We start from the raw sequence: 62875 nt of genomic DNA, 5'->3' as shown, positions 1-62875 counted from the left end.
GTGAGGTGTCTGTTTCTCAAACTAGACACTCTAATGTACTTGTCCTGCTCAGCTGTGCACCGGGGCTTCCCACTCCTCTTTCTATTCTGGTTAGAGCCAGTTTGTACGAGATCTTCAGTTTTTTGGCAATTTCTCGCATGGAATAGCCTTCATTAAACAGAATAAGAATAGACTGATGAATTATTTTTTTTTGCCATTTTGAGCCTGTAATCAAACCCACAAATGCTGATGCCTCAGATACACAACTAGTCTAAAGAAGGCCAGTTGTATTGCTTCTTTAATTAGAACAACAGTTTTCAGCTGTGCTAACATAATTGCAAAAGGTTTTGCTAATGATCAATTAGCCCTTTAAAATGATAAACTTGGATTAGCTAACACAACGTGCCATTGGAACACAGGAGTGATGGTTGCTGATAATGGGCCTCTGTACGCCTATGTAGATATTCCATAAAAAATCTGCAGTTTCCAGCTACAAAAGTCATTTACAACATTAACAATGTCTACACTGTATTTCTGTGATTTTAATGGACAAAAAATGTGATTTTCTTTAAAAAACAAGGACATTTCTAAGTGACCCCAAACTTTTGAACGGTAGCATATACAAGTGTATATATGTGTGTATGTATGTATGTATGTATGTATGTATGTATGTATGTATGTATGTATGTGTGTGTAAGGTCAGTGCAGATAGTTCTGGTACCATTTAATTGACTATTTAGCAGTGTGGCTATTTTTAAATGTCTTATGGCTTGGGGATAGATGCTGTCTCGGAGCCTGTTGGTCCGAGAGCCGACGCTGTAGTGCCATTTGCCGGACGGTAGCAGAGTGAACAGTCCGTGGCTTGGGTGGCTAGAGTCTTTGTCAATTTATCGGGCCTTCTGTTGACACCAGCTGATAAAGAGGTCCTGGATGGCAGGGTGCTCGGCCCCAGTGATGTACTGGGCTGTTGGCACCACCCTCTGTTGCGCTTTGCGGTCAAGGAAGGTGCATTTGCCATACCAAGCAGTGATGCAGTCAGTCAAGATGCTCTCGATGGTGCAGCTGTAGAACTTTTGAGAATCCGAGGACCCATGTCAAATCTTTTCAGCCTCCTGAGGGGGAAGAGGCGCTACTGTGCCTTCTTCACGACTGTGCAGGTGTGTGTGTGTGGACCATGTTAAATCTTAAGTGATGTGGGTGCCAAGGAACTTCAAGCTCTCGACCCGCTCCACAACAGCCCTGTTGATGTGGATGGGAGCGTGCTCTGCCTTCTTTCTCCTATATCCACGATCAGCTCCTTGGTCTTACTGACATTGAGGGAGAGGTGTTGCCCTGGCACCACACTCCTCCAACCTCCTCCCTGTAGGCTGTCTCATCGCTGTCGGTGATCAGGCCTTCCACCATAGTGTCGTCAGCAAACTTGATGATCGTGTTGGAATTGTGTGTGGCCACCCAGTCATGGGTGAACAGGGAGTACAGGAGAGGACTAACCACACCCCCTGAGGGGCCCCGTGACAAGGAAAGTTTTAAGTGTTGAACAGGAGGGGTGATGCTTATCTAGTGCAGGGTTGTTGAGACTTTACTAAGTGAGGGGTGAGATCTGAGTAGGGGGAATGACAAGGTTCCTAATATACAGGTAACTGCCAAAATAAAGGAAACACTAACATAAAGTGTCATAATAGGGCGTTGGGCCACCACGAGCCAGAACAGCTTCAATGCACCTTGGCATAGATTTTACAAGTGTCTGGAACTCTTTGGAGGGATGTGACACCATTCTTTCACGAGAAATTCCATGATTTGCTGTTTTGTTGATGGTGGTGGAAAACGCTGTCTCAGGCGCTGCTCCAGAATCTCCCATAAATGTTCAATTGGGTTGAGATCTGGTGACTGAGACGACCATGGCATATGGTTTACATTGTTTTCATGCTCATCAAATCGTTCAGTGACCACTCGTGCCCTGTGGATGGGGGCATTGTCATTTTATGGGGAATTATTTATCTCAAATGTTCTTCATCAAAATAAAAATCAGGAAATATGTGGTCTGAAGAATTTTCTATTAGATGTAGGGTTCTTAATTAACTATTTTTACATACATGCATGTATACCATTTTATGGCTGGCTGTTTTAAGAGAAATGGTTGATTTAGCTAGAAATTCTATTTCTTGCTGCTGCTGTTTCTACTGCGCATGCGTTTCCGATTAATTTGTCGTCGGGACAGTGAACGCCGAGTGAAAGGCGATTAAATCTATAAACAAGCTGCAGATTGATTGCATGGATGAATCCACATGTTTACCTTATCAGACACGGCGGAGGACGTTTTCAATCTATTGCAAGTACATCAACTCTAGCTTTTATACAGCGGCCTTTTTTATTCGAACGAAAGGATAATCTAGTTTTGGGACGCTGGGGTCAGAGCAGGCACAGTCTTGTGAAGCTAGCCACAATAAGGATTAGCCACGCTAGTGGAACGTGCGGTTTACCTTCAAAATAAAAGTTGCCTCATTGAAAGTGATTCAAACGCATACAACAAATAGTGGAATCATTCCATATTTTGACTAGATAATGCTTAACAAGGTCGGAATGTTATAAATTAAACAAAATGCAATAGTGTGTAGATTGATGAGGGGGAAAAACGACAATCAATTTTAGAATAAGTCTGTAACGTAACAAAATGTGGAAAAAGTCAAAGGGTCTGAATACTTTCCGAATGCACTGTAAGTCCCCATTGCAATTCTAAAGTATAATACATCCAGAGTGCGAATTCAACTGATGTTTTCTTTTTTTGTGTCAAATTAACTAATTATTGTCTTTCGTTGAATTTTTATAGAACATTCCGACCTTGTTTAGCATGATCTAAATAAAGGTTGAAATAAAAATCTAGTCCATGATTCCACTATTTATATCCGTTTGAATCACGTTCAATTGGGACTTTTATTTTTAAGGCGAACCTCAAATTCCACTATTGTGGCTATTCCTTATTATGGCTAGCTTCACACAGGTCAAGTTTGCCACAGCCGCTGTGAGAATAAGCACCTGTTGGCGCAAAGGTGACAGGACAGACACAGCGCAAAACTGCTGACTCCTCGTGTCTCCTTTCACGTATCGCTGCAGCTGAATCCAGAACTAACTTTGGAGTTTAAGTTATTTGGATGTGGCAAGCCAACTGCAGACGAATGCTGAGTTTAACGAACTGGATATCTGGTAAATAAAAACCTGTTTTGTTGAATTGATTGTTTACCAATGCAATAATTGCAAATAACAGCGCTGACAGAATTGTTTAATGTGTGTAGTTTTTAAGCCACATTTGCATTGATTTGATAGATACAAAATCAAGACGTGGAAACAGCCTGAAGACCCGACATCGAATTGCATTAAATTCTACGTCGGGCATAAATGAGCATGTATGTGGATCAGGAAAATTCCTCTCAATCCCACAATCCAGAATGTTGAATGAAATTTGCCTGCGAAGCCGCTAGTGGTTTTATGGATCTTTACTATCACTTTGGCTTGATGTGTACAGCTGGTAATACACTTGTGACCTCCAGCGACCAGTTCGTACATACACCATTCTCCATTCATGCAAAGGCTTCGATTTCCTCCTTAACTAAATTGAATTATGAGAAGGCAGAAAAAAGGGGCAACTATGCTTACTTTCTGCCCCTTCAGCCTGACTGATGCAACAGGATTGGTTGAATGCGACAGGCAACATCTGGGACTAGCATTCCTAGGCATTAGTGGCTGCCCAGGCTAGAATACAATTATATTGGTCATTGGTCATTTTGCAAGTAGGAATGTGAGACAATATATCCATAGGACAATATAATTACCTGAACGTTTCAAAGTAGTATGCGTTCAGATTTCTATCACCTGAAGCATCAGCAGGAGCTCGTGCATGTGTTTACCTGGTTCTGCACGTGCTTCAGGTGACTACCAGTGCTTTTGAAAAGTTAATGTAATCATACTTTCCTGTGGATATATTGTCTCACATTCTTACCTGCAAAAGGACCAATCGCACGGACAACCAGTAAAATATAATTTTATTAAACATACTGGGTTTGTAGAGGTTGAGAGAGGAAACTTTCCTGATCCAAATGCACATTTATGTGGAATGTTGAATCCAATCCAATGCAATTCAATGTCAGGCCTTCAGGCTAATGGAAAAAGCCATCTTGCTATCTTAATTGCAGTTTGTGAGCTCGAGCTGTCAGACACGTTGACAGCTCATGGTAGATGTGGCATGTACATGTTGCCATTACAGTATTACCAATTAAACAATGAGCCAATGTCATTGACCATCCAAATATGGAATGTGTTTTGCAGGTATATATCATACTGACAAGTAGTCTTTGGATGAATTAAAAAAACACAATGTCTATGATTTGTTTTGTTTCTATATTTCAATAGCTCCCCTTCCCTTGCATTTGTTTGGCAACATTATAACTGATTGATAACTGTTAATCTTTTATCTCTGTGTGTGTGTGTGTGTGTGTGTGTGTGTGTGTGTGTGTTTTCCTGATGTTATGTAGCTACTGATGTTATGTAATTGTATGGCTCTGCAGAGACAGTCATGGGCGGGTGTGTAGGGAGGGATCAGCTGGATGGACCAGGACCTGCCAGGAACTCTACATGGAGCAAAAAACGAGGAGGTAAGAAATTCTGACTGTATAATGCTCTGCAGACAGTGGTGTAGTGGAGGGTATATGTCATATACCCACTTTTTTTCAGTGGGCATTGTGTATACTTCACTCAAAGTAGCCTATGCCTACCTGACAGAATGATATCATGATTATTTGTATCTATCCAGTGGCCATTTGTTTTGCAAACTCCATCTCATGTGCGCTACAGAAACACCGGTAACTAGGGCTGTTATGGTGACCATATTACTGCTGGCAGTCAGGAGTCATTACCGCAGTGAAATTCCACGTGACCATTGAGTCACAGTAACTACACTTCTCCAAAACTCTGCTCTGATGCTTCCGATGGTCATTAGTAGTAGCCTACCTAACTTGCTAACTGCCAGTTGCTAGTGTCCCTCTAATCACTCTGACATCAATGCAAATGCAAATCGAAAATCAAATCAAACACTTCATTAGAGCCCTGTTATTCAGAGTTTTAGCATAATATGATCACCTGTTGCGTAGCGAGAGCCAGCTCCTCATAGCTGGTTGATGCATAGGATGAAATGTGTTCTTGTTGCGCAACATTTCTATAGGCTGTGCTATGAAATTGTGTGAGAAAACAGAGTTTTGATGGCCTCTATTAAAAAGAGGAACCCATCAGCTTTCAAACAGGGTTTAAACTTTGAGCACCTCTAATTCCTAAATATTTTGGCATTCAGGTCCAAAAGGTCACTTTCTGACCTTCTATGGGCAAACACGTATTGAAAGTTTTGCTTAAATGAAAAGGGGTGTGGTCAAAAAGTGATTTAATTCAAATGGATTTACCCATATACTACATTATTTGTTTACAATGTCGCCTATGACATCAAAAACATTTGGTCCTTTTTGTTAGGATTGTCATATGATTGTACGTGGTCCTCTGTTGCTCAATTGGTAGAGCATGGAGGTTGCAATGCCAGGATAGTGGGTTTGATTCCGTGGACCACCCATACATAAAATGGATGCACGCATGACTGTTAGTCACTTTGGATAAAAGCGTAATTGGCATAATATATCAAATCTAAATGATGGTTAAGCTAATGTAAGACCCTTGTTCTAAGCATTGTTCTACAGAAGCTGTAGTCTCTGGTCTAGGCTGGTCTGCAATGGATCATACCTGGAACTTTCCAAGGCCAAGTTTGTTTCTTAACAAACAGGTAACATATACATTGGATTATACCAAGAAGTCGTCCCCCCCTCCCACCAAAGAGATGAACAATGGATTCTACCTAGAATTATCTACCCCCAAACAGCTGTACAATGGTGTATACCTTGAACTGCCCATCAACAGGTGCAATCCCATTCACAGCAGATTAGTATGGTCTGACCAGAGTTTAAAGTCTATAATGGGGTTGTGGTGTTGACTTGGGTTATTCTTGACCTCTTCCACATCTTCCCCTAAATACTAATTGGATTAGTGCTGTTGTGTAAGCATTAGCTGCCTACCTAGCCAATCTGGATAGGATACTATTGATAGATGCTGTTTATGGCATATGCAGCCAGATATTCCATCTGTCATATATTGATCCTGTGGTATTTTGGGAGGCTGTGTGTGTGTGTGTGTGTGTGTGTGTGTGTGTGTGTGTGTGTGTGTGTGTGTGTGTGTGTGTGTGTGTGTGTTTATTCAGGCATTCGTTAGTAAAGAACTGGGGAAGTGCCACAACAGCTAGCTAACCTAGCTCAGACTCCACAAGGATAACTGTAGTCGTCACGGATAGCCAAAGCGTGAGAATCTAGTCCAGGTGGTGGGATCATACCCTTGACCACTGCAACCTTCTTAGACAGAGAGACGTAAGCTCCAATTTGTGGTTGGAGACTCTGAAAGGCTGTTTTTTCTGACGCTGAGTCAGTGTTTGATTTAAACAACAGTATCTGGAACTAAGAGATTGTGTGTCTGACACACACATCAAATCGCTGGGAGAGAGAAAGAGAAGAACATGGGAGTCGCTAACTCTAGGGACTACCATCCGTACCACCCCTCACAGTCTCCCATTAAGGTGGTGCTGAAAAGTGAGTACGGATGCAGATGGACTATGGATTGTTGGAGTGCTGGATGACTGTGTTAGTGAGCCTCATCTTTCTAGAGCTGCAATTGCCAATAACATAAAAGTATTAAGTCGGTGTGTAGTTTGTTTTCCAACATGTTGAAGTGTAAGATGTGGCCATTTAGATATTAGTAACAACTTGTTATTAGGTTGTAATACATCTGTCTTAAGCTATAGTATGACGTGTTAATATAACCTACCTCACTTCATGAATTCAGTTAACAGGGAACGGGGGATGTTTATGAAGGGAAAGGGAAAGGGGGGTACCTAGTCAGTTGTCCAACTGAAGGTATTCAACTGAAATGTGTCTTCCGCATTTAACCCAACCCCTCTGAAGGGCAATGAGGAGAAGGAAGTGTGTAATGTAAATAATGGAACTTAGACTAATTATTATGGAAATATACTGTAGTAGTATCAGTAGTCAAACTTGTGTAATAACTATATAATAGTGACTATTAAAGGGCAATTCCACCACTTTTCAACCTAATTTTAATTATCTCAAACACAATACCAGTGTCTAAATATGTGAAAACGGCACATTTCTACCTTTTTGTAGAAAGAAATTCTACCCCATGACATCATCAAAAGTTAAAACAGGATTTTAAAACACTATGAAATCCACAGTGATGTGGGGAGCAACAAAATACCATCCCTCTTGCTAATCCTACCCTGTGGTGTCAGAGAAGCATTTTTTAGGACTTTTCTTCTTATTTTATTTTAAACACAGATCATAGAAAGGCTCTGTTTTCACATATGTAGGCACTGGTTTGGTGCTGGAGATAATGAATGAGGTTGAAAAGTGGCGGGATCGCTGTTAAACTCTAACATAGCCTAACCTGCAGCACACAAAGGATTTGTATGTTTCCCAGTGATGTTTGACTGTTGATGTATTGTGCACCATCTGTCAGGGCTGGAGACCAGCATCAAACCTCCATTATAGCCACTGCCTGTATGAGGGAAACATAAATTCTTTAGATTTGCATGAAATATGAGTGCATTGATGCAAGGATTTTTGTTGACTGGTATTCAAGGGAGTCACAGATTTAAACTTTAGGGGTCATTGTGCTTTGGGCTGCGCAGCAAGTACTATCCCATTCATCAGAACCTCCAGTTTCTGATCTACTCCTCTAATCTACTTCCTGGAAATGGTTTAGTAGACGGGCTGGAGTCCAGGTGGCTGCCCTGGGATCATTCTGTTAGCTCTGACCTCCCTCCTGTATTACTATACCAGTGCCATCACCCAAGGCATTGTAATGCCTATTATGTGATTCTAGGGGCAAATCAGCACTTTGTTCAGTGTTTTGCAGTCCCTGATGGACACTCCATAGCATTCACTATGTCCCTTTATGAAATAGTTACATTTAAATTTGTCCATTACAGAATAGGAGACCATGTCTCAAATATGGCTTTTCAGACAATCGTATTTCACAGTGTTTAGAAAGTTCTCACAGAGCTTGTTTTCACACTCACAGTAGTGTTTATGAAGTTGAGATTTTGATGATGCCCGAATAGAAGTGTCTTGAGTTTTATTTGCTAGTTCTTACGTCTTGTGAAGATAGGGGTGTGATTGGGACAGGCAATGTTACATCCATGTTTTTGTAAAATATGCCTCTTACATCAGATCGTCTTGAAAATGTCTCTGGAAAGCTCTCTTTCGTCAAGGTTTTATATGGTTTATAATTGTTCTCTCTTTTTTCGGTATCCTTTTTCAGCGTTATGATACCCGTAACATCCATAACGTTTGTGGATGTGATGGATATGGCTGTATCATATCTTGGCTTCAGAAGCATGTGCATTCACCACATTTTGTCTGCTTCTTCTGAAATGTATTCTTTAGACTTTTAAGCAATTGTTGATATCTTGAAAATGATGTGATATCTTAGAGAATACAATATATGCAGAAATATTGCTCATACATGGCAGTAGGGTTTTTTTAGATGCTAAGATGAAAATAGTGTTTATCCGCAATCTGTGAACCGTCCTGGACTGTCTTATTCAAATGAAACCCCCCAAAATATGCTGATTTTTGTGGTGGTGGTTATTTCTTTATTATCAAATGAGGAGAGACAAACTTTTCACACAAGTCAGACTTAAACTAAGTCTTTATTCACTTATTATTACGGAGAGCATCTCACACACACACAAGTGAATGATGTGAGTGCTCTGCCATAACGATGGCTGGTCGACGAACCACCTTTAGATGATTCGTTGAGAGCCCTGAGACAAAGAACACAAACACCTTTTATAGCAAAGATACACCCCCTTAGTCTACATGACAAACAACAGATGTGTGGAATGGGTCACAAGGTGAGACTTCGGATGAAATCATTTTATAATTCACAGCAGACGGTATCTGCCGTAAAGACTGTTCTGATTGTGTGGAAAACAGGGTCTGGCCCCCAAAACAAGGTTCCCCTCATCATTATCCATACCCGAGCCATCTCCACCCTGGTACCTCCCGGCACACAAACACCAACTCATGCTATGGAATGCTGTCTTTATGTTTTATCACCAAGGCGTCGTAAATCCACTGTCAGCATTAAGCCCCAAAGGCCCAACTCACACACAGAGTGTTCTAAGAACCCTATTCTATTCCATAAAACAACCATTTGATGCAATAGCAGTATTATAACATAATCTTGTAATTTTGCTCTCACACTTCATTCAGTGTCCAGAAAGTGGATTGGTGGTATAGGCACATTTACAGTATATTGCCTCATTTACATACTTAAATATAATATTTCAGAAATGGTGTAATAATAAAAAAAATAATTCCACTGGTTAAGATCATTTAGCTATAAACAGTGCATTCGGAAAGTATTCAGACCCCTTGACTTTTTACACATTTTGTTACGTTAGAGCCATATTCTAAAATTGATTTTCCCCCTCAATCTACATACAATACCCGTAGTGACAAAGCAAAAACTGTTTTTTAGATTTTTTTGCAAATGTATTAAAAATAAACTACTGAAATATCAAATTTTCACAAGTATTCAGACCCTTTAGTCAGTACTTTGTTGAAACATCTTTGGCAGTGATTACAACCTCAAGTCTTCTTGGGTATGACGTTACAAGCTTGGCACACCTGTATTTGGGGAGTTTCTCCCATTCTTCTCTGCAGATCCTCTCAAGCTCTGTCAGGTTGGATGGGGAACGTCCCTACACAGATATTTTCAGATCTCTCCAGAGATGTTCGATCCAGTTCAAGTCCAGGCTCTGGCTGGGCCACTCAAGGTTATTCAGAGACATGTCTCGAAGCCAGTCGTTCATTGTCTTGGCTGTGTGCTTAGGGTTGTTGTCCTCTTGGAAGGTGAACCTTCGCCCCAGTCTGAGGTCCTGAGCGCTCTGGAGCAGGTTTTCATCAACGATCCCTCTGTAATTTGCTCTGTTCATCTATCCCTCGATCCTGATTAGTCTCCCTGTCCCTGCCGCTGAAAAACATCCCCACAGCATGATGCTGCCACCACCATGCTTCACTAGGATGGTGCAGGTTTCATCCAGACGTGACACTTGGCATTCAGGTCAAAGTGTTCAATCTTGGTTTCATCAGACCAGAGAATCTTGTTTCTCATGGTCTGAGAGTCCTTTAGGTGCCTTTTGGCAAACTCCAAGCGGGCTGTCATGTTCCTTTTACTGAGGAGTGGCTTCCGTCTGGCCGCTCTACCATAAATGCCTGATTGGTGGAGTGCTGCAGAGATGGTTGTCCTTCTGGAAGGTTCTCCCATCTCCACAGAGGAACTTTGTAGCTCTATCAGAGTCACCATCGAGTGCTTGGTCACCTCCCTGACCAAGGACCTTCTCCCCTGATTGCTTAGTTTGGCCTGGCGGCCAGCTCTAGGAAGAGTCTTGGTGGTTCCAAACTTCTTCCACTTAAGAGTGATGGAGGCCACTGTATTCTTGGGATCTTCAATGCTGCAAACATTTTTTTGTACCCTTCCCAGATCTGTGCTTTGACACAATCCTGTCTCGGAGCTCTACGGACAATTCCTTTGACCTCATCGCTTGGTTTTTGCTCTGACACGCACTCTCAACTGTGGGACCTTATAGACAGGTGTGTGCCTTTCCAAATCATGTCCAATCAATTGAATTTACGACAGGTGGACTCCAATCAAGATGTAAAAACATCTCAAGTATGATCAATGGTAACAGGATGCACCTGAGCTCAATTTAGAGTCTCATAGAAAAGGATCTGAGTACTTATGTAAATAAGGTATTTCTGTTTCTTATTTTTAATACATTTGCAAAAACCTGTTTTCGCTTGGTCATTATGGGGTATTTTGCGTGTAGATTGCTGAGAAACCAAAAATTTAAGCAATTTTAGAATAAGGCTGTAACGTAACAATGTGGAAAAAGTCAAGGGGTCTGAATACTTTCCGAATGCACTGTGTGTAATGGGGAATTAATAGACACAGCAAACAATGCACACAATGAAGTTATGAAACAATGAATGGCGGGAGAGAACGCATTCTGGAGAGAGACGTGCCTTGTGCATCTGAGCCACAATTTCCATAATATTGGACCATGTCATCTCTGTGGCCTCCTCAATGGATTACTCCACAAAAAGAAACGTCCTCTCACTGTCAACTGCGTTTATTTTCAGCAAACTTAACATATGTAAATATTTGTAGGAACATAAGATTCAACAACTAAGACATAAACTGAACAAGTTCCACAAACATGTGACTAACAGAAATGGAATAATGTGTCCTGAACAAAGGGGGGGTCAAAAGTAACAGTCAGTATCTGGTGTGGCCACCAGCTGCATTAAATACTGCAGTGCATCTCCTCATGGACTGCACCAGATTTGCCAATTCTTGCTGTGAGATGTTACCCCACTCTTCCACCAAGGCACCTGCAAGTTCTCGGACATTTCTGGGTAGAATGGCCCTAGCCCTCACCGTCCGATCCAACAGTTCCCAGATGTGCTCAATGGGATTGTGATCTGGACTTTTCGCTGGCCATGGCAGAACACTGACATTTCTGTCTTGCAGGAAATCATGCACAGAACGAGCACTATGGCTGGTGGCATTGTCATGCTGGAGGGTCATGTCAGGATGAGCCTGCAGTAAGGGTACCACATGAGGGATGAGGATGTCTGCGTTGAGATTGCCTGCAATGACAACAAGCTCAGTCCGATGATGCTGTGACACACCGCCCCAGACCATGACAGACACTCCACCTCCAAATTGATCCCGCTCCAGAGTACAGGCCTCGGTGTAACGCTCATTACTTCAACAATAAACGTGAATCCGACCATCTCCCCTGGTGAGACAAAATCGCGACTCGTCAGTGAAGAGCAGTTTTTTCCAGTCCTGTCTGGTCCAGCGACTGTGGGTTTGTGCCCATAGGTGACATTGTTGCCGGTGATGTCTGGTGAGGACCTGCCTTATAACAGGCCTACAAGCCCTCAGTCCAGCCTCTCTCAGCCTATTGCGGACAGTCTGAGCACTGATGGAGGGATTTTGCGTTTCTGGTGTAAGTCGGGAAGTTGTTGCTGCCATCCTGTACCTGTCCCGCAGGTGTGATGTTCGGATGTACCGATTCTGTGCAGGTGTTGTTACACATGGTCTGCTACTGCGAGGACGATCAGCTGTCCGTCCTGTCTCCCTGTAGCTCTGTCTTAGGCGTCTCACAGTACGGACATTGCAATTTATTGCCTTGGCCACATCTGCAGTCCTCATGCCTCCTTGCAGCATGCCTAAGGCACGTTCACGCAGATGAGCAGGGACCCTGGGCATCTTTCTTTTGGTGTTATTCAGAGTCAGTAGAAAGGCCTCTTTAGTGTCCTAAGTTTTCAAAACTGTGACCTTAATTGCCTACCGTCTGTAAGCTGTTAGTGTCTTAACAACCGTTCCACAGGTGCATGTTAATTCATTGTTTTTGGTTCATTGAACAAGCATGGGAAACAGTGTTTAACGTCTTTGGGCTCATTGGGACGCTAGCGTCCCACCTCGACAACATCCTGTGAAATTGCAGAGCGCCAAATTCAAATTACAAAAATAGTAATAATAAACATTCATGAAAATACAAGTGTTAAACATCGGTTAAAAGATTAGTTTGTTAATCCAGCCGCTTTGTCAGATTTCAAAAAGGCTTTACGGCGAAAGCATACCATGCGATTATCTGAGGACAGCACCCGCATACAAAAGCATACAAACATTTCTCAACCAAGCAGAGGCGTCACGAAAGTCAGAAATAGCGATAAAATAAATCACTTACCTTTGAAGATCTTCCTCTGTTGGCTATCCAAAGGGTCCCAGCTACACAATAAATGGTTGTTTTGTTCGATAAAGTCCCTCTTTATATCCCAAAAACTCAGTTTTGTTGGAGCATTTTGTTCAGTAATCCACTGGCTCAAAGGCGGTCAAAACACGCAGACGAATACATCCTAATAGTACCGGTAAAGTTCGTCGAAACATGTCAAACAATGTTTATAATTAATCCTTAGGTTGTCAATTATCTAAATAATCGATAATATTTCAACCGGACAATAGCGTATTCAATAGAAAGGGAAAAAGAACGAAGAGCGTGCACACAGTCGCGCGCAAACCAGTACTGCATGATTCCATAGACCACATACCAAAAGGTCTTATTCTTCGTCATTTTTCAGAAAACAAGCCTGAAACCATGTCTAAAGACTGTTGACATCTAGTGGAAGCCATAGGAACTGCAATCTGGCCCCTAAACTCTTATATAGTCAATAGGCTTTCAATGGAAAACAACTCGCATCAAAAAAAATCCCATTTCCTGGATGGATTTTCCTCAGGTTTTCTCCTGCCATATCAGTTCTGTTATACTCACAGATGTTATTTTAACCGTTTTGGAAACTTCACAGAGTGTTTTCTATCCAGTGCTTCCAATTATATGCATATCCTAGCTTCTGGGCCTGGGTAACAGGCAGTTTACTTTGGGCACGTCAGTCACCCGAAATTCCGAGTACTGCCCCCTAGCCCAAAAAAGGTAAAACCCTTTACAATGAAGATCTGTGAAGTTATTTGGATTTTTACTAATTATCTTTGAAAGACAGGGTCCTGAAAATGGGACGTTTATTTTTTTTGCTCGGCGTTTATTTTTTTTGCTCAGTTTAGTATGTTCTATGGATGGTCTTAAACTGCAGTAATTTATGTCTGAGATAATATGAACATGACTGGGCATTCAAACATATCTGTATCCATTCATCATCATCAATAGCTTCTCCCAGGTCTTCCTCACAAGGACACCAATAAGAAGAAGAGACTTGCTTGGGCCAAGAAACACGAGCAATGGACATTAGACCGGTGGAAATCTGTCCTTTGATCTGATGAGTCCAAATGTGAGATTTTTGGTTCCAAACGCTGTGTCTTTGTGAGGCGCAGACTAGGTGAATGGATGATCTCCGCATGTGTGGTTCCCACCGTGAAGCATGGAGGAGGAGGTGTGATGGTGCTTTTCTGGTGACAGTGTCTGTGATTTATTTAGAATTCAAGGTACACTTAATCAGCATGGCTACCACAGCATTCTGCAGCGATACGCCATCCCATCTGGTTTGAGCTTAGTGGGACTATCATTTGTTTTTCAACAGGACAATGACCCAACACACCTCCAGGCTGTGTAAGGGCTATTTGAACAAGAAGGTGATGGAATGCTGCATCAGATGACCCAGCCTCCACAATCACCTGACCTCAACCCATTTGAGATGTTTTGGGATGAGTTGGACCACAGAGTGAAGGAAAAGCAGCCCAGCATCAGCTCAGCATCTGTGGGAACTCAAGAGAGGAAAAGCAGAGAGAGTAAAGTATTCCAGGTGAAGCTGGTTGAGAGAATGACGAGTGTGCAGCTGTCATCAATGCAAAGGGTGGCTACTTTGAAGAATCTAAGATATAAAATACACTTTTTTGGTTACTACATGATTCCATGTGTTATTTCATAGTTTTGATGTCTTCACTATTATTCTACAATGTAGAAAATAGTGAAACTAAAGAAAAACCCTTGAATGAGTAGGTGTGTTCAAACTTTTGACTAGTACTGTAGCTAGCTAACGTTAGCCAACTTTTGGCTAGCTCTAATGGTACATCAACTGATGAAAACAAGCCAAGTGAAATTACTTCTGTTGAAATGGGACAAAAGGCTACAAAACATTTCCATACACACAACAGTTGACAGATGGCTAGAGACTAGAGCTGAACTGGCTGTGGTATCTACTAGCTAGCTACAGTGGTTCTAACTTAAAAGTTTTGTCATACTGCAGCACACCTTGCGGGTTGCCGCAGAATTCTATGGCACGTTATTTAATTGTCAGCCATTGTTACCATTAATGCTAGTTAGTGCTAGTTTGACCACCAGAGGGCATCTTTGTGAAGCATTTGATAGCCTTCAATATTGACTGTACTAGAGAATTAAAACCCTTTTTTTGTAAGAACATAGTATATGGGATTGATTTTTAAGAAATGTAGCTTAATTAATTTGATTAATATTATGGTATTTCTATTCCAAGAAAAACGAAATCCTCAGGGGAACGGAAAATATGGAGCTGTACAACGTGACGGCCGGGAGTAGGTTACAGAACTAAGAGCATAACATTTCCACACCCTAATTGTAGTCTAACCAATACCCAAATGGAGATTCAGTGAAAATATATTTTTTTGTGATTTATCAAGACCAATCCCCATGCTTGTCTCAGAGCAGTGCGACACGGTGCTGAAATAGTTGATCATTCGCAGGTAGGCTATTGCTTCAAATCCAATTGCTTCTAACTTCAATATGCTTTTTAAATAAATAATACCGACACCACTTTTAACAGCACATTACTCAACACTAGTGAGACTCATGTCGCCTACGGTAGACCTACAGAATATCTACAAATATTTGTTTCAATAACATTTGGGAGGATTCTAAGGGCCATTTTTCGTTAGGGCAAATCTGATCTGTGAGAATATCTTAGCAGCTTTTATATAATTCTTAATTAATAATAATAATTTAGCGCCGCCCTATGGGACTTTCCAATCACGGTCGGATGTGATACAGCCTGGATTCAAACCAGAGATTGTAGTGAATCCTCTTGCACTAAGATGCAGTGCCTACGCGACTGCGCCACTCGGGAGCCGTGATCAAGATTACCACTATATATTGTCCTGCTAATAGCCCATTACACTTGTGAAAAACAAGATACACTTGTGAAAAACAAGGTTAATAATAATTATAATACTTTTTTCCCCTTACACTTGTTAAAGGTTCCAATTGCTAAAGTTTTTTTTAATCAATTAGTATATTTGAGTTTAACCACAATTTTTATTGTATTATTTGTTCGGTCTTTTCTGGTGGATTAAACTGAAATTGCAACCAACTTTCTATGGCTTGTTTAAAAAAATAACGATATTTTGGAGATAAAATAATGTAAAGTGAATGAGGAAAATGGCCATCCTTTAACATGGGGTGAGACATTGCTATTAATTTGAAAATAAAGGCAGTTTGTTATTTAGAATTATTTATTTCTGTTTTTAGAGGGAGAGAAACCAAAAGTCTACCGTCACCTCATGGGTCTCCCGGTCACGGCCAGCACTGGTATTGAACCAGCATCTGTAGCAACGCAGTTTGCACTGCGATGCAGTGTCTTATACCACTGTGCCACTCGGGCGCTGCACAACGTGACTGGTCGGGAGTAGGCTACAGTACTACAGTAAGAGCAAAATAATCCTAACATTTCCACACCCTAATTGTAGTCTAGGTTTCTCTTAGAATAAAAACCTTAGTGTAAATACAGTTTTACTAAGTAATACTGACAAGTGTAACCAAAAAAAGTATTTTTCTGGGTGTGCATGTTCAGGACAGAGGAATAGCAATTCTTACGCTATTGTTCTAAATTGAATCACCTTCTTCATCCTCATCATTCAGTTAATTGAAATTCAATTTTGAAGTCGTGCACAATTATCAGTTTCTATTTGGTTTATGTCGCCCATTCATTGTCAGTTAGAGACAAAGTAGCGCCTTGGGACCCAAAAGCATAATTAGTGCTCTAACTCCCCCTTGCTCTGGCCTGGAGCAATGAAGTAGTGACGCAGGGTACTGTACTAAACCACAATTTACCTCTAAGTCCCGCAGCATAATCTCAAAACTTTTAGTTGAGCAATCACAGTAGCTCATTCTCTTGAGACACATCTTCAGTCGAGAGGGGATGAACCATTACTGTAGTAACGTTACGTTTCTGTTACACTACTAGCTCAGCACTGGAAATAAATGTTGCTGCCCCTATCATCGCCAAGCCTGTCTCTGACCTTTTTTAACCTGTCTCTCCTCTCTGGGGAGGTTCTCATTTCTTGGAAGGCAGCTACGGTGCGTCCTTTATTTAAAGGGGCAGATCAAGCTGATCCTAACTGTTATAGGCCAATTTCTATTTTGCCCTGTTTATCAAAAGTGTTGGAAAAACTGACTGGCTTTCTTGACGTCTATTGTATTCTCTCGGGTACGCAATCTCGTTTCCGCTCAGGTTTTGGATGTGTCACTGCAACCTTAAAGGTCCTCAATGATGTCACCATTGCCCTTGATTCTAAGCAAAGTTGTGCTGCTATTTTGATTGACTTGGCCAAAGCTTTTGATATGGTAGACCATTCCATTCTTGTGGGCCAGCTAAGGAGTATTGGTGTCTCTGAGGGGTCTTTGGCCTGGTTTGCTAACTACCTCTCTCAAAGAGTGCCGTGTATAAAGTCAGAACATCTGCTGTCGCAGCTACTGCCTGTGACCAAGGGAGTATCTGGGTCATGTCCCCCCTGTTCCCAGTGATAGTTGCACCTCTGGTTGTACACTTTCCATTCCCATTTCAGGTTTATGTTTGTTCGTGATCTAAGAAATATGGATTTGTTTCAGAATGCAGTTGTTTATCATAATTTTGAGGTCCGTTGAGTCTGTAGCAGTCACCTGTCAGTCTCCACTCAACACTCACCTTTCAGAGCAATGCATCATGGGATAGCAGGAGCTAAATCCTGTTATGTGGTGCCTGATTACTGCAGTAATCCACTGGACTGTTGTCCACTAAAATGAGTGTGTGTGTGTATGTAACTCTGGATAGTCCACTGCACTATAAATAATCACTTTGATTCCCCCCCCTCTCTCTCTGAATCAAAGTGACCTTAGTTTCCTGTACTGTATACTCCACTACGACCACAATGACTACCACTATTATACCTAGAGTCTCTACGCTGAAGATGCTTACAGAGGGGTACACACACCTCTTCTTGAGATGTGCTTCAGCAGTATAAAGTTAAGCCCCAGATATCCCTGAACCTTACATATGGATCTCTGGCCAATCTTTAAACCTTGTGAGACCTAGGGACCTAGGCCAACCTGGCAACCACGGGGGAGATTTACTCAAAGGTTTCTGGTTTTCTCAGAGGCAGACATTGACAGGGTGCCTAAATAACTATTCCTGTTGAGGGTTACTTTCTGCCTCGTTACATTTACTTGTCACCTTTTTATATAATGATTGGTGTTTATTGTTATTCTGTAGTTCTGTCCATCCTGTAAGCTGATTGTTATCCACCTTGAAGATGAATGCATCTGATCTTCATGTTACATGCAGAGTTTAGTTTTTCTAGAATGTGGTGTGCTTGCATGTTGAGGTCCAGGACTATTCACTTCTGTACTATTTTGTCAAATTATACGATTCTGCTTTGGTTGTTTCTGTTCTCCCTACATGTTTTCTCACTCACTGTTCCTCAATTGATGCCATGAGTCAAAGACAGACAAGAGAATAGTCTGTGGATGTCTACTACTTCTGAATATAGACAAGCCCCCTAATAATCCTTTATACAATGGCTAGCTCCGGCCACGCATGATTGGCATTTGAAAATGACAATGAATGAGAGCTGGTAAGCTAAACTCTGTAATAAGTGTTCTATTGCATGATATTCAGAGGAATGGCCGTGTACATTCAGATCGAAACGCTGAATTAAATATCCTCATTAAATATACGCAACCTGATGTATTTACTTTTTCTTTATTTCCATTCAGGACGCAATGAGCCCCTGAAGAAGGAGTGCCCTAAATGGAAGAGTGAGTACCCTATGACTGAGGGCCAGCTGAGGAGTAAGAGGGATGAGTTTTGGGACACGGCGCCAGCCTTTGACGGCAGGAAGGAGATTTGGGACGCGCTCCGAGCGGCAGCAGTGGCTGCAGAGGTTAACGACCTGGAACTGGCTCAGGCCATAGTGGACGGAGCCTGCATCACACTACCACACGGTGAGACACGCATGCGCGTACACGCACGCAGACACACAAACTCACACGCACGTTCCATCTCAATAACTAACTTGTAACATCTAACTAATATAACATTAGTATTTATAACATTTGGCACCAACCTGACGGACATTATAATGCTATATCAAACCTATGCCTTAGCCCAAATCGACCCCAAAAGTGTTCTCCGGCTGTCACCATAGGAGAACCCTTTTTGGTTCCAGGTAAAATCCTTTTTGGTTCCAGTTAGAATCATTTTTGGTTTCATGTAGAATCTCCCTGTGGAAAGGGTTCTACATGGAACCCAAAACGGTTCTGCTTAGAACCAACAAGGGTTCTTCAAAGGGTTCTCCTATTGCAACATCCAAAGAACCCTATTAGGTTTTAGATAGGGAGTGTAATGCACTTGTGGAGATCTGAATGGATTGCACTGGCGTCAATATAGTAATAGCTCCACCATGTATTTTTATAGCCTGGGTGATGTATCCTGATGGAACCAGCCTGATCACATGACAGAGGGCTTACCATTTATGTTTCACTTAACACTGCGATCAGTCTGGTTCCACCAGGCTACGGGTGACATAATTCATGACCAGTTAGCTGATTTGAGATCTGTGTGTCTCTGTGGTTGTCAGATTACTGCTGTGTAGTTATATAATAGTCCTGGGCAGCATGACAAGACCTCAGGGATTTAGCTACATAGACATTATGGACACAGCAGAGGGGGAAAGCTCCTCTCCAATGTATGTGCGTGTTTGACATGTGGTATTGCATCATTCTAGTATTATTTTCTAAACAGAACATTGCAAAATCGGGTGTGTTTCAGCAGGGCGAGAGCAAAAGCCTGCGCTGTAGATCCGGGCACAGGTTTGGCCACCTCTAGTCTAGGGGTCCCTAGAGGCTGGGGGTTGATTTGTCACTGAGTGTTACTTCTCACTGAGTGTTACTGAGGTTTGTTTTGTGTCTATCTGTCCCATCCAGGTACACTGACAGAGAGTTATGATGAGCTGGGGAACCGCTACCAGCTTCCTGCCTACACTCTAACCCCTCCCACCAACCTCATCACTGAATGCACCAATGAGAGCCAAGCTCCCAATCTAAAGGAGCAGAAAAAGCCTCCCTCTCCTCCTAAAGAGGAGTTCCAGCTACGAGTACGTCTCTCGTGCGGTAAGAGAGACACCCTATTCCTTTTGTCATTTAGTTGTTCAATTTCTCTCTGGGGTTCTTCATTGAGATAAGAGGGGTACACTATGAATCTAGATAGATGTACTCAGGCTTTTCTGAAATTAACTACCTTCAGTTAACTTCACATTCAAGCTCAGGCTTCATTCATGTTACAAAGGTAAATATTGATCGAACACCTGCCTACATCCTATCATTACCAGCCTGCTCGAGCTGGGCTTGTAACGGCGTGTTCATGTCGCACATGACTAGTTGCAAGTCAACCCATGGGGGAGTCAGTGCCACATTTTCATTTTTGCCCAAATCAAAATGAAAGAAAAGTTAACCTGCAAATTCAGCAGACTATGGTGTGAAATGTGCTATTAGAAGTTTTACTGCGTGTGACGTTTCAAATACATCCTATCATTACTAACTGTGTTGTGTGATATGTATTTGAATATGACTATTAAAAAAAAAATATTCCTCAAATATGGTCCGGAGAACAAAGGGATGATGATGCACTCTTTGCAAGAAGGAGGGAATCTAATTTGATTGGTCTTCAACTCACGGCTCAGACTTTTGTCACCGGTTATCCCGAGTTGACCAAAGTTAGCTCGCTTACTCCTCTATCTAGATTAGAGTAGTACACCACTCAGGATAAGTCCATGCCCAATCCCCAGGGTCATTCCAATACTAATAATCATCATCTTGTTTGACAGTGTGTTGAAGCTCTAGATTTGGCCTTATTTTTCAGCTTGTTTATGAAGAAATGCAGCTGCCATGACTGAAGCCAAACGAGAGTTGTCTTGGGGGGGGGGGTCTTTGTACATTCACTCTGCCAAAACAGTACACAGTTAGTCACTCACCCTTTTAGCTAACTTGAAACCATCTAACCAGGTCTTGGGTCTTGAAATCGCCTATGCCAGCGGTTCTCAGACTTTTGTGATGGCAAATTCATCAGGGACCCCCTCGTAACTTGAGTGAGATAAAAAATAGCATACAAGGAGTTTTACTATGATTTCGGCAGTGCATGGCTGGGTGAACCAAGTCTCGGCCCTGGGAAGGAACTTTTTAAAGGCTCTCCTCTTGGCATCTTAGAGGAAATGTTGCAGTTTTAAAGCTAATTTCCAGCGATTTTACACATTTTGCCATGAGGCAGAGAGAAATGTTGCAGTTTTAAACCTTGAAGCTAGAGTTCTTAATTGAAAGACACCATTCTACATTCCTGAACAGACCCCTGATTGTAGAAGTAACTTGACCAATGTCTTTCTCCTCCACAGGTAAGGACCTACGTATAAGCGCCTCCATGTCAGACTCCATTTCCCAGCTGAAGACAGCCCTGGAGGGGCAGGAGGACATTGAAGCGGCCCACCAACGCTGGTTCTTTGCAGGGAAACTGCTAACAGATAAGACCCGGCTCCAGGACACTAAGATACAAAAAGACTTTGTGGTCCAGGTCATCGTGAACAACTACTCACCCGTAACCAAACTCATACCAAACTGAGAGAGAGAGAGAGAGAGGTGGCGCAAGGCCTTGTTTCACTCCTCTGGAATTTAAACACACCAGGGTTGTGTTCATTAGCGCATACTGTAGGGAAACGTTTTGCAACAGAAAACAAACATGTTTTTATTGTACATGTTCAGATAGTTCCTCCAAGTTTCGGACCACTTTCTTACATTTCATGTCTAGTGGACACGACCCTGGACTGTTGGTTACTGCAAAGGAATTTGGCGTATAATATTTGATAATTAGTTTACGTTTGCTTTTGTATTTCTTATCCTCTTTTTGTATTTCCCAATATTTTCCTAATAATCCCACATTGTTAATTTGTGTATTTTCACTCCGTATGTGTAGCCTGGCAAAGAACTGACAAACTGTAGACTGAACTGGAAGAGAATCATGGCATGAGGAGAATTTACTACAGTGCGTCTGTCTGTCTACAGATTATCCACTACCATTACACCTCTGTCCCCGACAGTATATGAATTATTTTCCTTGTGAGTGTGTCCTTGTGTTCATCTGGAACTTTGAACTATGAATAGGGTTGGACAGTGGAAGGTATCCTGCCTGATGATACAAATATTCTATTGGATCTCTATTTAAAAGCCATTCTATTTGTACTATTTCTATTGTCTGATCGTTACATAATGGTAAAGAAGAATATTGACAGATTTATGAAAGAATGTTTACATACTGTTTCAATGCTTGTTTAATTGTGAATATATATTTAATAAGCAGAAATGTATTTTTAAGTGAAAATGTTCAAGAAAAGTCAACAATGTGATGAACAAATGAATATACTGGTTTATAAGGTGGAAATAGCTGATTTGATTTTCTCTTTTTCCAACTAGGTATGGATAACATGCTGTAGTTTTGTATGCTCCAAAGTGCACTAAAAGTGGATGAATATTTGTGAATGAATTTATGAATAAACATTCTAAATGAATCAAACCTCTTTATTTGATTCAGAATTTTGTGCATAAAGGCTCTAAACCAGTTTTGTTTTTTCATGAAGTAGGTAGATTCATAAATACCTTCCTAACCCTAAATAATCTACAAGATTAGATGTTTTTAAATCTACTAAATTTCTTCATAAAGTAAGTCTGAATACCAAATACTGAGTGCTTAAATCAAAACGCTTAAAAAAATCATACATTTCCTAAGTCTGAATCGTCCCCTGAGTAATGACAAAATGTCACTACAAATGGTAACAGTGTCAAAAACTGTTTTTATGGTAGTCAAGTGTATACATTTAAATTACTAGTGTAGAAAAATTGGGGCTAGTAGTAGAAGTAGTGACTGTATTACAAATATACTGAACAAAAATATAAGCACTGGTCCCATGTTTCATGATCTGAAATAAAAGATCCCAGAAATGTTCAATAAGCACAAAAAGCTTATTTCTCTCAAATTGAGTGCACAAATATGTTTACAACCCTTTTAGTGAGCATTTCTACTTTGCCGAAATAATCCATTCACAGGACAGGTGTGGCATACCAAGAAGCTGATTAATCAGCGTGATCATTACACAGGTGCACCTTGTGCTGGGGACAATAAAAGGCCACTCTAAAATGTGCAGTTTTGTCACACAACACAATGCCACATATGTCTCAAGTTTTGAGGGCTTGCTGACTGCAGGAACGTCCACCAGAGCTGTTGCCAGAGAATTTTATGTTAATTTCTCTACCATAAGCGTAGTTTCAGAGAATTCGGCAGTATGTCCAACAGGACTCAACCGCAGGCCACGTGCAACCACGCCAGCCCAGGACCTCCACATCCGGCTTTTTCACTTGCGGGATCGTCTGAGACCAGCCAACTGGACAGCTGATGAAACTGGGATTGCACAACCAAAGAATTTCTGCCCAAACTGTCAGAAACCGTCTCAAGGAAACTCATCTACGTGCTCATCATCCTCACCAGGATCTTGACCTGACTGCAGTTCAGTGTCATAACCGACTTCAGTGGGCAAATGCTAACCTTCCATGACCACTGGCATGCTGGAGAAGTGTGCTCTTCACAGATGAATCCTGGTTTGAACTGTACCGGACAGATGGCAGACAGCGTGTATGACCTCGTGTGCTTAAGCGGTTTGCTGATGTCAATGTTGTGAACAGCATGCCCCATAGTGGCTGTGGGGTTATGGTATGGGCAGGCATAAACTACAGACAACAAACACAATTGCATTTTATCGATGGCAATTTGAATGCACAGATATACCATGACAAGATCCTGAGGCCCATTGTCGTGCCATTCATACGCCGCTATCACCTCATGTTTCAGCATGATAATACACAGCCCCATGTCGCAAGGATCTGTACATCATTCCTGGAAGCTGAAAATGTCCCAGTTCTTCCATGGCCATCATACTCACCAGACATGACACCCATTGAGCATGTTTGGGATGCTCTGGATCGACATTGACAACAGCGTGTTCCAGTTCCCGCCAATATCCAGCAACTTCGCACAGCCATTGAAGAGGAGTGGGACACATTCCACAGGCCACAATCAACAGCCTGATCAACTCTATGCGAAGGAGATGTGTATCGTTGCATGAGGCAAATGTTCTATAGGATTGAGGTCAGGGCTTTGTGATGGCCACCCCATACCTTGACTTTGTTGTCCTTAAACCATTTTGCCACAACTTTGGAAGTATACTTGGGGTCAATGTCCATCTGGAAGACCCATTTGCGACCAAGCTTTAACTTCCTGACTGATGTCTTGAGATGTTGCTTCAATATATTCACATCATTTTCCTGCCTCATGATGCCATCTATTTTGTGAAGTGCACCAGTCCCTCCTGCAGCAAATCACCCCCACAACATGATGCTGCCACCCCCGTGCTTCACGGTTGGGATGGTGTTCTTCGGCTTGCAAGCCTCCCCCCTTTTTCCTCCAAACATAACGATTGGCCAAACAGATCAATTTTTCTTTCATCAGACCAGAGGACATTTCTCCAAAAAGTATGATCTTTGTCCCCATGTGCAGTAGTCTGGCTTTTTTATGCCGATTTTGGAGCAGTGGCTTCTTCCTTGCTGAGGGGCCTCTCAGGTTATGTCGATATAGGACTAATTTTACTGTGGATATACATACTTTTGTACCTGTTTCTTCCAGCATCTTCACAAGGTCATTTGCTGTTGTTCTGGGATTGATTTGCACTTTTTGCACTAAAGTACGTTCATCTCCAGGAGACAGAACGCGTCTCCTTCGTGAGAGGTATGACGGCTGCGTGGTCCCATGGTGTTTGTACTTGCGTACTATTGTTTGTACAGATGAACGTGGTACCTTCAGGCGTTTGTAAATTTCTCCCAAGGATGAAGCAGACTTGTGGAGGTCTACAATTTTTTTTCTGAGGTCTTGGCTGATTTCTTTTGATTTCCTCATGATGTCAAGCAAAGAGGCACTGATTTTGAAGGCAGGCCTTGAAATACATCCACAGGTACACCTCCAATTGACTCACATTATGTCAATTAGTCTATCAGAAGCTTCTAAAGCCATGACATAATTTTCTGGAATTTTCCAAGCTATTTTAAAGGTACAGTCAACTTAGTGTATGTAAACTTCTGACCCACTGGAATTGTGATACAGTGAATTATAAGTGAAATAATCTGTCTGTAAACAATTGTTGTAAAAATTACTTTTGTCATGCACAAAGCAGATGTCCTATCCGACTTGCCAAACTATAGTTTGTTAACAATACATTTGTGGAGTGGTTGATAAACGAGTTTTAATGACTCCAACCTAAGTGTATGTAAACTTCTGACTTCAACTGTAATTAGAAGACAAGGAATACTTTATCACCCATTTTGTGGAAATGGAAATTAGTATTTTTTTTTCACCCACATTACTCTATCTCTACATCTAGTAAAAGTCTGTCTATCATAACCACTGATTGGAAGGGAGCCTTCTGCTTGCTCTTTGGGGTCCAGGTCAGGTTACTGTAAAGCATTCATGCTGATGTGAGAAGGGCTTTATAAATACATCAAGGGCTTTATAAATACATTAATCAATCAAACAATTGATTATGTTTGATTGATGCTAAAGCAGAATGATGTATCTTTCTTCACCCTACAGATGATGAGGGAAAGATTAAATACATTCTGGGCGAGGCTGGAGTCAAGATTGTGAGTATCCACCAACGTTGCCTACCGATTTTCCACGTTACTGTCACGTTCTGACCAGTAAAGGGGTTATTTGTTATTGTAGTTTGGTCAGGACGTGGCAGGGGGGTATTTGTTTTATGTGGTTCGGGGTGTGTTAGTATATGTGTTTATGTAGAGGGGTGTTTGGTGAGAGTATTCTGGGGTTTTTGGGTTATGTTCTATATTTTGTATTTCTATGTTCTGTCTATGTTGTGTATTTCTTTGTTGGCCTGGTATGGCTCTCAATCAGGAACAGCTGTACATCGATGTTGCTGATTGAGAGTCATACTTAAGTAGCCCTGTTTTCACCTGTCCCTTTGTGGGAAGTTGTATTCGTGCACTGCTATGTTTAGCCTGCAGAACTGTTAGCTGGCGTTGTTTTTGTGTGGTGTTCGTAATAAAATAAATATGAGCATTCACATACCCGCTGCATTTTGGTCCACTTCCTATGACGACCGTTACAGTTACTGTGCTCACTGTGGCAGCTTCCCTTCCTAGGCGTGGTACACTACCTAACCATGTCCCAAATCAATCAAATCAAATTTTCACATGCTTCGTAAACATCTGGTGTAGACTAACAGTGAAATGCTTACTTATGGGCCCTTCCCAACAATGCAGACAAAAAGAAAATAGAGAAATAATAGAAAAGTAAAACACATAACAATAAAAGTAATAATAAATACCCAAAGAGTAACAATATCTTGGCTATGTACACGGGGTACCAGATCCGAGGCGATGTGCAAGGGTACGAGGTAATTGAGGTAGATATGTACATATAACTAAGAATAAAGTGATGGATAATCAACTGTATCAGCAGCGCATGTGATGAGACAAAAAAGTTTGTGCAAAAAGGGTCAAAACAGATAGCCCGGGTGGCTAGTTGGTTAACTATTTAGCAAACAATTTAGCAGTCTTATGGTTTGGGGGTGTTAGCAGTTTATGTTATTTTTCAATAACACAGACCCCAAAGCAAATCGGGGAGGAAAATAGGTTTATTCAAATAGGACAAATCATGGGGGGAGGTAGATGTTTATTCTCCCCGTCCTCAGTGATGCTCTCCAGTGATTCTCTCCACAGAACAAAGAAACAGGATGTAGTTTATAACCCACCCCTAGCCTGTGGTTGACCAATTAGAATTCCTTGCAATAAAACTATTGCCCTTTGGCCAAATAACAAGTATCGTATTTCAATATGTTGAGTATATAGACAAATTCCTCCCATTAATCCCCAATTACAGAAAAAACACTATTTCCATTGATCTTTAGTACTCTATTGACCTCTCGTCCTCTGTCTCTGCGTTGTGTATTTATCTTCAACATATTCTTACAGGGGTAGAAGCTGTTCAGGGTCCTGTTGGTTCCAGACTTGCATCGTTCTCTGAACTCCTCCCTATGGGCTGTCTCATCGTCGTCGGTGATCATGCCTACCTAAAAAGAGAACATTCCAGGATGGTCACTACAATGACGACATGGAGCTCAAACCCCAGCTGAAATACAAAGGTACGGCTGACTGTCATTCTGTCTCTCTTTGTCTGTCCATGTGTGCTGGTTGCTGGTCTCAGTCCTCTCCTGTGTGTATGTACTAATGTGTAGGTTTCTCTCTCTGTCAGCTGGAGGCTCAAGGAACCACAGACCCATGGTAGGGAGCAGACACTTGTGGGGAGACTACAAGGCCAAGGTGTCTCAGTCTCTCACACACACACGCACGCACGCACGCACGCACGCACGCACGCACGCACGCACGCACACACACACACACACACACACACACACACACACACACACACACACACACACACACACACACACACACACACACACACACACACACTTACTTACTTACTTACTCAGGGTGATTTCAGAATGGGAGTAACAGTCAGACCTTTGTCATTGACTCTTCACATTGGTAAAGAGTGTGTTTGTGTTTTCTCCAGAAGGGTAAAGGAGACGTGAAGAGGAAAGGAAAGGTTGATCCATATGCCTACATCCCTCTGAGGAAAGCACAGCTCAACCTCAGGTAAGAACTTAGTAATAAACATAGTAATAATTGTAGTAAATTGTAGTTGTAATAGTGAAAGCTTAACCCACTGCTGACCATGTGTTTGTGTGTGTGTGTGTAGGAAGAAAGCAAAGATGCAGGGCCAGTTAAAGGGCATGGTGAGAGGGACCCAGAAGGGAGCACAGGAAGAAGAGGAGGTCCTTAAAAGTTTACACACAGAACTGTTGAATGTGTGTTTGTGTCCATCTGCCTGTTGTTCACGAGGGTCTGTGCATAGAAACAGAGTTAAAGCTAATTCTATTTCTATGAGTCTGTGAGTCTATACAGAGTATTGCTCAGGCATACCCCATAAAAAAAAACAGCTAATGTATGTTTGCGACAAACAGATAAAGTGGGAGAAGAAACAAAAAGAGGACTTGAAATAGATCGGTTTATTTTTCCCCCTGGAAGTTTTTCTTGCCTAATTCCCATAGTTATCAATGGATACAATCGGGCACACACACATTAAACTTTGACTTTATAGGCTTGTTCAATCCATCAGATGTAACGAGTGACATGCTCACCCCAAATGTGTACAGGTGGACATACATCTGTTAAAACATGTATTTATGTATCTTGTAGAAACATTGACGATAATGTGTGAAAATTGAAAATGTCTTGTTATTGCTCTGTTTGACCGTTAGATGGCGATCTAGATTGCGGTTGAAAATGAGCAATAAGATGAACATCAGACTCACAGTGTTTTATTTCACTATTGTCAGAGTCATAAAGAAAATAGGAAAATCAACCCCTAGCACCAGACAATGTTTCATTGGCCTTTGTAGAGGTGATAGACCTCTGCAATATGGCCTCTTCCATATTACTTGCACTCATCCCATTATTTCAGATCTGCAAGGGGACATCATGAGTTGGATGTAGGGTTGGAGGAGGAAGGGAGGCTTTTGACTGTAGTGTTTGAATGAATCAGTCAGTTATTGCTTTGGGGAGCCCTGTTCCCTGTTCACCCCATACTAAAGCAACACAGTGTGTGAGGGGGAGAGCAACAGAAAGGCTCCATTCAGGAGATGACTATAGTACTACAACACTCCTACTGTTTATAGTTCTGTTTTGACCAACCCCTCTACTGACACAGCAGACTGAAAGAAGTCTGGCTGCTCACTCACTCTTCTCTCTTTTCTATCAATCAAATTCAATAAATGCTTTGACATGAATGGGTGGTTTCCACTGTTGCCAAAGCAATGTATATGTTTGAGCAACAATAATAATATATCAAGTAAACAATTTTACATGGAAAATAATACACCAAAAAGAAAACTGTCAAACTTCCCAGATTAACTTATATTCAGACCAAGGTAAGTACAATTGGTGGTGTGTTTCAGGGTGGTTTCTCCTGAGGTGAAATGGTATCTAAATTCCTGACATCTGGATTTTTTCTGAAATATCATTGGTTAGTTTTTTTTCCATATTAAGGGATAGTGCCCGGACCTTACAATACTGTTCTAGCAAGGCCGGGCTTTTTACCGTAGCCGCTGTTCTGTTGGTGACATCGGCCACTAAAACACATGTTTTATTTGTCTTCTAGGGTGAGTCCCCGAGACGTAGATTTTTCTTATATGGTAGCCAGTTCATTTAGCTCGCTTTGTGCACGGGGGCATTGTCATGCTGAAACAGGAAAGGGCCTTCCCCAAACTGTTACAACTAAGTTGTAAGCACAGAATCATCTAAAATGTCATTGTATGCTGTAGCGTTAAGATGTATCTTTATTGGAACTAAGGGGCCTAGCCCGAAACATGAAAGACAGCCCCAGACCACTATTCCTCCTCCAAACTTTACAATTAGCACCATGCATTCAGCAAGTAGCGTTCTTCTGACATCCGCCAAACCCAGATTCGCCCGTCGAACTGCCAGATGGTGAAGAGTAATTTATCACTCCAGAGAAAGCGTTTCCACTGCTCCAGATTGAAATGGCGGTGAGCTTTACACCACTCCAGCCGACGTTTGGCATTGTATGCATGGTGATCTTAAGCTTGTGTGCGGCACCAGGGAAACAAACACTTGTGAAACTTGATTCATTGGAGGGATAACAACCCATTTGATTTCACCCCGAACAGTTGAAGGCGCAAATCCTAACTTCCATTTAGGTCACATTTTCACTTAGTCTCCCATCAATAAGTTAGGATTTTCCACAAAATAAATATAATTGAGTAAAAAGTTGCCTGCTGAGGTTAGTGACGCACAAAACTTCTGAAACCTTCTCTGAACTCTCTCTCCCTCTTTTTCTATCTCTAGATTGTGACGTGGTAAGGTTGGACGCAGGTACAGAGAAGAGACCAGACGAGGAATCAGTGGTTAAGGATAAACATAATATGTACTGAGAAACGGTAGCCGCAGGATCACAGTACACTCGAAAAAACAACAAACACTAAGTCTCAAAAACTCACTCAGGAAACGACCACACATGATAAACAATTCAATCTTCTGCAAAGCATAACAGAAAACCCACTTCTTTTAACAGGGAAATCATAATGAGTAAATTGGACACACCTGAGTGTCGTTAATGTCCCTAGGTGACAGGAGGAAACATGACATAGATAAAGACTAAGAAGAGGACATTCCAGGATGGTGACTACGATGACATGGAGCTCGAACCCCAGCTGAAATACAAAGGTACGGCTGACTGTCCTTCTGTCTCTCTTTGTCTGTGTGCTGGTCTCACTCCTCTCCTGTGAGTATGTATTCATGCGTGAGTTTCTCTCTTTTTCAGCTGGAGGCTCGAGGATCCACAGACCCCTAGTAGGGAGCAGAGACCTGTGGGGAGACTACAAGGCCAAGGTGACACACACACACACACACACACACACACACACACACACACACACACACACACACACACACACACACACACACACACACACACACACACACACACACACACACACACACACAAACTTCTGTTCAAAAGTTTGGGGTCACTTAGAAATGTCCTTGTTTTTGAAAGAAAAGCAAAACATTTTGGTCAATTAAAATAACATCAAATTGATCGGAAATACAGTGTAGACATTATTAATGTTGTAAATAACTATTGTAGCTGGAAACGTCACATTTTTTATGGAATATCTACATAGGTGTACAGAGGCCCATTATCAGCAACCATCACTCCTGTGTTCCAATGGCACGTTGTGTTAGCTAATCCAAGTTTATCATTTTGAAAGGCTAATTGATCTTTAGAAAACTCTTTTGCAATTATGTTAGCACAGCTAAAAACTGTTGTGCTGATTAAAGAAGCAATAAAACTGGCCTTCTTTAGACTAGTTGAGTATCTGGAGCATCAGCATTTGTGGGTTCGATTACAGGCTCAAAATGGTCAGAAACAAATAACTTTATTCTGAAACTCGTCAGTCTATTCTTGTTTTGAGAAATTAAGGCTATTCCATGTGAGAAATTGCCAAGAAACTGAAGATCTGTGTACTACTTCCTTCACAGAACAGCGCAAACTGGTTCTAACCAGAATAGAAAGAGGAGTGGGAGGCCCCGGTGCACAACTGAGCAAGAGGACAAGTACATTAGAGTGTCTAGTTTGAGAAACAGACGCCTCACAAGTCCTCAACGGGCAGCTTCATTAAATAGTACCCGCAAAACACCAGTCTCAACGTCAACAGTGAAAAGGCGACTCTGGGAAGCTGGCCTTCTAGGCAGAGTTGCAAATAAAAATCCATATCTCAGACTGGCCAATAAAAATAAAATATTAAGATGGGCAAAAGAACACAGACACTGGACAGAGGAACTCTGCCTAGAAGGCTAGCATCCCGGTGTTGCCTCTTCACTGTTGACGTTGAGACTGGTGTTTTCCGGGTGGGTTTTCATGGCTTGGTTTTTGCTCTGACATGCACTGTCAACTGTGGGACCTTATATAGACATATGTGTGCCTTTCCAAATCATATCCAATCAATTGAATTTACCACAGGTGGAAAAGTTGTAGAAACATCCCAAGAATGATCAATGGAAACATGATGCACCTGAGCTCAATTTCGAGTCTCATAGCAAAGGGTCTGAATACTTATGTAAATAAGGTATTTCTGTTTTCACTTTGTCATTATGGGGTATTGTGTGTAGATTGCTGAGGATTTTTATTTATTTAATCAATTTTACAATAAGGCTGTAACGTAACAAGGGGTCTGAATACTTTCCGAAGGCACTTTATAGTGTACCTTCACGCCATATGGAATCAAATACTTTTTGAAAGTCTATAAAACAGGCAAGTATTTTTCCTTTTTGACTTTGGCATGTTTGACATGTTTTTTGACCAAGGTGTGGAGGGTAAATACTGTGCTATGTTTGTTGTTTAGGGAGCAATCCAATTAGACTTTTACTTAAAAAGTTATTTTCCTTGGAATTTAAAGAGGTTTTCAAAATGCTAGTTAGTTGTGATTCATACACAGATGTAGCACTGTGTTCATGGGTATTTCTCCATACATCTATGTAGTCTGCTTACCAGTTCTAGCATTTAGATCTCCATTAACATAACTTTACTTACTGATGGGGCCATATTGCACACATGTCTCGATTTTGGTCTGTGGAGAAGCTTCATGCTCCTTTGCTTCTTCTCTTAGGGAAGTCTTCCTGGCTGCTTTCCGACCCCTGAACCATGATGGTGCCGTTATGGTAGACGTTAACGGTCAGGCTGGGGCAGTTTTCATCATTGTCCTCACTGATTGATATCGGTGTTCCTTTTCCAATACCATTCTTTCAATGTTTTGGCTATTTTGTGCACAGGGCAGTGTGCCAGAAGGGGCTCACAGTATGAAATAAGAGATTTGTTGTTCTTTCCCTCTAGTATTGGTAAGTCTACCACCAAGGTCATTGGTGAAGAGCAGACATCTATCTGTACATAATCTTAATTTATCTCATTCCCAAACTTTGTCTGCTTTATTCAGTTCACAGATTATTATTTTTTTTTTACTGCAACAGCATCTCAAAAAACTTCTGCTAAAATCAGCAGCTCATGTTCTAATTCAATTAAAAAGAAAAGTAGTACAAGTAGCAAAATTAACGTTTTTCTCAGCTATTTGATAGCCTTTTCTGTTTGAGCTGTTAGCTATAGCTAAAACAAACAATTGATTGTGCTGATGATGGTGTTGCTATGGTAATGATGGTAGCTTGCTGACTTGCTAGCTTCTTAGCATAGATAGGCTTGCTAAAGTACAGAGTACTGTGTGTATATATGTATTTTGTTTTTGACAAATACAATCAATCAATCCAAATTGTGCAGCGAAGAATGGAAAGAGACTTCTGATATAAAACACTTTTATGACATTCGGAGATTGCCAAGCATTCGATACTGAGTATACCTACAAGGTAGGGAGTGATGATTTTTCTGTTTTTGTCGAGATTGACAGTCTATTTATTATGGTGTTGAAAACTCAAACCATGATATTGAAGTGCCAGAAGTCAGCATGCCTTGTTTATTTGTTGTGATGCATTGGCACAGAAAACTGCTGATGCAAAATTCGTTGCATATATTTTATATAATTATAAATATGACTTCAAAATGTTGAAAATCAGATTTCCCCTAGCTGATCATTGTCTGTAGCAGGCTCTGAAACTAGTGTAATGAAACAGGCAGGGTGTGACGATCGTCGTAATGAGGAGACCAAGGTGCAGCGTGGTGAGTGCTCATGATGAATTTATTTTAACTCAGAACACTAAATCAAAACAATAAACAACAGAAAACGACCGTCACGTTCTGCAGGCTAAACTGAGCTGTACAAAAACAAGATCCCACACTGAAGGAGGGAAAAAGGGCTGCCTAAGTATGATTCCCAATCAGAGACAACGATAGACAGCTGCCTCTGATTGGAAACCATACTAGGCCAATCAAAGGAAAAACAACAACATAGAAATATAACACATAGAATGCCTGACCTAACAAAATAGAGAAATAAAACATCTGTCTCAGGTCAGGGCGTGACACAGGGAGAGTGAGCTTGTCTTTGGTGGTCGGTGAATTCTCAACCTTATGGCCCATAGCCCTCCGTGGCATCGACTGTGCCACAAATCATGTTGAAGTGGCAAAGTCGATATCCATGTTTATAAATACAGGGTCACTACAGTTATTTCTTTTGAGTTAATTCTATGAGAGGGGAGGGTGTGCAATTTATTTTACAGTACAAGGGGAAAGGTAATGTGAAAATATTTTTAACCCTTGGGGAGAGGAGTGCATTTTTCTTTATGACACCTTGAGTGGGACCAGCCCCCCCCACCCCCCAGTAAATGTATATCTGTCCCTTAGTGCCTTATTGCCAACAGGATGCATGTTTTGGAATAATTTAATTTGGTAAAGGCTTCCTTCTTTTTACTCTGTCTTTTAGGTTAGTATTGTGGAGTAACTACAATGTTGTTGATCCATCCTCAGCTTTCTCCAATCACGGACATTACACTCTGTAACTGTTTTAAAGTCACCATTGGCTTGATGGTGAAATCCCGGAGCAGTTTCCTTCCTCTCTGGAGGGGGGAGGGAGCAGGAGGGAGCAGGAGGGAGGTATGGAGACGGGATGGAATAGAGATGGAGAGAGGGGAAGGAGAGGACGGTCGGACTAGAGGCCTCTGGTCAGGATGTGATCGAATGGAATCCTAGCTTTTTTTTTACTTGTGTGAAGTTGATACAACGACCCTGCAACACAAACAGACAGAAACAACTGTTATAGGTCAGGGGTGCACAACTCAGGTGCTTGTTCCACTGTTAGTTAAGCACCGATCTATCAAACACTGCTCTATTGCCGCACCGAACTAAAAAAATACATCACTCTCTCTTTGGAAGAGCGGGGATAGAGTCCCATTTGAAACCATTAAGCGCACCTTATTGGACTTTTGACAATAGTTCGGCAGCCTCTGCCACTCTTTTGGCACGGTGCTGGTGAAACACGCCTCTGTTTTATGCAGCACTCCAGATAAGTTACTCCACTCTCAGGAGAAATGATATATGTTAACTGCATGCAAATGAAGGTTTCGCTACCACACCCACAATGGAAACACAATCCTGGTCTCGGATTCGCAGGTGGAGGACTTCTGTGAGAGCTCGCTGTTATGCCTGAATTCGACCCAAAACCAACAGCCCCACGCAACAAAGCTCCTCACAACTCTGTTTACGCGCCATTAACTGGGCAGAATACAACTCTAACTCTCTCATGAGGGGAGAAATCGACTTTTGTTCCGAGGAGATAATTGCTGTCTGCGTGGTCTAGATGGTTGTGTCAGGGCATGAAAGACCACAATGACCTCTGTAACTTTTGTATTGCTATATTGTTATGAGGGAGCCAGTTCCAGATGTAAAGACACAGTTCTGTGAAAAGACAAAGCATCATCTCAATCTTCCTGTGTCTTTGACCTTAAAGAGTCATCCTCCAGGGTTTTATTCATGCAGGGGTTTTGTATGTTTTTTTAAAATGGTCATACAACTTAACAAAGCACAGCAACAATGACAAAAAGCACAACAATGACAAAACAAAATAACAAAAGGCACAATGACAAAAATCGCAACAAAAATGACAAAAGCACACCGTAGAAAAGCACAGCAACAACTACTAAAAGCACAACTACAAAAAGACACAGCAATAACTACCAGCAAAACAATATAACACAAAGCACTAAGACATCTAGATCAATTTCGAAAGATCTTCCATCTCTGACAAACACATCTCACACTCCCATCTTTCCACATAACTCTCACTCCAATGGGCCCATGAACGGCCTTCAAGTTCATTGGAAGTTGAAAAGCCAAGAGCCATATTGTGACAAAAGAGATTCACTTTCATTTCCCCCTGATGGCCCTGTCACACAGTGGAGAAGAGAGAGGGAGGAGAGGCCCTCGTTTATTAAAGAGTCAAATGAGGACCTCCCATCTCTCTCTCTCTCTCTCCCTCCCTCCCTCTCACCACCACCAAACTCAGAGGAAGGTCTAGCAAAACAGATAAATCTGCAGAACTTGTTCTGCTCTATGGATAGTGTGTGTAAGTGGATCATTGGTTGTGTGGAGGAGGGATATTTTACAGTTGCCTGCGAAGTGTGTTTGAGTGAAGTGCGTAAGTGGATCGTTTTAATGTCATGGGAAGTGACAGGCAGAGCTGTCAGGTCAGATGTGTGTCTGTCTGTTTCTCGCTTTCTTCTTCCCCTCTCTTTCTCTCTGTCCTCTGTCTCTCTCTGCTCAGCTGTGATGGAAGCTATTTCACGTAAAACCACAGCCATGTAGGAGAGTGTGTGTGAGTGAGAGGCTGAGTATGCTGGGGGTTGTATGGAGCTCCGTATCCCACCATATGCAGGTTTCCCAACTGAGGCAGGTTAGGGGTGGGTGGTGAAGGGTGACAGCCACAGGGGCAATGAAGAGACTGGCCATGACTAAGGATTCCGGATAGCATGGCCCCAATTGAATCTCAGCTTACGTAGTACGAGCAACGAGGGAAAGTTGGTGGTTGTATTCGCTAAAGGTTTTTATTAAAAGTAAGAATTTCAGCACCCCGCAGAAGGACTGCAATTGTACAGGACAAACATAGGTACAGGTAAGCGTTTTCAGAATCGAATGATGTTATTGCTAGCAATCATTACAAAGGTGCACCTTGTGCTGGGGACAATAAAAGGCCACTCTAAAATGTGCAGTTTTGTCACACAATGCCACAGATGTCTCAACTTTTGAGGGAGCGTGCAATTGGCTTGCTGACTGCAGGAATGTTCATCAGAGCTGTTGCGAGAGAATTTAATGTTAATTCCTCTACCATAAGCCGCCTCCAACTTAGTTTTAGAGAATTAGGCATGAAATCCAACAGGCCTCACAATCGCAGACCATGTGTGTGGTGCCGGAGGGGCGAGCGTTTTGCTGATGTCAATGTTGTGAACAGAGTGCCCCATGGTGGTGGTGGGGTTATGGTATGGGCAGTCATAAGCTACAGATAATGAACAGAATTGCATTTTATCAATGGCAATTTGAATGCAAAGAGATACCGTGATGAGATCCTGAGGCCCATTGTCGTGCCATTCATCCACCGCCATCACCTCATGTTTCAGCATGATAATGCACAGCCCCGTGTCGCAAGGATCTGTACACATTTCCTGGAAGCTGAAAATGTCCCAGTTCTTCCATGGCCTGCATACTCACCAGACATGTCACCCATTGAGCATGTTTGGGATGCTCTGGGTTGACGTATAATGCAGCACGTTCCAGTTCCCGCCAATATCCAGCAACTTCGCACAGCCATTGAAGAGGAGTGGGACAACATTCCACAGCCCACAATCAACAGCGTGATCAACTCTATGCGAAGGAGATATGTATCGCTGCATGAGGCAAATGGTGGTCACACCAGATACTGACTGGTTTTCTGATCCACGCCCCTGATTTGGGAAATCATCTTTTTTTTAAGGTACTGTATCTTTGAAAAGTAGCTGCATATCAGTATTCCCAGTCATGTGAAATCCATAGATTAGGGCCAAATTAATTTATTTCAATTGACTGATTTCCTTAAATTAACTGTAACTCAGTAAAATCGTAGAAATTGTTGCATGTTTAGTTTATATTTTTGTTCAGTATAAGAGAACGAAGTTGAGGGTTCCTCAGCTAAATGGGGCCATACTTTGAACTTTTGCTAAGACCATGGCTTAAACCATTGGTATAAAATGGCTAACGGGTAGCTTTTCTCATTGGCCTACCTGACCAAACAGCTGAGCAGATAATTACGTTACACATTTTGTCTCAGCCAATTAAAATCGTCCAAGTAGTTGGACATATTCCAACATCTTTTCACTATAGCATCTTTACCAGAAGTCCACATGCACATTATGATTCTCAAACTAACTGCACTTGCGACGTACAGTACCGGTCAAAAGTTTGGACACACCTGCTCATTCAAGGTTATAATTTTTTTTTAAACTATTTTCTACATTGTATAATTGTCACGCCCTGATCTGTTTCACCTGTCATTGTGCTTGTCTCCACCCCCTCCAGGTGTCACCCATCTACCCCATTATCCCCTGTGTACTTATACCTGTGTTTTCTGTTTGTCTGTTGCCAATTCATCTTCAAATGAAATCAAATCGTATTAGTCACATGCGCTGAATACAACAGCTGTAGCCCTTACAGTGAAATGCTTACTTACGAGCCCCTAACCAACAGTGCAGTTTCCAAAAAATACAGATAAGAATGAGAGAAAAAAGTAACAAGTAATTAAAGAGCAGCAGTAACAAATAACAATGTATATAGGGGGGTGCCGGTACAGAGTCAATGTGCGGGGGCACCGGTTAGTTGAGGTAGTATGTACATGTAGGTAGTGTTATTAAAGTGACTATGCATAGATGACAACAGAGAGAGGCAGTGGTGTGGGGAGCGGGGGATATGCATATAGTCTGGGTAGCCATTTGACTAGATGTTCAGGAGTCTTATGGCTTGAGGGTAGAAGCTGTTTAGAAGCCTCTTGGACCTAGACTTGACGCTCCGGTACCGCTTGCCGTGCGGTGGCAGAGAGAACAGTCTATGACTAGGGTGGCTGGAGTCTTTGCCAATTTTTAGGGCCTTCTTCTGACACAGCCTGGTATAGAGGTCCAGGATGGCAGGAAGCTTGGCCCCAGTGATGTACTGGGCCGGTCGCACTACCCTTTGTAGTGACTTGCGGTCGGAGGCTGAGCAGTTGCCATACCGGGCAGTGATCCAACCAGTCAGGATGCTCCCGATTGTGCAGCTGTAGAACCTTTTGAGGATCTGAGGACCCATGACAAATCTTTTCAGTCTCCTGAGGGGAATAGGTTTTGTTGTGCCTGCTTCGACTGTCTTGGTGTGCTTGGACCATGTTAGTTTGTTGGTGATGTGGACACCAAGGAACTTGAAGCTCTCAACCTGCTCCACTGCAGCCCCGTCGATGAGAATGGGGGCATGCTTGGTCCTCTTTTTCCTGTAGTCCACAATCATCTCCTTTGTCTTGATAACGTTGAGGGAGAGGTTGTTGTCCTGGCACCACACGGCAATACTTATTTCCCTCATTAAAATGCAAATCAAGTTATAATATTGTTGACATGCGTTTTTCTGGATTTTTTTGTTGCTATTCTGTCTCTCACTGTTCAAATAAACCTACCATTAAAATTATAGACTGATCATTACTTTCTCAGTGGGCAAACGTACAAAATCAGCAGGGGATCAAATACGTTTTTCCCTCACTGTAGATATAGTGCACCAGCTGTTATTTACAAAAATACATAGTCCGCCGCCCCTTGTCTTACCAGATGCCTCAGTTCTATCCTGCTGGTACATCGTATAACCAGCCAGCTGTATGTTGATATTGTCGTCGTTCAGCCACGACTCCATGAATCATAAGATGTTACAGTTTTTAATGTCCTGTTGGTAGTTTAACCTTCCTCGTAAATTTTTCTACAGTTGGCCATGCTTTCCACCTGCCTACCCCTTCTCCGGCCAACAGCTCTGCAGCCCCCACAGCAACTTGCCCAAGCCTCCCCCATTTCTCCTTCACCCAAATCAAGATAGCTGATGTTCTGAAAGAGCTGCAAAATCTGGAGCCCTACAAATCAGTTGGGCTAGACAATCTGGACCCTCTCTTTCTAAAATTATACACTGCAATTGTTGCAAGCCCTATTACTAGGCTGTTCAACCTCTTTTTCATATCGTCTGAGATCCCTACAGATTGGAAAGCTGCTGCAGTCATCCCCCTCTTCAAAGGGGAGACACTCTAGACCCAATCTGTTACAGACCTATATCTATCCAACCCTGCCTTTCTAAATTCTTCGAAAGCCAGGTTTTAACAAACAGATCACCCAACCATTTCGAATCCCACCGTACCTTCTCTGCTATGCAATCTGGTTTCCGAGCTGGTCATGGGTGCACCACAGCAATGCTCAAGGTCCTAAACAATATCATAACCGCCATCAATAAAAGACAGTACTGTGCAGCCGTCTTCATCGACCTGGCCAAGGCTTTCGACTCTGTCAATCACCGCATTCTTATCAGGAGACTCAACAGCCTTGGTTTCTCAAATGACTGCCTCGCCTGGTTCACCAACTAGAGTTCAATGTGTCAAATCGGAGGGCCTGTTGTCCGGACCTCTGGCAGTCTCTATGGGGGTGCCACAGGGTTTGATTCCCGGGCCGACTCTTTTCTCTGTATATATCAATGATATCGCTCTTGCTGCTGGTGATTCTCTGATCCACCTTTACGCAGACAACACCATTCTGTATATTTCTGGCCCTTCTTTGGACACTGTGTTTACAAACCTCCAGACGAGCTTCAATGCCATACACCACTCCTTCAGTGGCCTCCAACTGCTCTTAAATGCAAGGAAAACTAAATGCATGCTCTTTAACCAATCGCTGCCCACACCTGCCTGCCTGTCAAGCATCACTACTCTGGACTGTTTTGAACACGTGCACAACTACAAATACCTAGGTGTCTGGTTAGACTGTAAACTCTCCTTCCAGACTCACATTAAGCATCTCCAATCCAAAATTAAATCTTGAATCGGCTTCCTATTTCGCAACAAAGCCTCCTTCACTTATGCTGCTAAACATACCCTCGTAAAACTGACTATCCTACCGATCCTTGACTTCGGTGTTGTCATTTACAAAATTGCCTCCAACACTCTACTCAGCAAATTGGATGTAGTCTATCACCGTGCCATCCGTTTTGTCACCAAAGCCCCATATCATTTTACATTTTAGTCATTTAGCAGACGCTCTTATCCAGAGCGACTTACAGTAGTGAATGCATACATTTCATACATTTTTTCCCCCGTACTGGTCCCCCGTGGGAATCGAACCCACAACCCTGGTGTTGCAAACATCATGCTCTACCAACTGAGCCACACGGGACCGTGTGTACTACCCACCACTGCGACCTGTATGTTCTTGTTGGCTGACCCTCGCTTCATATTCATCGCCAAACCCACTGGCTCCAGGTCATCTATAAGTCTTTGCTAGGTAAAGCGCCGCCTTATCTCAGCTCACTGGTCACCATAGCAGCACCCACCCGTAGCACGCGCTCCAGCAGGTATGGTCATCCCCAAAACCAACTCCTCCTTTGGCTGCCTTTCCTTCCAGTTCTCTGCTGCCAATGACTGGAACGAATTGCAAAAATCACTGAAGCTGGAGACATACCTCCCTCACTAACTTTAAGCATCAGTTGTCAGAGCAGCTTACTGATCATTGTACCTGTACACAGCCCATCTGTAAATAGCCCACCCAACTGCCTCATCCCCATATTGTTATTCATTTTTTTGCGACTTTGCACCCTAGTATGTCTACTTGCACATCATCTTCTACACATCTATCACTCCAGTGTTAATGCTAAATTGTAATTATTTCGCCACTAGGGCCTATTTATTTCCTTACCTCCCTAATCTTACTACATTTGGACACACTGTATATAGATTTTTGTACTGTGTTATTGACTGTACATTTGTTTATCCCAGGTGTAACTCTGTGTTGTTTGTGTTGCACTGCTTTGCTTTATCTTGTCCAGGTCGCAGTTGTAAATGAGAACTTGTTCTCAACTGGCCTACCTGGTTAAATAAAGGTGAAACAAAATAAAATAAAAAAAGGTGGTTGAGAGAATGCCAAGAGTGTGCAAAGCTTCCATAAAGTCAAAGGGTGGCTACTTTGAAGAATCTCAAATATAAAATATATTTTGATTTGTTTAACACTGTTTTGCTTACTGCACTATTCCATATGTGTTATTTCACAGTTTTGATGTCTTTACTATTATTCTACAATGTAGAAAATAATAAACATAAAGAAAAACCCTGGAATGAGTAGGCGTGTCCAAACTTTTGACTGGTACTGTATGTTAAAATACCCCGTGGTGTCATAATTTTTCTTTTGACATGTGGATTTACCTTCATTGTGGTATAGTGCAGTCATTACCTTAAAAATAAAGATTCATTTCAGATTAAGATGTAATTACATTGATTTCCAGTATTGCGATTGTGAGTTAGTCAAGTGTCACGACTCTCCTGTGAGGATCCATGGATCAGGTTATAGTGGATTAGCGTTTAATAGAAGATGTGGGGTTTTATGACACCTCACATCGATCTTAAATTGTAGGCAGCAGACGATTCCTTTTGGAGTCTAGTTTGGGTGAATGGAATGTCTCTTTGTTACAGAAGAGTTTGCCACCCAAAACTTCAACATTAAACAATGAACACTGGACAATATATTTCAAAATCCGAATGTTGGGAATGATGAGAGAAGAAATACGGAAAATGAATGCCATCGTGGTCTGCCCACAGCAAGCTCACATAAAAAGGAGTTTGGGTAATGGGACTTAGAGGATTCCCAGTCAGACTCACCACTGCCCACTGACAAAGAAAGGATCAGTCTATAATTTTAATGGTTGGTTTATTTGAACAGTGATAGACAGAATAACAACAAAAGTATCCAGAAAAACGCATGTCAAAAATGTTATAAATTGATTTGCATTTTAATGAGGGAAATAAGTATTTGACCCCCTCTCAATCAGAAAGATTTCTGGCTCCCAGGTGTCTTTTATACAGGTAACGAGCTGAGATTAGGAGCACACTCTTAAAGGGAGTGCTCCTAACCGCAGCTTGTTACCTGTAAAAAAGACACCTGTCCACAGAAGCAATCAATCAATCAGATTCCAAACTCTCCACCATGGCCAAGACCAAAGAGCTCTCCAAGGATGTCAGGGACAAGATTGTAGACCTACACAAGGCTGGAATGGTCTACAAGACCATCGCCAAGCAGCTTGGTGAGAAGGTGACAACATTTGGTGTGATTATTCGCAAATGGAAGAAACACAAAAGAACTGTCAATCTCCCTCGGTCTGGGGCTCCATGCAAGATCTCACCTCGAGTTGCAATGATCATGAGAATGGTGAGGAATCAGCCCAGAACTACACGGGAGGATCTTGTCAATGATCTCAAGGCAGCTGGGACCATTGTCACCAAGAAAACAATTGGTAACACACTACGCCGTGAAGGACTGAAATCCTGCAGCACCCGCAAGGTCCCCCTGTTCAAGAAAGCACATATACATGCCCGTCTGAAGTTTGCCAATGAACATCTGAATGACTCAGAGGACAACTGGTGAAAGTGTTGTGGTCAGATGAGACCAAAATGGAGCTCTTTGGCATCAACTCAACTCACCGTGTTTGGAGGAGGAGGAATGCTGCCTATGACCCCAAGAACACCATCTCCAAGGATCAAACATGGAGGTGGAAACATTATGCTTTGGGGGTGTTTTTCTGCTAAGGGGACAGGACAAGTTCACCGCATCAAAGGGACGATGGACGGGGCCATGTACCGTCAAATCTTGGGTGAGAACCTCCTTCCCTCAGCCAGAGCATTGAAAATGGGTCGTGGATGGGAATTCCAGCATGACAATGACCCAAAACACACGGCCAAGACAACAAAGGAGTGGCTCAAGAAGAAGCACATTAAGGTCCTGGAGTGGCCTAGCCAGTCTCCAGGCCTTAATCCCATAGAAAATCTGTGGAGGGAGCTGAAGGTTCGAGTTGCCAAACGTCAGCATCGAAACCTTAATGACTTGGAGAAGATCTGCAAAGAGGAGTGGGACAAAATCCCTCCTGAGATGTGTGCAAACCTGGTGGCCAACTACAAGAAACGTCTGACCTCTGTGATTGCCAACAATGGTTTTGCCACCAAGTACTAAGTCATGTTTTGCAGAGGGGTCAAATACTTATTTCCCTCATTAAAATGCAAATCATTTTATAACATTTTTGACATGCGTTTTTCAGTATTTAAAAAAAATAAAAATTAAAATAAACCTACCATTAAAATTATTGACTGATAATTTCTTTGTAAGTGGGCAAATGTACAAAATCAGCAGGGGATCAAATACTTTTTTCCCCTGCTGTATACTGTATACTGTATCCCTCACTATTTATTCTTTACTATGTATTGCATCTCAGCTGCTCTGTTACTGCTCATCCAAGTATTTTATACTTATGTTCTCATCCCATTCCTTTACTAGATTGTGTGTATTAGGTTTTGTTGTGGAATTGTTAGATATTACTGCGCTGTCGGATCTAGAACCGTAAGCATTTCGCTTCACTCGCAATAACATCTGCTAACCATGTGTATGTGACCAATAACATTTGATTTGATTTGATGACGGTCAAAGGCAGACGGTAAGATTTCACTTTTATCAAAATTGACCTTATACCCAGATAAATACCTATAATACTGTAATAGGTTCTGTAAGTGAGAGAGGGAATGTTTTGGGTTCATTAGAAATAAGATAAGGTTGTCTGCAAAAAGTGATAATTTATGGGTATGGGGGCCCACCTCAAAGCCATGTATGTCAGGGCACGTTCTAATGGCCCCAGCCAACGGTTCGATGGCGAGGGCGATGAGGTGGGGGATAATTGGGCAACCTTGTCTGTTCCCCCTATAGAGAGGGAAAGAGGAGGAAGTAATCCCATTGGTAGCAATCCAAGCTTTAGGAGATGTGTAGAGTGATTTTATTACATTTACAAACACGGTGCCTAAAACGAACTTTTCCAAAACGTGAAAGAGATATGGTCATTTGACCCTAACAAAGGCCTTTTCGGCATCGAGGGAGACCGCAACACTACGTATTTTGTTTTTGTTAGCAAGGTGTATTATATCAAAAAACCTTTGAGATTATTAAGGGAAAATCTATTAATTATGAAGCCAGTCTGGTCTGGGTTGACCAACAGGGGGAGACATGACTCCAGTCTCTTAGATAGCATCTTGGTGACCAGTTTACAATCTGTATTAAGGAGAGAGATTGGTCTATAGGAGGCGCACTTTAGCGGGTTTTTCCCTTTCTTGTGAATTACTGTAATCACAGCTTGAGAGAAAGACTCTCGGAAGCAGTTGTCCTCTCCGGCCTTTTTAAGTACATTCATAAGGTAGAATAAAGACTCAATAGGTAAATCAGTAAGAAGATACATTAAACACAACAAAACATCCTTCCTCTCCATGCTAAAAATAACTATGTTTAGCTGAAAATGTTGATAAACTATTAGTCTATTTCTTCACATTATATGCGCAGCAATGCGCACACGGTAGTAGGCTATAAGTGTGAATGTTCCATTAGCAGGAAAACACCATTCTCAAAAGTGACCACAAATGCGATTATGCATGTATTGGTTCTATTATAAAGGTGCATTTTTATGGTAAAAATTATCTTCCCCAAACTCGAAACTCACGACTGCGTATGTATGCCAGTTAGGCTCTACATCCGTTGTAAAGTGGATTAATGTGCTTCCTTTTAAGAAGTTATTTGGCGACTTTAGTTGTGATACAAAATTATCAAAACATATAGGCCTATGGGCTAGGCTACATGAGGTGTGACTCTGATTTGAAAAAGTAAAAAAAATAAAATATGCGCTCTTTGCCTTAAGCTAAGTGATAATATATCATTCACAAGTGATAACATGTGACTCATTTCAGGAAACTAGGCGTATGTCGCACGTCACTACTACACAGGAGAGCCATTTGAACGTCAACTTTAAAAAAATTAAAAAAAATGCAGAAATGCCTTCTAGAACATGTGAACTTTCATGTGCCTTAATAACAAACGTGTATGCCATACGCCAAATATGCATAACATTTTTCAATTACGAGCCTAGTTGGTTTAGCTACAGAAAAAGACAGCAACTTTCCCACTAGCCATGATTGGCTGAGATAACGAGTGGGTTAGACATGCCGAGAGATGAGTTCGGATTGGTCTGCCATGTAGCACGCTTCTGTCTATAGTATGAGCTGGTCAGTACGTGTAGATAATCCTTTAACGCATCTTTTTTTAAAGATGTTACATAGCAGAAGTGCATAAGTGTTGCTCTCTACTTTCTGGAGACTGAGTTTTGAAATCAGTTTGAAGTATGATAGCAAAGGAGATGGAGAAAATTCTGGTGTTTGATTGCAAACAGTCAAACGGAGAACACACAGAAGGCTGTTGTGTCAGCCCACTAAGCTAAGGACCCTGGGACTAAACACCTCCCTCTGCAACTGGATCCTGGACTTCCTGATGGGCCACCCCCAGGTGGTAAGGATAGGTAAAAGTAAAAGTGGTAAAAGTGGCATCTGCCACACTATCCTCAACATGGGGGCCCCTCAGGGGTGCGTGCTCAGTCCCCTCCTGTACTCTTTGTTCACCCATGATTGCATGGCCATGCACGAATCCAACACCATCATTAAGTTTGCCGATGATACAACAGTGATATGCTTGATCACAGACAACGATGAGACAGCCTATAGAGAGGAGGTCAGAGATCTGGCAGTGTGGTGCCAGGATAACAACCTCTCCCTCAATGTGATCAAGACAAAGGAGATGATTGTGGACTACAGGAAAAGGAGGAATGAGCACGCCCCTCTTCTCATCAATGGGGCTGTAATGGAGCAGGTATAGAGCTTGGTGTCCACATCACCAACAAACTATCATGGTCCAAACACAACAAGATAGTCATGAAGAGGGCGCGGCATCACCTATTCCCCCTCAGGAGATAGATTTGGCATGAATCCTCAGATCCTCAAAACGTTCTACAGCTGCACCAGAGAGCATCCTGACTGGTTGCATCACAGCCAGGTATGGCAACTGCTTGGGCCTCTGACCGTAAGGCCCTACCCTATCACTGGGGCTAAGCATCCTGCCATCTAGGACCTCTATACCAGGCGGTGTCAGAGGAAGGCCCTAAAAATTGCCAAAGACTCCTGCTACCCTAGTCATAGACTGTTCTCTCTGCTACCACACGGCAGTCCCTACACCCAAAGAAGGGCACTGCGTTCATCCACCTCTGACCTGCTCGCCTCCCTACCTCTGCGGAAGCACAGTTCCCGCTAAGCCCAGTCGAAACTGTTCGCTGCTCTGGCACCCCAATGGTGGAACAAGCTCCCTCACGACGCCAGGACAGCGGAGTCAATCACCACCTTCCGGAGACAGCTGAAACCCCACCTCTTTAAGGAATACCTGGGATAGGATAAAGTAATCCTTCTAACCCCCCCCAAAAAAAGATATAGATGTACTATTGTAAAGTGGTTGTTGCACTGGATATCATAAGGTGAATGCACAAATTTGTAAGTCACTCTGGATAAGAGCGTCTGCTAAATGACGTAAATGACGTAAATGTAAAAGTGGTACCGGAGCGGCAAGTCTAGGTCCAAAAGGCTTCTTAACAGCTTATACTTTCTTAACACTTATCTTTCTTAAAACTTCATTTTTGTTTAAGGGCTTGTAAGTAAGCATTTCACTGTAAAGTCTACACCTGTTGTATTCGGCGCATGTGACAAATACAATTTAATTTAATTTATAAAACACCTGTCTCCAGATTACATCTTCAAATTAAGGGCATTCATGGCATCCGTGACAGAGAGGGAGAAGCGTCCATCCATCTAAGAGAGTCTAGCTAGCTACATTTTCAGACATTACACGTTTCAAATTTTTGTCAGAAAGTCCTCTTCATTTCAAGTTAAAGTGTACTGTTAGCTAGCTAGCTAACATTAGGTGGCTGGCTGGCTGGCTAGCTAGCTAAAGTTATGTGTATGATCTGTGTAGTAATATTATTCGTATCTCAGAGCCATTTGCATTGCTAGTTACAGCCTAATACTAGCTAGCTAACATTGAACCAGGTTGGTTAGCTACCTGCAGATTCATGCAGGGTAGTAACGTTATGAGTTGGGATTATGGTTCATTGTTTAGCTAGCTAGCTACATATCTAAACAAAAGACTCCACTATGCAAGTAACTATTTAAATAGAATGTTTATGATGTCACTGCGACAACTAGTCGATAGACATAGCTGGTAAATTTGCTCTGGCTATCTACTCCGATTTCAGAGCACTCTCATCTGAGTGTGCTAGAGCGCAGAATAACTGACAAATGTATGAATGCTCAACACCCGTTCAATTTGGTCGGTGTCAGTAAACATTGGCAAAAAAAGAAATGAAATAGTTTCCAGCAGCACAGTTGCAGTGACCAATGCTCTAGATAACATAAGCCTAACCAGCTCTGCAATGGTAAATATAATGGTCAGAGTGAGTTGTTCTCTTTTTTGTGTCTGAAAGTAGCTAGCAAGCTAGCCTATGTTAGCCAGTTAGCTTGGGTGCTCGACTGATGTTGTTAGGTCAGAACTCTTGGATCATCCATACTTTTTGGCCTGACCGTCCAGTGTGCGCTCTGAGCGGTCCGATAGCAAAACACTCCAAATTTACGAACGGCCAATCTGACAATGCTCTGAGTTTACAAACGCCCAGAGCACACTGGCACTCAAGATAAAATTTACGAACACACCCGTTGTATAAGCCAGCCTTTAGTCTTGAAATCTTTGGCTGTTTAGTACATAGCCTCACATGTGAATCCTTAAACGGGGGGGGACTAAAGCTTAAGAGGGTGTGAACAATGCTGAATGGGTGTGGACGAAGAAGAGCTTTCCAGTAGGTACCAAAACATTCAAGGGCCGTTTCCTCAAAAGTAAGGTTACAAATTCATCAACTTTAAAAGCAGAATTACTTTCCCATTGTTCCTCAACTGTAATGTATCTGTCTCTACTTTTATCCAAAGTTAGAAACACAATTTCAAATTTTGCTACATAAGACCGAATCAAGCCGGTCGGTCACATATTGTCACCCATCACACTATTGTTGATTTAATCTTGTCTTTGCATATACAAAAAAATATAAACTCAGCAAAAAAAGAAACGTCCCTTTTTCAGGACTGTCTTTCAAAGATAATTCGTAAAAATCCAAATAACTTCACAAATCTTCATTGTAAAGGGTTTAAACACTGTTTCCCATACTTGTTCAATGAACCATAAACAATTAATGAACATGCACCTGTGAAACGGTCATTAAGACACTAACAGCTTACAGACGGTAGGCAATTAAGGTTACAGTTATGAAAACTTAGGACACTAAAGAGGCCTTTCTACTGACTCTGAAAAACACAAAAAGAAAGATGCCCAGGGTCCCTGCTCATCTGCGGGAACATGCCTTAGGCATGCTGCAAGGAGGCATGAGGACTGCAGATGTGGCCAATAAATTGCAATGTCCGTACTGTGAGATGCCTAAGACAGCGCTACAGGGAGACAGGATGGACTGCTGATCGTCCTCACAGTGGCAGACCACGTGTAACCACACCTGCACAGGATCGGTACATCCGAACATCACACCTGCGGGACATGTACAGGATGGCAACAAGAACTGCCTGAGTTACACCAGGAATGCACAATCCCTCCATCAGTGCTCAGACTGTATGCAATAGGCTGAGAGAGGCTGGATTGAGGGCTTGTAAGGCAGGTCCTCACCAGACATCACTGGCAACAACGTCGCCTATGGGCACAAACCCGTCGCAGGACCAGACAGAACTGGCAAAATGTGCTCTTCACTGATGAGTCGGGGTTTTGTCTCACCAGGGGTGATGGTCGGATTCGCGATTCTCCCCAAAAATGCCCGGGAACTTGCAGGTGCTTTGGTGGAAGTGGGGTAACATCTCACAGCAAGAACAGGCAAATCTGGTGCAGTCCATGAGGAGGAGATGCACTGCAGTACTTAATGCAGCTGGTGGCCACACCAGATACTGACTGTTACTTTTGATTTTGATCCTCCCTTTGTTCAGGGACACATTATTCAATTTCTGTTAGTCACATGAATATGGAACTTGTTCAGTTTATGTCTCAGTTGTTGAATCTTATGTTCATACAAATATTTACGCATGTTAAGTTTGCAGAAAATATATGCAGTTGACATTGAGAGGACGTTCCTTTTTTTCTGAGTTTATGTGTGGAATTTGTTTTGATTTAGAATGGACCATTATCATGCACCTACCTAAAAACAGGGGCAGTGGAAAAAATGACATGTCATCTATGCACTTAAATAGCACATGGAGGACGCTTTTCACGTGTGTAACAACTGTCCAAAGGAGTAGACCAAGGTGCAGCGTGGAATGTGTTCATCTTGATATTTATTTTAAATCTGAACACTTAAACAAAATAATAAACAATGGAAAAACGACCATCACGTCTTGCAGGCTTTACAAGCAGTACAAAAATAAGATCCCACAACTCAAGGAGGGAAAAAGGGCTGCCTAAGTATGGTTCCCAATCAGAGACAACGATAGGCAGCTGCCTCTGATTGGAAACCATACCTGGCCAAAACATAGAAATATAAACCATAGAATGCCCACCCCACACCCTGACCTAACAACATAGAGAAATAAACCGTCTCTCTCAGGTCAGGGCGTGACAGTACCCCCCCCCGAAAGGTGCGGACTCCCGGCCGCAAACCTGAACCTATAGGGGAGGGTCCGGGTGGGCATCTATACTTGGCGGCGGCTCTGGTTCGGGGCCCGCTGATCCCCCCCGCTTCTGTGTCGCCGGAGGAACCAGACCATGGATCATCGCCGGAGGCTCTGAACTGCCGACCACCGCTGAAGACTCCAGGCTGCGGACCGCCGCTGAAGACTCCGGGCTGCTATCCGTCGCTGAAGCCCGGACCGTCGCTGGAGGCTCCGGACTGGGGAGCGTCGCTGGAGGCTCCGGACTGGGGAGCGTCGCTGGAGGCTCCGGACTGGAGAGCGTCGCTGTAGGTTCCGGACTGGGGACTGTCGCTGCAGGCTCCGTGCCATGGATCATCACTACAGGTTCCGCGCCATGGATCATCACTGGAGGCTTTGTGCCATGGATCATCTCTACAGGCTCCGGGCCATGGATCATCCCTACAGGCTTCTTGCCATGGATTATCCCTACAGGCTCCTTGCCATGGATTATCTCTACAGGCTCCGGGCCATGGATTATCACTGGAGGCTTCGTGCCATGGATCATCCCTACAGGCTCCGGGCCATGGATCATCACTGGAGGCTTCGTGCCATGGATCATCCCTACAGGCTCCGGGCCATGGATCATCACTGGAGGCTTCGTGCCATGGATTATCACTACAGGCTCCGGGCCATGGATCATCACTGGAGGCTTCGTGCCATGGATCATCACTGGAGGCTTCGGAGTACAGATCATCACTGGAGGCTTCCTACGTGGAGCTGGAACCGGTCTCACCGGACTGGGGAGACGCACAGGAGACTGGGTGCGCAGAGCAGGCACAGGGTATACTGGGCCGTGGAGGTGCACTGGAGGTCTGGAGCTTAGGGCTGGCCCACCCCGTTCTGGCTGGATGGTTATTATAGCCCAGCAAGGGCGGAGCGCTGGCACAGGACGAACTGGGCTGTGCTGGTGAATGGGGGGTACCGTGCGTAGAGCTGGCGCAGGATAACCTGGGCCGAAGAGACACACTGGCGACCAGGAACGCTGAGCCGGCACACTTCTTCCTGGCTGATGGCCAACTCTAGCACGGCAACGGTGAGGAGCTTGCACCGAGCGCACCGGGCTGTGAGTGCACACTGGTGACACAGTGCGCATCACCGCATAACACGGTGCTTGCTCGGTCACTTGCTCCCCGGGGAGTTGGCTCAGGTCTCAACCCCGACTTTGCCAATCTCCCCGTGTGCCCCCCCAAAACAAAATTTGCCGGTGCCTCTCGGCCTTCCGTTGTTGCCTTGCCTGTTCCTCCCAGTATCGCCGTTCCGCTTTCACTGCCTCTATCTCCTCTTGCGGACGACGATACTCCCCAGGCCTTGTCCAGGGTCCTGCCCCATCCAGGATTTCCTCCCAGGTCCAGTCATCCTGCCCACGCTGCTTGGTCCTTTGGTGGTGGGATCTTCTGTAACAATTGTCCAAAGGAGTAGACCAAGGTGCAGCGTGGAATGTGTTCATCTTGATATTTATTTTAAATCTGAACACTTAAACAAAATAATAAACAATGGAAAAACGACCATCACGTCTTGCAGGCTTTACAAGCAGTACAAAAATAAGATCCCACAACTCAAGGAGGGAAAAAGGGCTGCTTAAGTATGGTTCCCAATCAGAGACAACGACAGGCAGCTGCCTCTGATTGGAAACCATACCTGGCCAAAACATAGAAATATAAACCATAGAATGCCCACCCCACACCCTGACCTAACAACATAGAGAAATAAACCGTCTCTCAGGTCAGGGCGTGACAACGTGATTCATTTTCATGCCAGCCAGTTAGCCTATACTCCTGTTGTAAAGAGAAGCAATGTGCTTAATATTAGGAAAGTTGAGAAATAAATATAGTATGCCTAGCCTATAGAAAACTGATAGGATCCTCCTCTTTTTAATAGAAGCCATCACTCTGTTTTCTCATGCAATTGCTTAGCCTATAGAAATGTTGCACAACATGAGCTCATGGGCTCCCATGAAGTGTTTGATTAGATTTTCAAATACATTTGCTTTGATATGAGAGTGATTAGAAGAACAATAGAGTGCAGAGTACCAGGCAATTAGCAAGTTTGGTAGGCTTTTAATGATCATCAGCACCATCAGAGCCTTTAAACCTTTAAACGGTCAAGTGGAATTTGACTGCCATCATGGCTCTTGACCGCCGGTGTGGCGGTAATACGATCACCGTAACAGTCTTAGGCCCAACAACAGTGTCAGAACCAGAAACGTTATAAGCAGGATGGTCCCATCAAACTACACAGAGAGAGAGATATCATAATATGTCACAGCAAAGTAATGTGGTGTCTTGTTTTAAGCTATAGATTGATATAAATTGAGATGAGTGATGATTTAAGGGGTATTGTTTATTAGGCATAACACGGAAGAAAATGGATTGAAATATACCAACAAAAATATTATATTTTGCATTGCTACAGGACGTGATGCTGAATGTTGTAAAATGTTGCTGAATGTTGTTAAATGTTGCTTAGAGATTGTTGAATGTCCCTGTACTCACACATTCAGTGGTGGTGATGTGAACAAAACTTGTGATGTATGAGAGTCCTTCCTTCATACTGACTTGTAGATAGATCGCCCTACAACACACACAATACTACATTAGGGGAGAGTGGGGTAAGTTGAGCCAAAGGGTTAGTTCAGCCACCCCTTGTTTCTAGGAAACCATACACAAAATGAATCATGTGACCAAATATTTTAAAAGACTGTGTGAAGGAAGAAACCACATGGGAAAAGTGGTAAGCAAGTTAGGTAAAAGAAAAACTGATTTTCAAATTAATTTGTGGTGTTATAGGTTTCATGATTAATGTACTAATCCAAAGTAGATCATTTTAATTTTTTTTTTTTTTACATCAGTTAGCCACCATACCCCATACAAATTATGATTACATTGTCAGTTTTATGCATCATTTTATGTATAACATGCATAGTAGTTTTGTGTCATGCATGTGAACTGAAGACATTATCATGTATTCAAATGTAAAACAAGCAGGGGTCTAGCCCCGTTTGAGGTTCTTGAGAGAGCAGCCAAGAAAGTGAGAGAAGAGAGCAAGGGATGAAAAACAGACTGAATGATACTGAAAAGAGGTCCCCAAAAAATTAAAGGAACATGTACATGTGTGGAAGAGAGGCTATGATAGAGTAGCAGAGGCACACAAGGTATTGTCTGATAACATGGAGTCTGAGCTTGCTAAACATATCAAGAATCTCATAGTCCAATTTCATGGGCTTAGGAGCCTCAAATGCAGAGTACTTGCCTACAAAATGGCACATTCTTTTGCAATGGCAATCTCAGTCTCTGGACTTGAAACCTATTGAAAACCTTTGATTTGAATTACAGAGGGCAGTCCATAAGAGCAGACTAAGAATTTCAAGGATCGGAAGAATTCTTTCTGTATGGAGGAATGGTCTAAGATCCCTCCCAATGTGTTCTCCAACTCAAAAAACATTTTAGAAAAGTTGCCATAATCTTTGCAAGGTAAGGTTTTGAAAGGTATTGAACACAGGGGTGACCCCTTATTACTTATTAAACAACATCTCTTTTTCTGAGCAATTGTATTAGTATAAAATCATAAAATGTCCCTATTTTTGAGAATACAATATAGCTCAGTATTTTAATTATTTATTTTATACAGTCATTTTTGTTCCTCTTTATCAAGGGTGTCAATAATTATGGACCTCACTGTACAGTATATCTGAATGTAGGCATACATTTCATTTATACAATATGCCACACCCCCATTCCATGAATTAAACTCTGACCTACCAACCCCAATCACCCACTTACTCCAAGGAGGCTTAACTCTCCCTGTCCCTATGCTAAACATACCCCATACCCAGGGTAAGTTGTGCCACGATACCACTTTTTTTGGACAAGCTATGTTTTCAAAACTGTTATGTTTACACTAATTCTGATTATTTCCAATGATACACAACATCCTGAAATATATGTAGATCTCTTTTTTAGAAAGAATACTACATTTTCCTTGATGTAGTGATGCTGATTGTAAATGCATCTTTGTTAACAGTACGGGGTAGCAAAGTAAGATTTATCAGGATTGCATTGTCGACTGCCAACAAGTGTAAAAAAAGGATGGGACTTTGGGTTTGTTTCCAGAGTCCTAATGTGGAAAGTTGTCATTAGGTCACTGAATGACTTCCCTGCTATCTACAACACAGATCAGAGAGAAGCATGCAGAGGGGAGTATTGTGTGTGTGTGTGTGTGTGTGTGTGTGTGTGTGTGTGTGTGTGTGTGTGTGTGTGTGTGTGTGTGTGTGTGTGTGTGTGTGTAGGGCTGTTGCAAAACTCTACTAACCCCAAGGTAAATTGAGAGTTGAGGTTGGTGGGTTGATATTTGAGAGGAGAGTGAGTCGTGGTAATGATTTGGGAGGCAAAATAAAAAAGAGGTAATTGAGACTGTGGTTTAGCATTGAGGGAGGAGGCGGGAGGGGGACGCCTAGGTGCAAGGGGGGTCAAGGTTATTTGGGGGTGGATGGAAAAAGAGGTAGCAGACAAAGAGAGGAAAGGGCCACGGAGCCTTGTACCTCCCTTCTGGGACCTCCCCCTCACTCTAAAAGAATAGAGAACAATATAATATTATTTAATCCTGTATAGCACCACAGAAAGAACCAGATATAAATAATGACACTCACAGATAAATCTGTACTCCCTCTTCGTGTGCCTCTATCTCTTTCTCTCTCTCTCTCTCTCTGGGCATTCAGTACCCTGGTGACAGAGCCATCGTACGTACCACCCATCAATCAGCTCTCTGCCATGAGTGTGTGTGTATATGTGTGTGTGTAGCTTCTTCCAGAAGGTTCCCAGTCACCATGTGATTGTGTGACAGCAGCAATGATGTCTTCATCATATGAGACAGGGCTGAGGAGTGTGTGTGTGTGTGTTTGTGTGTGTGTTTGTGTGTGTGTTTGTGTGTTTGTGTGTTTGGGGGTTGGTGGTTGCAGCATGGGGGGAGGGGGAGATAGGAAGGGGGTATGGGCCCTTAAATCTTATGGGCCCTCAAATGCCCTCAAACATTGAGAATATATTAACTCACTCTGGCTCCTCCAGTTAGACATTTAGTTAGACAGAGCATTGTAAAAGATACACAACCAAACATACAATGGTCATGTGCTTAATAAGCATAATTTTGTCTTTAATTAACTGAAATGAATGGGGCCAAACTGAAATGTTTCTTACAGAAGAACTATAAAAAGCATATGCTACCATGCATATTCATGGCAGCAGTTGAAAGAGAACACTGAGATTATGGGGAAATGATCAGACCAAAGGTGAGGACACAACAGTTCACCTGACACAAGCCTGAATCCAAACATTAAATTATTAATGTGCATTTTACATTTTAATTTAATTTAAATGTATTTATTTAATTAGGCAAGTCAGTTTAGAACAAATTCTTATTTACAATGACGGCCTACCAAAAGGCAAAAGGCCTCCTGCGAGGAGGACAAAACACACATCACGACAAGCAATACAACACTACATAAAGAGAAACCTAAAGACAACAATATAGCACGGCAACAACACATGACAACACAGCATGGTAGCAACACAACATGGCAGCAGCACAACATGGTAGCAGAACAAAACATGGTACAAACATTATTGGGCTCAGACAACAGCAAGAAGGTAGAGACAACAATACATCACGCAAAGCAGCCACAACTGTCAGTAAAAGTGTCCATGATTGAGTCTTTGAAAGAAGAGATTGAGATAAAACTGTCCAGTTTGAGTGTTGCAGCTCGTTCTAGTCGCTAGCTGCAGCGAACTGCAAAGTCGAGCGAACCAGGTATATGTGTACTCTGGGGACCTTTAACAGAATGTGACTGGTAGAACGGTTGTTGTGTGTGGAGGATGAGGGCTGCAGTAAATATCTCAGATAGGGGGAGAGAGGCCTAAATCAAATCAAACTTTATTTGTCACATGCGCAGAATACAAGTGTAGACCTTACCTTGAAATGCTTACTTACAAGCCCTTAACCAACAGTGCAGTTGAAAATATTTAGACTAAAATAAAAAGTAATAATAAAAAGTAACACAATAAGAATAACAATAACGAGGCTATATACAGGGGCACCGGTACCGAGTCAGTGTGCAGGCTAGTTGAGGTAATCTGTACATGTAGGTGGGGGCGAAGTGACTATGCATAGGTAACAAACAAACAGCGAGTAGCAGCAGTGTACAAAAGGGGGGGGGTCAATGTAAATTATTCGGGGTGATTTTATGAATTGTTCAGCAGTCTTATGGCTGGGGAGTAGAAGCTGTTGAGGAGCCTTTTGGTCCTAGACTTGGCGCTCCGGTACCGCTTGCCGTGCGATAGCGGAGAAAACAGTCTATAACTTGGGTGACTGGAGTCTCTGACAATTTTATGGGCTTTCCTCTGACACCGCCTATTATATAGGTCTGGACCCGCTCTAGTAAGTATGGCAAGAAGCTTAGCCCCAGTGATGTACTGGGCCATTCGCAATACCCTCTGTAGCGCCTTACGGTCACATGCCGAGAAATTGCAATACCAGGCGATGATGAAACTGGTCAGGATGCTCTCGAAGGTGCAACTGTAGAACCTTTTGAGGATCTGGGGACCCATGCCAAATCTTTTCAGTCTCCTGAGGGGTGAAAAGGTTTTGTCGTGCCCTCTTCATGACTGTCTTGGTATGTTTGGACCATGATAGTTTGTTGGTGATGTGGACACCAAGGAACTTGAAACTCTCGACCCACTCCACTACAGCCCCGTCGATTGTTAATGAGGGCCTGTTCGGCCCGCCTTTTCCTGTATTCCACAATCAGATCCTTAGTCTTGCTCACAATGAGGGAGAGGTTGTTGTCCTGGCACCACACTGCCAGTTCTCTGACCTCCTCCCAATAGGCCGTCTCAACATTGTTGGTGATCAGGCCTACCACTGTTGATGATGGTGTTGGAGTTATGTTTGGCCACGCAGTCGTGGTTGGACAGGGAATACAGGAGGGGACTAAGTACACACCCCTGAGGGGTCCCAGTGTTAAGGATCATCGTGGCAGACGTGTTGTTGTCTACTTTTACCACCTGGGGGCGGCCCATCAGGAAGTCCAGGATCCAGTTGCAGAGGGAGGTGTTAAGTTCCAGAGTCCTTAGCTTAGTGATGAGCTTTGTGGGCACTATGGTGTTGAACGCTGAGCTGTAGTCAATGAACACCATTCTCACATAGGTGTTCCTTTTGTCCAGGCAAGAAAGGGCAGCGTGGAGTGCAATTGAGATTGCGTCATCTGTGGATCTGTTGGGGCGGTATGCAAATTGGAGTGGGTCTAGGGTGTCCGGGAGGATGCTGTTAATGTGAGCCATGACCAGCCTTTCAACGCACTTCATGGCTACCGACATGAATGCCACAGGACGGTAATCATTTAGGCAGGTTACCTTCACTTCTTTGGGCATAGGGACTGTGGTGGTCTGCTTGAAACGAGTAGGTATTACAGACTCGGTCAGGGAGAGGTTGAAAATATCAGTGAAGACACTTGCCAGTTGGTCAGCGCATGCTTTGAGTACATGTCCTGGTAATCCGTCTGGCCCAGTGGCTTTGTGAATGTTGAAAGGTTTTGTTCACATCAGCTACCGAGAGCGTTATCACACAGTCATCCAGAACAGCTGGTGCTCTCGTGCATGCTTCAGTGTTGCTTGCCTCGAAGCGAGCATAGAAGGCATTTAGCTTGTCTGGTAGGCTCGCGTCACTGGGCAGCTCACTTCTGGGTTTCCCTTTGTAGTCCGTAATAGTTTTCAAGCCCTGCCACATCTGATGAGTGTCAGAGCAGGTGTAGTAGTATTCAATCCTAATCCTGTATTGACGCTTTGCTTGTTTGATGGTTCATCTAAGGGCATAGCGGGATTTCTTATAAGCATCCGGATTAGTCTCCCGCTCCTTATAAGCGGCAGCTCTAGCCTTTAGCTCGATGCGGATGTTGCCTGTAATCCATGGCTTCTAGTTGGGATATGTACGTACAGTCACTGTGGGGATGACGACATCGATGCACTTATTAATGAAGCCGATGACTGAGGTGGTGTATTCCTCAATGCCATTGGATGAATCCCGGAACATATTCCATTCTGTGCTTGCAAAACAGTCCTGTTGTGTAGCATCTGCGTCATCTGACAACTTCCGTATTGAGCAAGTCACTGGTACTTCCTGCTTTAGTTTTTGCTTGTAAGCAGGAATCAGGAGGATAGATGATGGTACAAAAAATACAAAAGAACGGTTGGTTTTTTCTTTGTATTATCTTTTACCAGATCTATTGTGTTATATTATCCTACATTCCTTGCTTCAGGGCCAACTATTGGTAGACGGGGGGAAAAAACAGACATTGAATATCCCTTTGAGCGTAACGAAGTTATTAAGTACACTTTGGATGGTGTATCAATACACCCAGTAACTACAAAGATACAGGCGTCCTTCCTAACTCAATTGATGAAGAGGAAGGAAACCGCTCTGGGATTTCACCATGAGGCCAATGGTGATTTTAGACCAGTTAAAGAGTTAAGTGGCTATGATAGGAAAAACTGTTGGATCTAATCCCCGAGCCTAAAAAGGTCAAAATCTGTCGTTCTGCCCCTGAACAAGGCAGTTAACCCACTGTTCACTGGGCGCCGATGACGTGGATGTTGATTAAGGCAGCCCCCCGCACCTCTCTGATTCAGAGGGTTGGGTTAAATGTGGAAAGACACATTTCAGTTGAATTATGTTTGAGGCAAATCCAAGAAAACACATCACTGAGTACCACTCTTCATATTTTCAGGCATGGTGGTGGCTGCATCATGTTACTGGTATGCTTGTAATTCCCATGGACTAGGTAGTTTTTTAGGATAATAAAAGGAATAGAGCTAAGCACAGGCAAAGTTCTAGAGGAAAACCTGGTTCAATCTGCTTTCCAACAGACACTGGGAGACAAATCAGCTTTCAGCAGGACAATAACCTAAAATGCAAGAACAAATATTCACTTGAGTTACTAGTTACAGTTTTGACTTAAATTGGCTTGAAAATCTATAGCAAGACTTGATATACACTGTATAGCAATGATCAGCAACCAACTTGACAGAGTTTGAAGGATTTTTAAAAGAATAAATTGGCAAATATTGCACAATCTAGGTTTGCAAAGTTCTTAGACTTACCCAGAAAGACTCACAGCTGTAATCGCTGCCAAAGCTGATTCTAATTAAGTGATAATACCCGAGAAGCCGGTGTTTGGAGGTGTTGTTAGGCCCGAGACGAAAGTCCTCCAAACACCAGCTTCAAAAGCATTATCACTTTTATACAACGGGTTACCAACATATTCAAATAATGGTTAACATATATTTAATTAAAAACTTTATTTTGATGAATTTATTCATACTATTTCATCCTTCCACAAGATATAGTCCCGACACAAAGCTAGGGTTGTTTTATCAGTTTGGTTGCCAGAAACGCGACCCAGTCGTTCAACACTTTTGTTCTGTATCTATGGACGCTACCCAGTCTTTCGTTCGAAATGTTCCATTGCCATACTGGCTGGCAACGTTCTTATCCCTTGCTTGCTAGCTAGCCAACTATGGCTAACTTACATTCATGTCAAAGAGTACAGAAATAATAACAGTAGCTGTTTTTGTATTTGTTAATTAATCTGTTTTCTAGTGACATTTATTTGGATACATCCATAACAATGAGCTAATGAAGCGCGATTTCGCCTGGCATAGAAAATGGACTCTCACGTCAGGACACTAGCCAATAACACAGCTAACACAATCACTTCAAACTGAACCTGGAAAGACTGCAATCTACCCCACATACCCCCCTCTGACTGGTACAGTGTAAAGACTACGGCTCTCACGTCAGGTCATCATGTCATCACGCAACACACGTCATCAGAGCGCGCAACAGAACATTGTACTGTCTACACTCGGTTTGTTGTTTATATTAAATATTTTTCAATAAATCGATTTTATTCAGAACTACATTTTTGTTGCTAAGGATTCCACGACGCGGTTACCCTTTACGGCTGGGACTGCAAGTTTATTTTTTATTTTTTGTGGATTCTGCGAGTGCTAGCTGGCTGTACTACCGACACCTGTCGTCATTGTGGGAAAGACTCATTGTTATCTTTTTGTAAAACAACTGGTTGCAGTAAAGAACCAACCTGGATACTAAGGAGATCCTGAGGGAAATCAACGAGTACCAACAGCTTTACGCTATGGAGGAACAACATACTCCATCATGGAAAGATCCGACTCCCTCACAAAATAACTAACCCGACAAAAAAAAGAAAACACGGACAATTTACTTACTGTTGAAGTAGAGGCTAGTGCTCTGGCTGGAATCCATGCAACACTGGAAAAGTTGTGTGAGGAGGTAGCAGGGCTGAGGGGGAGTTTGGAGTTTAGTCAGAGTGAAATTCTCACGCTCCAAGCAGAGAACAAGGCACTCACAGCCAAGGTAAAAATCCACGATTCCAACATGGATTGTCTACTCAGGGAAAACAGGGTGATGAAGGAGTCGCTACTAGACATACAAAGTCGTAGCATGCGTGAAATTTTTTTCTGAGATTCCTGAGGATGCATCCAATAATCCAGAGGGCGCGATCAGAGAATTCATGCCATCCACCTTGAACACTACCAACGAAAGGAGCTGATCAAAAGCAGGGGAAGGGAGTTTAAAAGGGATCAAATTCGGTCTCAATTACCAATTTCCAAGGGAGATAAATAAACGTCGTAAGAGACTGTATCTGGTACAAAAGCAACAGAGGGAGAAGGGTAAGCGTGCCTTTCTCATTGTGGACAAACTCTTCATAGATGGAAAGCTATTCTGAGACAGCTCCATAACACCATGGCTGTACTAAATTCTACAGGGACTTCAGGTTACGAAAAAAGAAAGTATGGGAACTGTAAAAATATCTAAACATGATGAAGTGGATATGAACACACACATACTCAATTACATGCTCGCTTACACACACACACACAACACACACACACACACACACAATCTCGCTCTCCTCACTCTCTCTTTCTCTCGTTTCTCTTCTCTCACTCTCTCTATTGTCGAGAACGTTTTTTTAATTTAATGATTCTTGTTTGTCTATCTTTTTTATGTATTTGTCTACAAGTTTCTATATGTTTACAACAAGCAAGGGGAAGATATCGTTAAGACGTCTCTAGAGTAATGCAAGGTCTCTTTCATGATCATGTGAAATGTCAATTGCTATGGAAATGTTGGGATGTGTTTTTCAATGATGTTAAAGGTAATTATGATGTAACTATGATGGTGATACAATATGGATTACAATTATCATCATGAATATTAAGGCTATACTCACTTCATGTTACACACAGACACTTAACCATGCAAATTGGTTAAGTTATTATTTATTTGGACAGCACACATTATAGTCTTAATCTTATACAGACATCGTACACACTCTTACTAAATCACACCTAATATCATACACATCAACCTACTCAGATTTACTACACACATAATATCTTGTCTCAATTGTCTAACGACTGTGGCATTGGCCCACAGGCAAACAGGCAAGGGAATAAAACACATATTGCTAGAACCTATTTCTTGAATCCTAAATATCAGACATGTGAATGCTCTAATTTTGTCCGTCATAATACCTCTGATGGCAATAACTTTACAAGCACTAATTATGGTCAGTTTAGACTGCGAATAGTATCTAGTTATGGTAAGGGGTGAAATAAGTGTAGCCAGTTATAATTGTAACAGTTTAGCAGATTATAAAAAAATAAGATCAGTCTTTACGTGGCTAAAAGAAAAGGAATATAACATATACTGTTTACAGGAAACTCACTCTACATCCTTAGATGAAGTTGCGTGAAAAAAGGAATGGGGTGGTGAAATAATTTTCTGTCATGGACAAAGGAACTCAAAAGGTGTGATGATATTAATGAACAAAAATGTTGATTTGAATGTGCAAATAGTCAGAAGTGATTCGCAAGGAAGGTGGATCCTTTTTAATATGAAAGTGGACAAAAAAGAGATTTGGTTTAATAATCTATATGGTCCAAATCAGGATAATCCATACTTCTTCGAAAACATTTATACCAATTTATTGAACTTACAGGCAACAAATGATCATATCATTATGGTAGGAGACTATAAACACAGTGTTAAGTACATCAATGGACCGTAAAGGTAATCACTCTACAAACTATCATCACCGTGCCCTTAAGGAAATCACAAATATTATGGACACATTAGAAATAGTGGATATTTGGAGACTAAAAACCTCGACCTAGTGAGATATACATGGAGGAGACTTAATCAAGCTAGTCGTCTTGACTACTTTGTCTCTTTCTCTCTTGCATCAAAGGTTAAAAAAGTTTTAATAGGAGACAGAATGCGATTGGATCATCATCTAATTGGCATTCACATAACTCTTATAGATTTTCCACATGGACAGAGATATTGGAAATTTAATCAAAGTTGACTGGAGGACAATTTATTATTATTTTTAAATGTTTTCATATATATTTTTTAATTATTTAATTATTTTTTACATTTATTTAATTATTTTATCCTAAAGATCCCCCTTAATCTTTAAAGTTTGGATAATATTAAATATAAATTAAATTTTCCCCCTTTTTTCTCCCCAATTTCGTGGTATCCAATTGGTAGTAGTTATAATCTTGTCTCATCGCTGCAACTCCCGTACAGACTCGGGAGAGGCGAAGGTCGAGAGCCATGCATCCTCCGAAACACAACCCAACCTAGCCGCACTGCTTCTTGACACAATGCACATCCAACCCGGAAGCCAGCCGCACCAATGTGTCGGAGGAAACACCGTACACCAGACGACCTGGTCAGCATGCGCTGCGCCCGGCCCGCCACAGGAGTCGCTAGTGCGCGATGAGACAAG

The 62875-nt window shown here is 42.4% G+C and overlaps 1 protein-coding gene, 1 long non-coding RNA gene and 1 other non-coding gene across 4 annotated transcripts; 2 read left to right on the top strand and 1 right to left on the bottom strand.

Moving 5' to 3' along the window:
* The first annotated feature begins 2760 nt into the window (after positions 1-2760).
* On the top strand, positions 2761-22500 carry ubtd1a (ubiquitin domain containing 1a). Of its 2 annotated transcripts, XM_014200703.2 has the most exons (5): positions 2761-3180; positions 4539-4625; positions 18665-18892; positions 19874-20059; positions 21334-22500. In XM_014200703.2, the coding sequence occupies exons 1-5, from the start codon at positions 3129-3131 to the stop codon at positions 21555-21557; spliced, it is 777 nt and encodes a 258-aa protein (XP_014056178.1). In that variant the 5' UTR covers positions 2761-3128; the 3' UTR covers positions 21558-22500. The 2 variants fall into 2 exon arrangements, with proteins under 2 accessions (XP_014056178.1, XP_014056195.1); XM_014200720.2 differs by lacking the exons at positions 2761-3180; positions 4539-4625 and adding an exon at positions 6364-6647.
* A 4847-nt stretch (positions 22501-27347) lies between these two features.
* Positions 27348-27902, top strand: LOC123726755 (uncharacterized). Its single transcript, XR_006758879.1, has 3 exons — positions 27348-27370; positions 27627-27709; positions 27813-27902. It is a non-coding gene; the product is annotated as an uncharacterized lncRNA (long non-coding RNA).
* Positions 27903-40469: 12567 nt separating this feature from the next.
* Positions 40470-40545, bottom strand: trnac-gca (transfer RNA cysteine (anticodon GCA)). Its single transcript has one exon. It is a non-coding gene; the product is annotated as a tRNA-Cys (tRNA).
* Between the last annotated feature and the right edge of the window lie 22330 nt (positions 40546-62875).

Source organism: Salmo salar, chromosome ssa01 (genome assembly GCF_905237065.1).
Source record: "Salmo salar chromosome ssa01, Ssal_v3.1, whole genome shotgun sequence".
Lineage (NCBI taxonomy): Eukaryota > Metazoa > Chordata > Actinopteri > Salmoniformes > Salmonidae > Salmo > Salmo salar.
Note: the sequence above shows the minus strand (reverse complement) of the source record. Positions and strands in the feature narration are given on the sequence as shown.

Bases quoted from the DNA above. Each gene is read 5' to 3' on its own strand.
- ubtd1a (XM_014200703.2), top strand. From the start codon at position 3,129: ATGTGGCAAGCCAACTGCAGACGAATGCTGAGTTTAACGAACTGGATA. The intron at 18,893-19,873 runs GTGAGACACGCA...TGTCCCATCCAG, and splicing joins CTGCATCACACTACCACACG to GTACACTGACAGAGAGTTAT. The intron at 20,060-21,333 runs GTAAGAGAGACA...TCTCCTCCACAG, and splicing joins ACGAGTACGTCTCTCGTGCG to GTAAGGACCTACGTATAAGC.